General features: G+C 36.0%; 4 protein-coding genes and 2 long non-coding RNA genes across 9 annotated transcripts in view; 2 read left to right on the forward strand and 4 right to left on the reverse strand.

The window, feature by feature from the left end:
- Window positions 1-955: 955 nt before the first annotated feature.
- Window positions 956-2,607, forward strand: LOC113309546 (amino acid transporter AVT1H-like). The gene is made up of 3 exons (XM_026557984.1): window positions 956-1,190; window positions 1,274-1,884; window positions 1,961-2,607. The coding sequence occupies exons 1-3, from the start codon at window positions 1,070-1,072 to the stop codon at window positions 2,483-2,485; spliced, it is 1,257 nt and encodes a 418-aa protein (XP_026413769.1). The 5' UTR covers window positions 956-1,069; the 3' UTR covers window positions 2,486-2,607.
- Window positions 2,608-12,730: 10,123 nt separating this feature from the next.
- LOC113314012 (putative disease resistance protein RGA1) lies at window positions 12,731-16,897 on the forward strand. Of its 2 annotated transcripts, none has more exons than XM_026562785.1 (2): window positions 12,731-13,110; window positions 16,604-16,897. In XM_026562785.1, exons 1-2 carry the CDS (start codon window positions 12,820-12,822, stop codon window positions 16,631-16,633), a joined length of 321 nt encoding a protein of 106 aa, XP_026418570.1. In that variant the 5' UTR covers window positions 12,731-12,819; the 3' UTR covers window positions 16,634-16,897. The 2 variants fall into 2 exon arrangements, 1 of the variants encoding a protein (XP_026418570.1); XR_003342216.1 differs by lacking the exon at window positions 12,731-13,110 and adding an exon at window positions 16,092-16,484.
- Window positions 16,898-27,225: 10,328 nt separating this feature from the next.
- LOC113313105 lies at window positions 27,226-28,809 on the reverse strand. Its single transcript, XM_026561825.1, has one exon. It carries the CDS (start codon window positions 28,807-28,809, stop codon window positions 27,226-27,228), a length of 1,584 nt encoding a protein of 527 aa, XP_026417610.1.
- A 2,668-nt stretch (window positions 28,810-31,477) lies between these two features.
- Window positions 31,478-32,395, reverse strand: LOC113308929. Its single transcript, XR_003340185.1, has 2 exons — window positions 32,196-32,395; window positions 31,478-31,935 (listed from the first exon to the last, which is right to left on the reverse strand). It is a non-coding gene; the product is annotated as an uncharacterized LOC113308929 (long non-coding RNA).
- Window positions 32,396-34,134: 1,739 nt separating this feature from the next.
- LOC113313873 lies at window positions 34,135-35,242 on the reverse strand. Its single transcript, XR_003342091.1, has 2 exons — window positions 35,068-35,242; window positions 34,135-34,972 (listed from the first exon to the last, which is right to left on the reverse strand). It is a non-coding gene; the product is annotated as an uncharacterized LOC113313873 (long non-coding RNA).
- A 31,654-nt stretch (window positions 35,243-66,896) lies between these two features.
- The window catches only part of LOC113310534 (disease resistance RPP13-like protein 4), a 10,506-nt gene continuing 5,313 nt past the window's right edge, over window positions 66,897-72,089 (reverse strand). The window contains exons 2-3 of one of the 3 annotated variants that reach the window (XM_026559234.1): window positions 69,967-70,027; window positions 66,897-69,845 (exon numbers count right to left, since the gene is read on the reverse strand). In XM_026559234.1, coding sequence (XP_026415019.1) covers window positions 67,128-69,815 — 2,688 coding nt within the window. In that variant the 5' untranslated portion in view covers window positions 69,816-69,845; window positions 69,967-70,027 and the 3' untranslated portion in view covers window positions 66,897-67,127. Of the gene's footprint in view, window positions 69,846-69,934; window positions 70,028-72,089 lie in introns of all 3 variants that reach the window. The other 2 variants (XM_026559232.1, XM_026559233.1) reach the window with 2 other exon arrangements.

Raw genomic sequence — 72,089 nt, forward strand, 5'->3', positions numbered from 1 at the left:
TCAGTTGTAAAATTTCATACCCAAACTAACTTTGTGTTTTTTAACTAAAAATCAAAAAATTAGTTCTAGATGTATATCCAAACAAGCCTTTAAAAGCACATTTTCCACTTTTCCCCCCTAAAAACATCTGCCAGTTTATTAATATTATGTATGGATAAGAAAAATAGAACAAAAATGTTTAAGTCATTTTGAAACTGTCTACTTAAACAAATTCTTGATTCTTTTGTTCCGAAAAATCAGAAAAACAATTTTTGGAATGGTATTCAAAGAGGCTATAAGGTCTCCATTAGTATAGCTAAATCTCCGAAACTATATATTAAAAGCAATTATATTCTCCAGTAGTATTTGTTTGATGATGCATTTTCATTCAATCCATAAGCATTAGAAATATAAAGTTGCAAGAAAACTTACCCGATTTTTTTCCTGTAAATGTAAATCAAAACATAAACAAAACTCATACACAATTAAAGTTTAAAAAAAAAAACCAGTGTCAAAATTTAAGCTTAACGAATAAGCAATGTAGGCCTCTGTTTACTCTTATTTTTGAAAGTTTTATTTCCATTTTTTTCTTTTCTGTTGAAATTTTAAAAACAATGCATGGCAGAAGTTTTGAAATTCTATTTTAAGAAACACTTATCTTGTACAGTTGTGCAAGTAAAAATTGGAAAGTGAGTAAAATTAGTTAATTACCCCAAGATTTGTTGGCAACCGTGAATACTTTTAGTAAATAAAAACAACATACAGGTCACACATACGTCAAATGTGCAACATGATAAGTATTATATTAACTGTTAGCTATATACAGGTGCCGCATATATGCAAAATTGGAAAGTGAGTACATTTGATTGGCTGGTAATTTCTTTCACAACGTCGAAACAGATATGCAACAGGATAATTTCTTCCTATATATAACTAACAGTTAAGAGCTTACCTTAAAATTACAAAAAGAAAGAAACAAATCAGATTTATAAAGACCTGATCGGAGTAAGAGAAAAAAAAAATAAACAATAATAATCTGTCATAATTATTTTTTTTACCATCTTCTTCGACTTTTCTTCTCTTGAATTCAATGGATTCCACGATACATCTCCTCTCAGATTATAAGGATTCAACAACAGAAGTACACGATGTCCCTCTGGCAACAAGCACATCTTTCACTGCACTGCTCAATATGATGGGGCTCTTGATAGGTGCTCGTTCATTGCAAATTTTGAAGAAATTTCATTTCTTGTAAGTTCTTGTAATTTGTTGATAATAATTTCTTTATTTATAGGGTTGGGGCAGTTATCGACTGCCTATGCACTACAAACCGGTGGTTGGGCATCTGCGTTCATCCTATGTGGTTTGTTCATGTTGGGGGCATATACTTCTCATTTACTAGGTCTCTGTCTCGCAACCGATGTTCGCCTACGAAGCTACACAGACATCGGGTACCATGCATTTGGAAGAAAAGGACGATGCATATCATTATTTTTCGTCAACATGGAGTCTTTCATGGCACTTGTTTCTTTCACAATCTCCATGACCGATCATTTAACCCGAGCTCTGGACGGATATCGTAATTTCCATATTTCGGTTTTCAACTTACCCACAGCTCAGAGCCTGACAGTGATTGCAGTATTGGTTTCTATACCGTCCGTGTGGTTAAGAAATCTGAACAGCATATCGTTCATTTCGACGTTCGGTATTTTGTTATCGTTCTTGATATGTGGTGTTTTATTCTGCATTTGTTTCTTTGGTGGGATTAAAGCTAACAAACCTATACAAGTTTTCCGAATCCATAATATTTTCTCAGTGTCCGGTCTGTACATTTTCAACATTGCCTCTCACATGGCCATCCCTGACGTCTACAGATCAATGGAAAATCCTGCCACATTCTCTACTGTAAGTAAAAAAAAATGATTATAATTATAATTATAATTTTTATTTTTAAATAATTGAAGAATCATGTTTGTTGCAGATTTCGTATTTAAGCTTTGGTATAGTGTCGACTCTATACACAGTTCTGGCATTCTTGGGAGCTAAAATGTTTGGCCCAGAGGTTAGCTCACAGGTTACGCTGAGCATGCCCAAAAATTTGGTCTTTACGCAGATTGCATTATGGGCAGCAATCATTACACCAATGACAAAGTATTGTTTTTTTACGGTTCCGATGGCATCTGAAGTGGAACGTCATCTGCCGGCTAAAATGCCTTTGTGGAAGAGAACAATTATAAGGGGTGCAGCCGGATCGCTATTTCTATTAATTATTCTTGTCTTAGCAATTACCATCCCCTTCTTTGAAACTGTTCTTGGCCTAACGGGTTCGTTGGTTAGTATTTTTGTATCGGTTATTCTTCCCATTGCCTTTTATCTTAAGATTTTTAGAAAAAGAATTTCGTTTGCTAGTTTAGTGGTGCATCTGATCATCATAATTATATGTTTGGTTATAGGAATCATAGGTACAGTATCAAATGCCAGGTCTATGATTAATCATTATTACTGAATTGCTGCTGATCGTTGTATTGAGACAATTCCGATATAATGTAATTTTTGTTAGTCGTTCATGTCAAAGAAACTACGTACTCTAACATCACCGACAAGCAAATGAAAAAACAAATTTTTGAACCTCTTTTTTGCAAGTTTATCTGCAGAGAAATTTACTTATCGGTTATCACCTCATGCATGCAAGTAAATTAAAACGTGTTGCGCTTAGGTCTATAAACAACTCGAGTTTTTAAATTCAAGTCCTATGTTGCCAAAGGCGAGTCAGGCGCCTCTTATTCGCCAAAGACGCCCAATTCAGAGGGTGGCGCTTTGCATTCAGTGGAATTCCGCTTATTCATGCGTTTGCATACTAGTGGAGCGAATTTGGCGCCTCAAGGAAATTCAAATCGCCAATAATGCGCCCAATTCGTTTCTCCTCCTCTTTTTAATCCTCTTTCTTAGGATACAACACTGCAACTCCCGTCATGAATAATAATATAGTTCAGGCATGCATGTATCCTGATTGGTGATATGATAGTCCTAATCTTCCTTAATTATTTTTCACTTATTTCACCTTCCTAGATTAGTCTGTAAATCAATTTCTTTTCTAGATTAGGTTTATTCTTACTTTAACAATCAATTATGTGTATTCTTAACCATAAATGAGTATATAATTTTTACCACTTATAAAAATGACTGCACCAACTTTTTTTTGTTTTTTCTTTCATGAGTGACTGATTCCTAAATTAGTCTTCTTTTTTATTCGGGTTGTTTTTATTGAGTTGAGTTATTACTTAAGTGAAAACTTAGAAATGATAGTCAATTGCCGTGTGGCACATGGAATATTGGCACTCATGCATCATTATTTTTTGTCTTCTAAACCCCCAAAATGGTGAATTCCGGTAGATTCTTCACGTAGGAAATGGGTGAACGGGATTTTGAAAAATAGAATTGAATAATATAATTGATTAATGCTCGATTTTTTGTTAAGCAAGGTTCACTGTGTGTGGATATTTTTCAATTAAGGGGTGTTGATATTTTCACAATTTATATATAACATGCTTTTCTGTAAATTTTATGATTAATTTTTTATGGTTACTCATAATTGTTTATAGTCGACTATATTTAAGATCAGGTCAGGTACGTGGATATCATTGAGTGGGACTATGCAGTATCACAAGAAAAGATGGCGTGATATTTGCATTTATACATGTTTGCTGGATTTTTTAGTTATCACCATAGTGATACTAAACTTTTATTTTGTAAGTGTTGTATATTTTCAGTCCTCTTAGTTTTATTTAACTATTAAAATCAATGCTGCTCACCGGTAGTTTTGGTTCACACATTGAAACAAGCATTAAGGTTCTCTAAATATTTCATATATATGTGAAATAATTTCCACCGACTATAATTCACATTGTATTAGGTTGACATATTTATAATTATTTGAGTTTGTTAATACATTTTAGGACGTTATTCACCTACAGGTGATTCTAGTTGTAGTATTTAATAGCGATAATGTTGTGTGTATGAGAAGGTAAAATATCTACATATGTTTTTCATGTCTCACATTGTTTCTTGATAAGGTTTTACCCACATGAGAATCTCATTGAAAGTATGAAACTATTGTAAGCATTAATTATCATTTATCTCTATTATAAATTCCAACTTTTGTTCTTATCAATTGTTGATTAAAGTTATTTGTAGTCATTTTATGGTCCCATTTTTGGAACATAAAATTGTTTATCACCTGATGATTTTTCGCTTATTATGTACATCTATCAATTGCATTATGAATCGCAATCCGTGGATGTTTTTTCAAACATTCATTATTGTAATTTATACGCAATTATAGAGAAAGTGAAAATCATAAAGTCTGACAAAGGTGGTGAATATTGTGAAAGGTATGAAAAAACAGGATAATATCCTAAATCTTTTGCGTAGTATCTTAAAAAGTTTAATTGTTGTTCAATACACAAGGCCCAACTTATCCTTGACATAATGGTGTATAATAAAAGGAGAAATCAACGATATATGCATAATGGCCACACATATGTGAATGTATGATCTTCCTAGAATTGTGTAATTTAAATAGATTTACGAAGCATGACAGTCTTTGGACTAGAAAGGCTGGAAACCTAGTTTAAATCACCTTTAAGTTATGGCTGTTCAATTGGAGGTGAGGCTTACATTCCCAATCTATGAGAAAAGAAAGCAAGATTTTGATGTTGAAGGTCAAGTTGAGGCTTCTTTGTTGATGAAGGTAAAAATGATAATAAAAATCAAAGTCAAAGAATCGTTACAATTTCAAAAGGAATGATATTGACTGTTATTATTGTCGTGTCGTATGAGAGTTGCTTGTCCTAAGCTAAAAGAAAATGATGATAAACATAATAAGAATTCAAATTTGAAGAATATCATTGCTTCAATTACAGAAGGCAGTGGAGCTAATATGTTGTTTTGATCATAAGGTGTTAACCGTTACATCAATGAGTTATCTCAATGATGGTTGGATGCTCAATTCCGGTGCTTCGTGCTATATGTATCCAACTAGTGAATGATTTGCCACTTATAGAGAGGTGAACGATGACACTTTTTTAAAGGATAATTCTAATACCTTCAAAAAAGTTGGAGTTGGTATAGTTCGGGTTCGTTCGTATGGTGTTACTACAACACTTTCATAGGTTAGACACGTTGCTGATTTGAGAAAGAGTTTGATTTTGTTATGAGTACTTGAATATTTAAGATACAAGTATGTTGTGGAATATGGATTCTTGAAGGTATACTACGGTAGTAATTTGAAGATGACTGGTGAAATACATGGTAACTTATATTTCTTACAAAGGGATATAATATATGGTGGAGCTATGATTTCTCAGTCTGTTGATGAGAAACAGGCGGAGTCAACATGTTTGTGTCATATGCGTCTTGGCCATATGAGTAAGAAAGGCTTGTCTGTTTTGACTAGTAGAGGCTTATTTGGAGGAGAAAAGATGTGTAAGTTTGGTTTTTGTGTGCACTGCACTGTTGGAAAATAATGTAGAAATAGTATTGGAACCGATGTGCACACACAAGGTATGTTAGATTACATCTATTCAGATGTTTGGAGGCCCTCTCGTACAATTTCTAAGGGAGGTGCTATGTTGTTTGTGACCTTTATTGATGAATTTTTCGGTGAGATTTTGGATTTACACCATGAAGCATAAAAATAAAGTCAATGAGGTATTTAAGAAGTGGAATATCATGGTGGAGAAACAAATTGGTCGTATGGTCAAGAAGATAGATTCAGATAATGGTGGTGAATACACCAAAGACACATTGAAATATTTTTGTGAGGAACAAGGTATCGCTAGACATTTCACAGTAAAAGGTACACCACAAAATAATGAAGTAGCGGATTGAATGAATCACACAATACTTGAGAATGCACGGTGCATGTTGTCAAACGTAGGTTTGGGAAAAATTTGGTAGGATGAAGCAGTTAATACAGCATGCTATTTAGTGAATCGATCACCATAAGCAACTATTCAGTATAAGTCACCTACGAAAATTTTGACCGGTAATCCTGCAAATTATTCAAATTTGAAGGTATTTGATTGCCCAGTCATTTTCACGTTAGAGAAGATAAGTTAGGTGTTAGAGCTAAAAAAGAAATTTTCTTAGGTTATCCAGAAGGTTTGAAAGGGTATCCTTTTTGGTGCCCAAATTTGTAAAAGTTTTTGATTAGTCGTGATGTGACCTTCAATGAGAAACCTATGTTTGATTCAAAAAAAATTCACAGTTTGGGACTCTCAAATTGAAATAGAGAGAACTGGAGGGGTTGATGACGATTCGATACAGGTGAAGCAAAGGGATCCTTATTCATCTACTACACAAGAAGAATAAGTTCAAACCCAACAAGTAGAAGATGATGTTACCATCGAGAAACCTATTCGACAACAAACATAGATTATTCCGTCCTTGCCTTCTCAACACGAGAGGCGTCATATTAGTGTACATGTTCGATATTGTTATGAGGGTAGTGTTTCTCATTCATTATCCATTTTTGAAGATAAGTCTTTTTTCTTCAAGGAGGATGAGTGATACTCATTCCACTAAGTGGAAAAAAGCTATCAGTGAGGATATGGAAACTTGGGGATTAGTATATCAAAAGGAGCATAGTTTGAAGGTTTGTCGATTTGTTGATTCAGATTATGCTGGTGAGCGATATAAGTGATACTCTACTTCGAGGTATTGTTTTACTTTGAGTGAACGACCTATTTGTTGGAGGTCTATGTTATAGTCAATTGTTGCTTTGTCTACTGCAGAGGCGCAGTATATTGTTGTAATAGGGGATGTTAAGGAAGCATTATGGCTTCAAGGTATAGCTGGAGACTTGGGGATTGAGAAAAAGAATGTCATTGTGTATTGTTATAGTCAAAATGCAATTCACCTTGCAAAGAACCAAGTCTATCATGCACGCACCAAGCATATTGATGTCCACTATCATAAAATCCTAGAAGTGGTTGATAATGAAAAAGTTCTTCTATAAAAGATTGGTACTGAAGACAATCCATCATATATGTTGAAGAAAATTAATTTGAAGGTCATGTTTAAGTGGTGTATCAACTTGATCAATATTGCTCGTTGTTGATTCCTTAGGGGATTTGGAAGCTACAGTTAACTAAGTCTTTTTGTGGAATCAATGACACGGTAGAGAATTGTTAAATATTCCAAAGATTTAACCTATTTACACTTGGATGTTATATCATTCAAATTTTTGTAGGTTATAGGACACCTGGCATAGGGAAGTAGAAGACTTGGATATTAAGTACACATGAGAATCATCTAGTATAATCTTAACAACCAAGTATACTTCGCTTGCAAGGACGTACTACTTTGTTTTAAATTATTATGCTTGAATACCAAGTATTTATCTAGTATGAATAGGGGGGAGCTCATTTAGAGAAAGACACACCAACTAAGATCTTTATGAGTTTTCTCTCCTACTTCTCTTCTACTTTCTACTTGTGAGGATACAAAAGGATATATCTAAACAGTTATTTTAATGTTATGATTACCTTTTTGATACTCATAAATTAGTGATGGATTCATCAATCTTTGATTGTTTTAATTCTCCGTAAAAGTTGTATAATAAAGGGTTGATCGTAGCCGTTTGTGGATGTAGACATACTGTCGAACCACGTTAATTCTTGTGTTCTCGCTTTCCTTTTTCTTTTAGTGTGCATCTTCTTTGTTTCTACTTAAATTCTATATTGATCCAAAGAACCAGTGTCTTGTGGAATTATTACAAAATAATCCAAACAGAGATGTACCGGAACTTGAGTCGTTAAAAGATAACAGTTTAGGAATTAATAAATGTATCCAACATTTAAGAATGTTTTTAAATAGCCCGGATATCAATGTTAGTATCTCAGAATACATTTGAATTACCTTGAAGCTGTCAGAACCTCATGAAATCATTTCAATGAAGGGTAGGACTACCAAAGTGAAGAGTTTTCTAATCAACACCAAATCAGAATTCAGAAGAGAACAATTTACATTTGGAAGCTTTTCAAATTGTTGGATTCACAACCTTGTAACTTATAGATAATTAAGAATACTCACATATGAAACATGTTGCGCAAAATGTTATAGGTGAGAGTTCATTACAAGTTACACATGTGAGGTTTCTTAGGTATCCACAAGTTACAGGGAATCAGATCAGAATGATTAAATATACATACATGCAACTTGGTCTTTGTTATGAAGAGCAGAATAGTGGTTTTGGAAGAGTAAAACATGCTGAGTGTTATAATCTCAACTTAGATCTGTTTCAATATTACATTTATTTCAAGAATCGGAGCTTGGCCTAGTGCTTAAGCATATTTGGCCTTGATGGTGAGGTATCAGGATCGAATCCCTCCCCTACTAATAGTATATATATATAAATAATATATATAACATTATCCTGAGAACATATACTTGGGGTCTTGAGAGGTCTCTTGAATTTGGAATGTATTATTTTTTAATATTTTTTCAAAACATTTTCACTGGCTTTAATTACAGATTCAACTGTATTTATTTTGTAATAAATTACTTGACCGTTTTTGGACTGTTACAGAGGATTTTATGGAGACAATTAAAACCAAAATTATTCCCATTAATTTTGTCTTAATTGAAAAGGTTATAAAAAGCCAGTTTTAAGAACAAAAAAGGAATGAGTTTTCTTTTCGCTTTATACTGTTTTTGTGAATCAAGAGACTAAGTTTTCTTAGCAAGATTAAAAGAGTGAAAATGATCGATTTCTCATTGTGTGCGTGAGAGATCGACGAGAGTGTTTTTCTCGGTTGTTTTATCCTGGGAACGTTCTGACGAAGATAGACTGCTTGCACAAAACTAAAGGCAGAACCGTGAAACGTTTTAAAGAGAGCGATCTGGTCGTGACTCATCCGTCATCTTCAATTTTGTATTTAATCCTTGTTTTGTAGTGTGAAATCGGCATTATTCCAACAACTTCTAATTTAAGACGTCCTGATCAGAAATATGAAGATAATCATTTTAGGAATATTGATGGAGGAGGTGAAAATGATGTCCAAACCTAATTTCGTAAGTGGTTTTGAGAGGAAATATCATAATGCTCACTTGATTAAGAAGGGGTAATGTTGTTGCTCCTTTGCCACCACATTCCCATATGAAATCACTGCTTACTAATCTATATGATGATGCCATTTTTGTAGAATGAAAAGAAGAAAAAGAAGAAGGAGACTATTATTACCAGGAGAAGATATACATGAGAAATAAGGTTTTTGTTGATCCTGGTTTTCTATAGATATATCTCGGATTTGATAAATATTATGGTTTATGACGCGCCAGAGAGAGTTTGAGATAAGAGAATGATAAAATGAAGAAGAATAAGATCTAGGGTTTCTTGTTTGGTATCAAATAGTAAGTGTAGCCCAAGGTAGTCAAGGTAAAAGCAGACTAGTTGTGTGTACCCAAATAAATTGGGGCTAAACTCATACATGAGTTGAGAGAGGAGTTAGATGTGTTCGAATCTCTGATTACGAAAGTTTGTTATAACATTTTTTAAAATATGTAAATGGCACATCTCCTTAGTCATTTCCTAAGGAGATATGAACATAGCTGCGAGGGGAGCTTGTATTTATTTTTTTTTGCACGAGATGTTTAACCTGGCCAATACAAAGACGCTTATAATTTGACGCCCTAGATGATATCCATAACACATTTTCCTAAAGTCACCATCCTATTCCTGATGCATGTTCCAAGCAAAAATAAGATGCCAGCTAAACTGGGATATACTTTGCACTAAAGCACAAACAACCCTACAATGATAAACCTTTTTTACTCCCATGTTCAGTCTATGAGCATAAACATGCATCACCATTACCAACCACATAAGAAGTAATTTGTTTAGAGACATCATAATTAGGCATCTAATTGATTCCAAATATACCGAATAATTTTACAGAAACCGGTGGTACAAGTTATTTATCATCTCGTAAATTTTGAATAATGCTCTGACAATAGGAAAAACAACAATCACTAGATAATATACAATTTTGAATATGTACCATTATAATAGAAGTAAGTTGGCTCGGCTAGGTTTGAATCCCGTGATTATCAGTGTAAGATGGACTAATCTCGACACCTCTCCTACATGCAGCATTGTGGTTACACCAAATTAGTTTATAAAGCTGACTACCGAAATCCTATGATAACTCTCATTAAACTTTCCTTGTATACCCCAAATAGCCAATTGCGGAGGTCTTGGTTATCTGTCATATAACATCATTAATCCAATATCAACATTTCCTGCTAACCAATTAAATCATGGAGTTGACTCCAAGATAGGTATGCTGAAGATATATAGAAAGATGATAAAAGATGTTTCTCAATTGGTTACACTCTGGCCAACTTACTGCATTTGCATCTAGTTTAGTAACTTGGCATTCGCAAACAAGTTCACAGAGTCACAACTTTGCAGTGAAATGTTTATCACCAAATAGAAGGTGAATGAGAGGATATCATGCAAAATGCCACAGTGATATTCAACAACTAGAAACTGCAAACATATTCAAATGTAAATGTAAATATAAGGGCAATAAACACTTCTAAATGGGATAAAAGATACATGCATACCAACTTGGCAATTTTTGGAGTTACAATTACTACACCAGACCCCCGGTGAAAGAACTAAGCCCTGTGCCTGGTGTCCACCTTCGAGCTTTGTGTGGTTTTTATGAATTTTTCGGAATCAAGTGAAACTAGACTTCCCACTAGGGATGTCAATGGATATCCGATAGCCGTTTCCGAATATCCGGATTCCATTAGGTTAACTTCCAACATAACGGTTAACGGATATCGGAATCGGAAAAATTCTCGGAACTTTTAGTGTTATCGTAACGGAATCGGATGTGCCACTTTCCATTAGGTTAATATCCGATACCGATACTGATAGTGTATATCTATATCAATAAATTATGGGAAATTTCTGATACGTCATACCCTTTAGGTTTACTTTTTATCCATTTAATTTCATCTCTCTTAAGTAGATATCAGAAATTATCGGAAGTTATTGAAAATTATTGGAAGATTTTTGGATCATGAGTAGATATCGAAAATTATCAGAAAAATATTGAATATTCGATAATCTTATTGTAACAAAATCAGAATTGATTTTTAATATTCCTTAGGAAGTTATCGGATACCGGATATCCTTTAATTCTTAACGTAACTGTAGGGGATGAACCACTATTCATTTTTTTAAGTGCCGTTGACAGCCCTACTTTCAACAAAAGGTGTTGGATCAAGTGAAATTGACTTTTTTCATTCTTTATATTTATTTATTCCCAAAATTAACTCTCACTTCTAGTGATATATGTTGGAGTATTTGGCGCGATATAAACCACACATGGATAGTTAGAATAGTACCACATGGAATAAGCGGGGTACATGTGATGCTTAATAAGTTTGGGCTTCTCCTTACATAGTACCGAGGCCTTTTCGATTAAAACTCCACACCTGCTGCAACAAATGTTCAAGTTTGGGACAATATCGGTGCTATGTGGTTGGTCTCGGAGTAGGGTCCGGCGGCCTGGGAAGATCATAACAACTGGTATCAGAGCCTATGGTTGAGGCTGCTGTCCGAATAGAGAAGTGGTTGTAGATGTCATTTGTTTAGGGCGCAAGTGGAGTCAGACTCAAGGTGGAGCAGGCACGGCCCAAGGTAGAACTGGCGCCCAAGGTGGAGTTAGTGTTAAGAGTATGATTGGATTGGTCAGGTGGTTTAATCTCGACAAGATGGAGATTGTTGGAGTATGTGGCACGATATAAACCACGTATGTATAGCTAGGATAGTCTCACATGGAATAAGAGGAGTATATGTGGTGCTTAATAAGGTTAGGCATCTCCTTACTTAGCACAGAAGCCTTTTCGATTAAAATCCCACACCAACACGTGGTCAAATTGGGGACAATATCGGTGCTATACGGTCAATCCCGGAGTAGGGTCCGGCGGTCCATGAAAATCCTAACAACATATATCCCGTTTCCACCATTGTGTTCTAGGATAGATATGAATGGACTTGATTCTGCAGTTTCATAAGTAAGTTCGGGTGCAGTTTTATTCTTTACATACTGTAAGTCACTTATGAAAAATAAATGGTATCACTTGCTAAATTAAATATTTACGAATCTGCCAAAGTGATTTACCAATTATTTTTCGATGGTGGTGTCATATTTAGATCATATGCACTTTGAAGGCTTGAATTAGCAGATAAAATGGAGGAAGCAAATTGTGCTTGGGTTCTGTTTCAAATGGCCTTAGTCAGCATGATTTGCAGTTCATTTTTGTTTGTAACTTTCCGCATAAAAACGGAAATCACCTGATTCTTTTCTTCCCTTTGATAATTCAGCTTTGGCCTTAAGTAATGATATAAACTGCTTGTCCGTTGAAACTAGCCAAGTATATGCTTCAAGAAAAGAATCAAGCCAAGTATTACTTTTTCAAAGCATGGATTGTTGGAACCAGATCCTTTCTTTGGTTACAATCCATGATCCTTTCTATTCATAGATATGATGATATCCAGCTTTACTTTTCTTTTTCTTTTCCCTGTAGGCTATAGGTGCCCGACAAACAGAATCGTAGTTAAATTTTTTTTCGAAATAAGTTGCCGTGGATTATGTTTTCTATCTACTACAAATACGGCCGGTGACTCTAATAGCACACTCACATCGAACACTTTTCTTAAGCTTCAGCATTTTGTTCTCTCTTTGCTATTTCATTAATCATATTACCAATTCAATCTCAATCTCTTAATCTCTTTATTAATCAATTCAGCATCCATTTATAATGGCGTTAGAGGGTATTCTTACTAATGGTGCATCTGAAATATTAAGGACGTTGATCACTGTACTTGGCAATGACATTAGTCTTGCTTGGGGTGTCAAAGATGAGCTGAAAAGGCTTAAACAAACATTGGAGGTTGTTGCAGCAAAAACATCCGATGCAGAGAGGAAGCAGCTGAATGATGCTGTAGTTGTACTTTGGTTAAAAAGGCTCAAGCAAGTTTCTTATGATGCTGATGACGTTCTGGATGAATTTTCTTACGAAGTTATGCATCGAGCTGTTAAGAACAGTAAGGTAAAAGTTTTCTTCTCATCCTCCAATCAAGTTGCCTTTCGTTTTAAAATGGCTCGTAAAATCAAAAATATCAATATACAGTTAAATCAAATAGCAATTGATATGAGAAGATTTCAGTTTCAAACTACTAGTATTGCTAGCAGTGGTGGGTACGAGCAAGAGCAACGTAACCGGCTAACTACTTCATTCTTTGGAGATGTTTCAAAATTTGTAGGAAGAAAAGAAGATAAGTCAAAGATCGTAAGGATGTTAACAACGATGAGCATATCATCGTCAACATCATCACAAACATCTTCCGTAAATTCTGATATACATGAAAAAGTCTCCGTCATATCCATTGTAGGTATGGGTGGAGTAGGAAAGACTAGTCTAGCTCAATCAATCTACAATGATACATACGTACAAAATCAGTTTGCAATAAAAATGTGGGTCTGTATTTCTGACGACTTCGATGTGCTTAAAATCTTAAAAAACATTATGGAGTCTGCAATTAATTCTAAATGCGAAGACTTCTCAAACCCTGAGGTATCGGTGAAAAAGGTTAGAGAAAAATTAGAAGGAAAAAAATATATGCTAGTTCTAGACGACTTGTGGAATGACGACTTGGGTATGAGTGTCCTAGACTGCGGCTCTGCTGGCAGCAAAGTTATAGTCGCAGTCAAAAAGTTGCGTCGGTGGTGGAAGGTTTAATTCCTCCATACAATCTAAATGTATTATCCGAAGCAGAGTGTTGGTCTATCATCGAGAAAAAAGCTTTTTCTCCTGGTGGAGCATCTGCGACTCCAAATATGATAACTATAGGAAAGGAGATAGCGAAAAAATGCCGAGGTTTGCCGCTTGCTGCAAATTTTTTAGGTGGTCTTATGCATTCACAAAGGTATGAGAGGGATTGGTTGTCAATAAGAGACAACAAAAGCTTAAAAACACAAGAAAATCCTTGTGGCGGAATTATTCCAATATTGAAATTGAGCTACGATTATTTACCATCCCATTTGAAACAATGTTTCTCATACTGTTGTTTATTTCCCAAAGATTGGGATTTCGGTAGAGAAAGATTGATTCAGTTGTGGATCGCTGAAGGATTTATTCATCCACCATCTAGTGGAGGAAATAGAAAGTCGGTCGAAGATATTGGCAATGATTACTTCCTTAGTTTGTTATCTATCTCTTTCTTTCAAGATGTACAAAGGGATGTCTTCATAGGCGATATTGAAACGTGTAAAATGCATGATTTGGTGCATGATCTTGCGTTAAGCGTTGTTGGCAGTCATGAAGTCATGATTCTGAATACAAGTGAAATGGAAAATGATTTGTCTCAAACTCGTCGGCTACGGTTTATCATGGAAGAAATACCAGAAACACATTTTGATGCATTACGCAATGCAAAAAAATTGCGCACGATAATTTTCCAAAAAGATGGTTTTGTTTTTCCAAGTCCACAGAGTAACAAGCGTCTGCGTGTAATACGTTGGCTAAATGGTTCTCATAAAAATCTGAGATTTCTAACTTCTAGTTTCAAGTTTAGACACCTGAGGTGCCTTGACATTCGTTATTCTAGTCTTGAAGATGTTCATGCCGAGTCCATCCATCAACTCTACAATCTCCAAACTCTCAACCTTTCTTTTTCCAGAAATGCTCAAAAGATTCTGAAAGAAGGAATTGGTTATTTGATTAATTTGCGACATCTAGATTTCTCTTATTCAGACATCAACCTTCTACCTGATTCTATTGTGATGCTCACCAATCTGCAGACTTTGAATATCCGAAATTGTAAAGGTATTAGTGTCTTACCCAAGAATATTGGTCACCTCCAAAATCTAACGATGTTGAACTTCATGAGTTGCAATCAATTAAAATCACTGCCTCGTAATTTTGGAGCTTTGACACGACTAAGGTCACTTAATTTGTATGATACTTCAATAACGGAATTGCCGGAGTCTTTGACTAGCAACATCTGTAAATTAGAGTACGTGTACTTTGGAGAAAAGTGTAAGTTTCCCAAAGACATTAAGAATTGGGTGGAATTGAGAATTCTGTACTCCGAAGAGACAGATAATATAGTAATGCCCAGAGGTATTGAAAACCTCACTCGACTCGAAGAATTATGTCCATCCATGGTGAGCAAAGAAGATAATTTCTCCATGGATACCTTCGGATATGATTCAACTTCTTCTTCTATCCACCAGTTAGGAGATCTAAACTCCCTTCGGGAGTTAGATATTGTAAATCTAGAGAATGTGAGAGGTGGTAAACTAGAGGCGGAGACGGCTAAATTAAAGTACAAGCGAAACATTCATATATTGAGGCTAGTATGGAGTTTCAAAGAAGAAGGAGTGGTTGTTAATGATTCTGATATGGTGCTGGAAGGTCTCCAACCTCACCCTAATTTGGAGGAATTGTCCATCAGGTGTTTCCCCGGTTTAAAGCTTCCAATGTGGATGGGATCATCTTCTTGTCTTCCTAATTTAGTGACATTACAGTTTTACGGCTGCGAGAATTGTGAAAAATTAGTAGGCCTGGGTCAACTCCCGTGTCTTCAGATTCTTGAGATACAAGGAATGAATTCCGTTAAGTGTTTAGGTGTGGAGTTTTATTACCAGCAAGAAGAAGAAGAAGAAGAAGAAGAAGAAGAAGAAGAAGAGGATGAAGATGAAGAAGAAGAAGAAGAAGAAGAAGAAGAAGAAGAAGAAGAAGAAGAAGAAGAAGAAGAAGAAGAAGAAGAAGAAGAAGAAGAAGAAGAAGAAGAAGAAGAAGAAGAAGAAGAAGAAGAAGAAGAAGAAGAAGAAGAAGAAGAAGAAGAAGAAGAAGAAGAAGAAGAAGAAGAAGAAGAAGAAGAAGAAGAAGAAGAAGAAGAAGAAGAAGAAGAAGAAGAAGAAGAAGAAGAAGAAGAAGAAGAAGAAGAAGAAGAAGAAGAAGAGGATGAAGATGAAGATGAAGAAGAAGAGGAAGAAGAGGAGGAAGAAGATGAAGATGAAGATGAAGATGAAGAAGAAGAAGGAGTCACTAGTACCACAACAAAATTATTCCCTTCGTTAACTGAGTTGTACATCTGGGAATCTGAAAACTTAGAAGAATGGTTTGCACCTAATAATTCCTTCCCTTGCCTTGAGAAAGTACGACTCTGTGATTGTGGTAATTTGACATGTATACCAGATTTACGATTATGGACTTCTGCTCTCAAGCAATTAACTATAAAGGGTTGTCAAAAATTGAAAAATGAGCATGTGGCATTTTATCTCGACAAATTCCTCCCATCTGTTCGATACCACTTGGAGTGAAATGATGATAACTCCAATAATTCGGTAGAGGATGAGAAGTAAATCAGCTTGGTCTGCTACGATTGATATATATTTATCAACCAACAACACCAATAGGTGCACCTTCTCATTCTATCTCAGTGTTTCGTTTTTATTTTTAATTTTTTAATTTCTAATTTTTGCAATGATTTACTTTTTCGTGGAGCTAACTAGTTACTAAAAATATGTAACTGTAGAGCCAAGTACCAGTTTCTGGAGACTATTAAATCAGAGATGTGTCCAAAATTGAAGAAACTACCCCTTGGTGTCAATATCCGGATTCCAAAGACGCTGATAAGAATTGCAGGAGAAAGCAAGAGTGGGAAGATGATGCTGCAAACTCAACTTTTGCTCCTTATTATGTGACGGTTATATTTGAAGTGATTTTCCTTTTCCTTCGGTGTAGTCTGTAGTGAGTGATGACCCTTTTTGGTGTAATCGAAAACACATTCCGATGAATCTAATCTAATAATCTCCCAAATCTGTTGATACATTCATTCCCCAGAGTCTGTTTAGGAAACAAAAATTTGCTGCAGATATATTTACGCTAAGGATAATGTGCTGCCGAGAACCGAACTTAATGGAGGTGCCTCTTCATTTACACACTGTATTGAGATTCCGATTCTTATGATGCTTAGAGAGAACATTTGCTGCACCAATCAAGTCTAGCCTATATAGGGGATTCATGCCTATTAATTGGAGGTGTCTCTTCATTTCCGATAGACGTCTATAGTGTCTAATGGTAATAGATGTGTCTTTTGTGAACCATCACATCTTTTGGAAATGCCTCTTCATCTCCAACAAACATGCATCTTTTGGAAATGCCTCTTCACATAGGAACTTCTGAAGGATCAACCATCAGCGATATTCAAGGGTTAGAGAGTTGGAATGGCCCTAGTCAAGGAGGGCCCAGCCAAAACCTGGTTATCAATTTGAGAGGGTTGATTCGATGAAAGGCACGAACAAGAAGAAATATGCTGGAAAGATTGATGATTTAAAGTCAATTGAGGATTTTAATATTCCAAATTAATCATCCTTCTATGTATTTAAAATCATTTTCGATTCCAAGTTACTGTAATATTTCCTTTGATTTGTATGGAGAGAAACTGCTAGACCAAGGGCATAATAGCCACGCTATAGAGGCTAGACCTAATTGTGCAGTTCCGGATGCACCTTGCTGGTGGCAGGATCTACCATCGAAACATGTCTATTCGCACATGTTAATCTCTTTTGGATTGAAGGTTATTCCCATACATGTCATATTTACGTTCAAGTTCGAAATCTGATCTGCAAAACAAAGATATTATGTGGAATTAGTTTCTAACCACATAGTAGTAGTCCTGCTAATAATATGTTTTGTAATTTTCTCCAAACGTGTTCACTCAAAGTATCATTTTTAAATAGGAGTTCTTAAACAAGTGTCACACTTCCGATTTCCGTTTAAAAAAGTGTCACATTTTTTTCCAGAATTAATGAAGTACCACGACCGTTATATATTCTATCGGGCCCACCAAACCAGTTTATAATAGTCGAAGAAACCTTCTCGAGGTTCTCCTGGTTGTTAGAAGAACGTGTAACATCTCCGCCGGTTGTTTAGCTTGAGGTCTTATAAGGAGGTATTTTGCTAGCATACTTGTCCTACTTTGGCTGAATCAGGACTATGCTATGCTGAGTTCGAGTACCTCCGGTTGGAATATGCATCCTACGTTTTTGATACACATATAGATATCTAACATGTATGATGGGACAAGTATGCTAGCAAAATGCATCCTACCTCTGGTTGGAATATGCAGCCAACGTTCTATAACACTCTTTCTGTCCTAAAATTTATGTCTTTTTTTCTATTTTTGTTTGTCCTAAAATATTAACCAGCTTCTATTTATAGTGATTAATTTTAGTCAAATTCTCAAATATATCCTTTAGTGTTTTATGATAAACAATCTAAAATCTTAAATGATATTATCGATAGGAAAAAATATACTAAATCAATTCATAAAGATTTTTATGTTTATCTTCTATTTAAACATTTCTATAAATAATAAAATTATCAAATATGTATTTTTCTTACATACTCTATAATCCATGTACTCCTTTTAATTTTGGTAATAACATAGTATTTAATAGGGATAATTTTGTACACTCTTTAGGTATCGTTAATATCTTGACTTAGTCAAAGCGAACTAATAATTTAGGACGGAGGGAGTAGTATGTATGATCCTAAGATTACTGAGAAGTGGATTCTCTTTTCTTTGGCAAAAATGGGAAAAAAAAACCCAGTTTTTTTTTTACACTGCACTTAAGAGCACCTGCAATGAGGAATCCTAGATTTAAATGAGTTTACTGTATGCATTTAGCAATAGACCTATGAAGCCATTATTTGCAGATTACAGGGCAAAGAGGAAAATACTATAAGAGACAAAGGCAATGCTAAAGGCGAAAGTATTAAGAACAAAGGGAAGGCCAAAGCGCAAAACAAGAAAGCGAGAAGCAGCTATCAAAGTGCCAAAGGCAGAACCGACATCAAGGTACGTAGCTAACCAAAATTATAAAGCACGGAAATCACGCGTGACAAAACACATTCAACAAATATAAACGCCTTAAAACGTGCACCTATATGACTGCACAATTTCAGTTCCTAAAGGCGAAGAACAGATGCAAGTATGGGAATACAAACTTGAGAGGACAATTTTATTCTCCTTTACATACTTGAATTATACAGACTTATACTTTTTATTATGGGTTAAGCGGCAAAATGCCCCAAAATGGACCCCATAGTTGTGAAAATGCCCCGGACGTTAGGCGAAAGATTAAAATGCCCCAAAATAGAATCAAAATGCCCCAGACGTTAATTTTGCCGTTAATAGTCAAAAATGAGGCATTTTAATTTTTTTGACCGGTCAACTGTTACATGAATGCCCCAAAATGCCCTTCGACAGAAATAACACTGGACTGATGACACGTGAACTTAACTGAAACTTGTACCACATGTGTGAATCGTTCGAGTACCATCAAAGCTTATCTTGTCGATGAGACACAGAAAAATCAAAACACAGAACGAGACAGACAGACAGAGATCTCGAGAGACAGACAGAGAGAGATCGAGAGACAGTCAGAGAGAGATCGAGAGACAGTCAGAGAGAGATCGAGAGACGGAGAAGAACTGTGAAGTTGCAGATCGAGAAGAGGAGATAGATGAGTCGGAGAAGATAAGATCGAGGAAGAATTGTGAAGTTGCAGATCGAGAAGAGGAGATAGATGAGACGGAGAAGATAAGATCGAGGAAGAACTGTGAAGTTGCAGATCGAGAAGAGGAGATAGATGAGACGGAGAAGATAAGATCGAGGAAGAACTGTGAAGTTGCAGGAAGAACAGGTAACTTATAACCCTAATTTTGTTTTACAATTTGGGGTTTTCGAAACCCAACCTTGGTCTGCTGGTATCTGCGATTAGGGTTTCAGGGAGTATAAATGAAATTAGGGTTTCATTAGCTGTAGAATAGGTTTCACCACAGTTGTAACTAGGGTTTCAGGGAAACAAAATTGGGTTTCATGGAAACAAAATTAGGGTTTCAATAACTCTAATTAGGGTTTGAATAAAACGAAATTAGGGATTAAAATGTTGCGTTTTTGAATTTTTAGCAGATGAAAAATGTTTATATGATTTAGGTTTAATATCTTTCAATGCAGATATGATTTATGCATGGAATGTATCTCCCATGTATACTCAAGAGGGATATTTCTCTGTGGTGTATTGTTTAATTGAATTAATTCTCATACAAGGTGGAGCTAGATCTCATTTTGTAATGTTAGTGTGTTCCCACAAATAATCCTTGTTTAGGCAATTGCCCCTTATGGATGCTGGACTACCAGCTGAGGGAAAAGATAGTTTGTATTTGGTTAGCTGAGATAGAAAATTTATTGCATTTAGATGTTTGTTTCGGGTTTGTATAGTGTTTTTACTAAATTGTCGAGCATCAAGGAAACCATTACAACCAAAAGTGAGGATTGGAGATCTTTGTATGTTTGGCAGAAATGTAGCATCATATATGTAAAGAACACAAGCTTATACACCAGACGTTGTGTTTCACTAACCACGTGACAGATATTAAGTTTCAATAGTGATTACAGTTGTTGTCCTTTAGTGTACTTCCAGGTCTATAGACTACAATCACAGGCTGACCCTAGACTTCTTGAGATCCTAGTGCAAACTTACCTGATCAAAATGCTTTAAGTTCTGCTGTTTTCCTTATGTGAAAACAGCAGAACTTAAAATCTCCATTGTTTCTTATTAATTATTCTTAGTCCTGTTGTTTTCTTATTTAGTACTGTTATGCAAAATTGTGTTAGGGTTCAGTATATCCTTGATTGATGTAGAACCTGGCTGATTTTACAGTGGGCAGCATTATTTGGATTTGGGTTTGGTGACTAATGTGCTCATATATGCAAAATTATTTAGTACTGTTATGCAAAGTTGCTCTTCAATATTTTATTTGATGTGAACTGTAACTTGAAGTTGCCCTGACTTGCATTTACACTAGTTAGGTGACTAATGTAACTTGAACTCTGCATAGGCGCATATTAAATCTGTTTCATTGATTTGTTTTATTTTTGTTTAGTGTTTCAGAATGGGTAGTGAAGATAGGGATTTCTGGATAACTGATATAGGTGGTAGATTCAAGGAGTTGTATTGTTATGATTGTAAAGCTGGTACAAGTGGAGAAGAATTCATGGCTATGCTAAAGAGAAGATTGGTAAGGGAACAAGGTATGGATCCGAAACTTGGATTGTATTTATTTAATGATGCGGATGGGGATGCTGGTGATATGTGTGAATCCGAATATATGTTTATTTCATTTTGGAATAATGGGAAACCAAATGAAGCCAATTTTATAAGACTGTGGTTTACTCCAGTTATTCCTACACTAGTACAATGGGGTATTTGTTATGATAATACTAGTGTTAGTGGAGTAAGTGGTCTGACTGATGAGATAAGTCCAGTGAAGAATACAATTGTTGTTAAAAGGGTTGGAGTAAGGAGGAGTCCAAGACTTAATAAAAGGGTTGAGGTTAAGAATCATAATATGAGGCCAACAAGACTTGATTTTGTGCATGAAGATCAAGTTATGCCTAGACAAGAATCTGTTGCAGTCAACCATGTGAATGAAGAACTAGTTATATCTACACAAGCATCTGTTGCAGACAACCACATGCATGAAGAGCAAGTACAGGGGTATGCAGATGAGCAAGTACAGGGGTATGTAGATGAGCATGTGAATTTGCCTAATGTAAATGCGGATGACTGTCATCCAGAAGATTGGCCTGACTTTTTGTTTAAGGAATATCAAGATGAAGAGGAAAGTGAAGATGATAGTGAAGATGAAGAAACACAAGAAAGGTTCAATTATGAAGATTGGGTCTCTATGTGTGCTAGAGGTGTAGATGTTGGTAATGACCCTGAAGATTGTAATGAAGATTTCAATGTAGGCGATTACTATGAACATCAGTGGCAGTTGAGACAGTTCCCATGCTTACATGCTGTGGTTGCATTGTTTAAATTGAATCCTGATTGGTCCAAGTGAGTAAATTTATTACACCTAATAAGTTGAATTTGGTTAGTAAATAAATGAATGATGGCTGATTGAACCAATAATGTGTGCAGGTACTGCAGTAAATATTACACTGTGGATAGCTACAGGACCACCTACAAATGGTCAATAACCCCATTGGGAGACATTAATGACTATCAGAATAAGGTTTGTCTAGCATTGAGCGGTTTCAAATGCTTTAACTTTTTCATTGTCTGCTTTCGTTTATTTTTGTTTTGAGAATCTTTTTCATTGAATTTAATTATCTACTTTTGTTTTGTGAATCTTTTTGTTGAATAATATTATCTACTTTGTACTTTTACTTTATTATATGTATTTTTTTTTACATTATTCTCTAGATCTGTGAATTTCCAATAATCGTTTTTTTGTTTGCAGACAAATATCAGCATTATGTATCCACACAGACTAAGAGATAAGGGAAGACCTTGTGTCAAAAGAAAGAAGTCTTGGATGGAGAAGAACAAGCCGCGTAAAAGAGTAACAAAATGCAGTGTGTGTAAAGATCTTGATCATAATATCCGTACTTGTCAAGGTCCTCCAGTTGGATCTAACCCAAAGAAGAAAGGAGTAAGAATGGAGTGTTCTGTTAATGGGGATGAATTCTGTGTTACTGTTGCACCAACAAAGAAGATGAGGAAGGCCTTGTCTGCACCAACTATTGGAACAACATCTGCATCAAAGAAATCTACTAATATACCTCCATTGTCAAAGGGCAAAGCAGCTGCTGCCACACCATGTTCTTCTTCAGCTGGTTCCCAGAAAAAGGATAAGACAACGACACAATCCTCTACTGCAGGTGATGCTGGTGCTAAAAGGAAGGTGCCACATCCAACTACTTCTTCTACACCTTCTATTGCCTGTTTTAACCAGACTTATAATGGTCCTGTTAAGATATCTAGCCAAACAATCAACATTACTCAACCATCATCAAAAAGGGTTAGAAAGCCTAACTCTAAATATGAGTAGCCAGAAATGTTGGGCTCCTGTTCAATTTATGTTTTTTAGCATTTCTAGATCTATGAAATTTTATTGGCAAACTTATTAGTAGACCGTTTATGTTTAAGAGTTTTAACAGTCTTTTGTTTATGAATCTATGGTTTTAAAAAGTATGGAGACAATTATGGTTTTATTTCTTAATTCATGAGTTAACAGTCTTTTGTTGATGAATCTATGGTTTGAATTGATGCCCACTTAATCTGTAACCGTTAGTCTGAATTGATGTCACTGATGACACACGTGTCACATGTTTAGTACACGATGGCAAAATGCCCCACGTGTCATCTTATTTGTCAAAAGGGTATAAATGTCATATTTTCACATGTACGGATCACATGCTTTTGAATTTGACCACTTAACTGTGTCTAACGGTAAAATTAACGTCTGGGGCATTTTGATTCTATTTTGGGGCATTTTAATCTTTCGCCTAACGTTCGGGGCATTTTCACAACTATGGGGTCCATTTTGGGGCATTTTACCGCTTAACCCTTTTATTATAGCATAAAAGGGAAGTGTTTATTACTAACAATCGGATGCAGGAAAAAAAATTTAGTGGCACAAGCAACAAGTAAGAATGGATATTTATAATACAAAAGACCAGAACTATACAATAAGATTGATTGTACACATGTAGAAGGAAAAGATACAATAAGAAGAAAAGGGGAAAAAAATTACAGATAAAGAATAAAAAACAAGCAAAGTCATCAGCCCGCACGGTTATGATCATCCTCTGTATCAGGCATCCCCATCATTCTCAATAGGCCCATGAGAAAGGTCTTCTGGCTCTTCCTCGATCTCCCGATAACTCTCTCCTTCTTCATATTCTTCCTCGCTGCTAGAAATGTATCTCTCTTCGGTGTTGGGAGGAACAACATGCAAGTTGAACTTCAAAAGCGGAAGATTGTATCTGGTGCAGATTGCATCAGCATTCGCCTGGAAGCGCTCGTTCAATTGGCAAAGTGTCTTCTTCCAAATATTGGAGACGAAAACCATCAACTTCTTCTTAAGCCTATGGTACTTGGAATCCCTGGCAGAAAGTTTCAACTTCAGGGACCCTGGTTCCTTCGTCAGATCATCAATTTGTTGGAGATGACCCTTCCATACACCTACAAAAAGGAGGATACAAAAGGGTTAGTATCGCATATGAAAGGGATCAAAAGAGCGACATTCATATATAGAGCGGGCCAACCAAAACAACCTTCTTTTTCGGAAAGGATAGCCTTAACCGTGTCATCGTGATCTATTTCTAAACTATCGCGCACAGCCAAATCTGTCCTAGCGTTATCAATACCTCTTACAGCCCATTCAAGTTCTTTCGTTGCTCCAAATGAGTAAACGAGAGAGGATCATATCTTCACGGGTAATCAAGGCGTTATTTTCACTTATAACTTGATCCCTCTCTATCTGGGCTGATAGAAGTGCGTCTTTAAATTCATTTAAGGCGTGAGTGCCCTTAAGAATGGCTGGGTCTTTTTCAGTTATGAAAGCGCCCCTCTTCGCCTTCAAATCCTTAATTTCTTCTTTGGCTTCATGAAGGCGGGTCTGGAGGTTATTATTGACGGACAGCGTAGATCTAAGCTCGATCATAAATGTTTCATTACTTTGATTGGATTTCATCCAAGTTAAAAGTTTCTAAATCTTCAATAAAAGAATCGTTCAAGCCGACATTAAGATGTTCTAAAAGAGAAATTCTAGCACTTACCAATAATCTGAGTATTTCTTTAGCATAAACGGAAAGCTCGCCTTCATCGTTCTGTCTTATGGCCTCAGAGACACGTAACTTTTCGCGCAAATTATGAATAAGAACCAGGAATACCTTATGATTTTGTATAAATATAAGATAGGGAATAAACATAAGTAACCAGTACGAAAGATTAACACAAATCAGTATGCAGGGAAACTCACCAGAGAGCCCGGAAAATCTGGACCCATAACAAAGGAAATGCCACGAAGAGACTCATGGCTTGTAGAAGGGGCGTGGAAAATTTTAACCACCACATTGAGTGTACGACTAAGTGCGGGGTTATTTACTGCATCTGGGTATTCACTAAAGACCCCAGAGAATAGTCTCATGGGGGACTCAAATGCACGAACATCATAATGGAGTAAAGCACCCCGTCAAAAAAGGCATAGAGATTGTCAGCATTAATAATTTCTAAGAGACCAGATAGGAGTAAAGCACCCGGTTAAAAATTAAAAATTCGATACTCTTTTTTATGCCCATCGTATTGATAATTTCAAGAAATCTCCCAATATATAAACTTTACCAAAATCTTATATATACTTCCGAAGATGTGTCATTTTTAAGTTTTCATTTTGATTCTTAAAAAATCTTATACTCCCTCCGTTCCACTATTAGATGACCTAATTGTAATTTCATTTTGTCCCGATATTAGATGACCTATCTTAAATATAAGGATGAATTTCCAAAATTATCCCTCTCCTTTAATTTCACACGTCTTTTTCCTCGACTCGCTCTTTTCATTTCTCCACAACTCCATTTCTTTGGTCGTATCTCCACCACCACCACCTCCACCGTCACCGTCAAATGAATCTCTTCTACTACTACGATGATCACCATCATCTTCATCTTCTCCGTTGTCAGTTTTTTTATCTTCAGCTTTTTTTGGATCTGATAAAAAGATTACATTTTTGGTTTGAAGTTAACATAGTCTCTGTGAGTTTTTGATTTTATGAATAAATCTTCCAAAATTTGAAGTTGAATCTGATATAGGGTTATCAAATTTTATTGAGTCGGTATTAAATTTGTCAAATTTAGGGTATTTTCTAATTTGTGTAATTTGTTCTTGCAGGTAAAACTTGGATCCATGTTTCTGGGTGAAACTTTATCTTATTGATTTTTCCAAACATCCTACTGACTACCTCTCACCACGCGTCCATCATGCTCTTTGGTCTTTCCACTTAGAGAAATTTCACAGTCTTTCCATTTCAATCTTCGGAGAAAAAAAGGTGAGTAATCAAGAACCCATGTTTCATACTGCCCAATCTCATCCTTCAAACCCTTGCAAAATTGTGATTAAAAAGAAGCTTACTTTGTCTTGCAGGTTCAGATGGTGGAGCTTCAAAGGAGGATTAGTGAATTAGAAAAGCAAATCGAAGAGAAAACAGGATGTATTGAGAGTTCAGAAGATTTTAACAAAAGCACAGTAAGGACTTACGAGAAGCTCCTAAAGAACTAATTTGGGTACATTTTTTCTTTTTGATTGAGAGAGCTTAAACTGATTTTGATCCAGTCATTTGGAGTTTTGTCGAAATAACACAATTTGTTGTTAATTCTCGAAGTATATGCACTTCCACTAAATTGAGAATATGCACTGCCACTAAATTGGAGTATATGCACTGCCACTAAATTGTTAATGCATATGATTAAGATAGCCACTAAATTGTTAATTCTCGAAGTATATCCAAAACCCCTATTCTGTTACTTGATTGAGAATATTGTGTTCGATCGCTAGCAGATTCATGCATATGATTAAGATAGCTAGAGCGATGGGGTCGGTACCGGATCCAAATCTAGTGACATTATGTTAAGGCTCTCTCCGTGTAGGTAAGGCAACAGTTAAGGAGAGTACTACAATCTGCCACTAAATTGTTAATGGCTATCTTAATCATATGCATAAATCTCCTTTTAGCTCTAGCTATCTTAATCATATGGAGTATATGCACTGCCACTAAATTGCAGGAAATTGGAGAAAGCTTAAATTCTCGAAGTTCCATGGAGATTAAGAAAATGAGAGATTTGCTGAACCCGGGTTTGTGAATGTGGTCCTACCTAATCAATGGATATCTAAGGTTTGTGTCATGTTGTAATCTATTCTGAAGCTGCTATTTTCCCCTTCGCAAATAGAATTAACTTCTATTTTCCCCTTCGATCTCATTGTACATTTATTGGTTCGTAGAACTAAAGTACCCATGTTGAACCAAACAAAAGCAAACTTAAACCACTAACTGTATATGTGACTGCTTCATTTGCTAGACAGGATACGAAACTATGTCATGTTCCCATTCTATCACATAAAGATTACATGCTAAGTGAAATGAAACCATGTAAAATTACATGAAAATACCAACACATTGCACTTCTCATGGCTGAGAAAATGAACAACTTATTGTGAGTGTTTGTCTATGTAGATAAAATCATTCGAAGTTTTCTTGCTGGAGAAACTATGCTAGCAGCTGGAAGGCTTGTTGTAGAAACTACATAATGATGACATCTTTGTCATGTATTTCGCCAGCAGTAGTCTCATCATTGCAGAAATGTCTTAAGCATGATAGGTAATTAGTTGCTTCCTTCACCAGATTCTTATCCATTTCAATTTGAGTAGGAAGCTCACCGGTGCGTGCAAGTTTCTGTTTCCCTATATGCTGCAATTTATAATTGTTCCCTCCATGAAGCTTTAGAACCTCTACCATGCATAGTTGCAACGATAGGAATACGTCATTCAGAGTTTGTGCTGATAATTCATTAAAGGCTTTATCCACTGCCGATAAAAGTTCGCCAACAGTAGTGGGTGCCTCTCTGTGTTGTAACGATTGTATATCCCTGAAAAACCCAAGATCAAGAACATTCATGTTGGGACTTTGTGAAGGTTGGAATCTCAACCTAATATCAAATCCTTCTTTTGCCGCTTCTTTTAAGAATTCTTCATCATCCACTTTAACATGTGGTTTCGCATTATCTTGTTGGATATATATAGTTTCCCCATTGTAGTTTGGCCACTTTTCGCGAATGGCTGGTAACAGTTTGTTAACAAAACAAGCTCTCGTAATGTCTTTGTTCACTGATTGAATTGATTTATCTTCAAGTGTTCCAGCCAGACGATTCTTGCTCGTTCGCTTTGCTGCCTCCTTTACTACAAAAGGAAATATACCTATTTTTCCATTAAAAACTTCATTCCCAAACTCATCAAACCTAGGACGAGCTACTGCCGCTAAAAACATCACTTTTTGAATGTATCTTTTACTTTGGCATGTACGATATGGTTCGGTTTCTTTCGGATGAATGTAGTAATTCTCTGTTGTTTTTGTCATAAAAAACCACTTCTCGTCTATATGTATAACATCATACATGGGCTTGATCATCAAACTACTCTTGTAAGGGTTAATCTCAACCATTCCCAAACAGAATTCTAACCGTGTTTTCTTGGTGTCCACTGTGAAGGATGGTTTTATTGCGTTCGTGTGTTTTTTAATCGCTCCTTTCTTGACATATCTGTGTACAGTTGACTTGGGCATGTTCAGAGCTTCGGCAATGGACCTTATGCTAGTGCGTTTTTGCAATGGTATTTCCATAATCTTCCTAAAATCAACCTTCTTGGGTTTAGTACCAACTCTGGTTGGTTTTGTTGAGGAGACGTCAAGAGGTAAATCCTTTGCTTTACAATCTTTTCCCCGTTTCCATATCCGTTTTACTGTAGATTCTGATATTGAAAATAGTTGCGCCGCCATTGGGACAGAGACTTTTCGTAGTCTTCCCTTATTACTCTCTTTCAATAAGAAGTGGAAAACAGCTAGACGTTGTTCATTTGTGAGCTCTTTTTTGTTTCTGGTGGGAACACTTGATTCTCCGGCATGTCTTGTTGTTTCTTCAAGAGTTGTTTGCAAGAGAGAATCTGTACTTGTTTCTGGAAAACAAGGGTTTGAATCTATTTCCTCCATCTCTTCATCATTCATACTGAACTGCATCTGTTCCATTTCTTCGTCGTTCATACTGAACTGCATCTCCTCCAGTTCCTCGTTGTTCACACTGAACTCCATGTCCTCCAGCTCTTCATTATTCATCATGTACTCCTCCTCCTGCTTACAGTTGAAGACCTAATGATAACTAAGATGCACTGGTTAGCTTAGTGTATGTGCAGTTTAACTGACCTTGCTTTTAATTGATATTGAGAGTAAACTGTAATTGAGTTTCATTAGTTAACTTGACATTGCATTCTGAAATTTGTTATTTCTGCAGGCTCCTAAAATAGGTGTAAAGGCAAGGCCCTAGTGGCAGCAAACAAAAAACGGTAAGATTCAGTTTCTTGTGTATATTTTGTGACTCTTACTGAACTGTAGCTCTCCTTGCATGGGATGGACTGAAGAAAAGTAATCATGATGTGAACAATAAAATAAGTTGAATCCTCTATCCAATGAAAGCCATCTACAATCAATTTCTAGAAGATTTCATCACTTCATTAAAATCAAGTGATTGCTCCTACATGTGTAGTGTTTTACATCTGTTAACTATGCTTCACAACTCAAGATGATTAGAAAATGAGATAAAGATTTAGAGATTTACCTTAGGAATTTTATTTATTCTGAAACTCAAATTGAATTTCTTGCTTTGAGAATTTGATTTGATATTTTTCAGATTTGGAATTTATTCTGAAACTCAAACTCAGGTGAAGATTTGATGAACTTTATCCTATTGATTTTCCAGATGGAAGAGAGATCTTATGAATCACCTAAAGTTTATGATTGAAGAAATATCAGATTGAATCACCTGAAGTGTACAGTAAAGTGAGATCTGAGATTGATTTTGGAACATTGTTTCTGCAGAAATCAAACTTGAAGTTTATGATTGAAGTTTTTGTAAGAACCTGATTGAATTTGATTTTTGAAAATTACATTAAAGAGAGATCTGAATATGATTTTTAGGAATTTTGAAATTTTAACGGATGAATGTCTCGACCATACTAGATGTCTATAAGCTGGGTTTTGTTTTTTTTTTCTGTCGATTTGAAATTGGAGGGAAAGGCATAGTTGAAATTATAGCTTTTCTTTAGGGCAAATATGGAAAAAATAATAGGAAATCACTCTCTCTCCTGCTTGTCTTAAAATTTGTGCAAATTACAAGTAGGTCATCTAATGGTGGGACATAGAGAGTATATCGAAAATACGAAAAAGATAACCCAGCAGCTGATTATAAGAACATCCAATTAATATGCCAATAGTTCACATAAAAATATGAAATCATTTAATGTTTTTTATTTGTGGTGTTCTGTTATACCAAAACTCACTAGAATTGGAATAGGGATATTAAAAAATGTGGAAGTATTCGAGGAATCCAGGTTTGATCCCTCATTTTTCGAAAAACGCATCATTAAGACGATATATATGTGTAGCCCATGTCATAAAATCTAGCCGTTTTAGATTGGATTTATATATTCACATTTCATGATGATTAAATTAACCTTGATTAGGTAAATATCATTAGCAAAAATATTTTTTTAAAAAATTCTATAATAACCGTCAATTAGTCATGGGAGTTATTTATGGTCAAAAATATCTATTATTAACTTGTTTCCCTTAATTCCGGAAGTTATGGTTATTATTTTCATTATTCTCTGCATCCCGATCGGATAACATTATTGATTAGTTAAAAACTGTAATTCTCACCATTTTTCATTTGGTGATAATTAGAGTTTTCGTTTTTTTACCATTTTGTGAAAACTATAATTCTCACTATTTTCATTGTGTGATACTTAAAGTTATTTTAGGGGTGATAATATGAGTTTTCGATCACGGTTCAAATGGACGAGCAAAAAATTGTTTGGGTGAAATGGACAAAAAAAGTTTAGCAAGGATGAAACTGGATTTATCATAGCTTAAATTTAAAAAATAGCAAGGATGAAACTGGATACATACTGTGTCGATTAAAAATAAGAAAAAATATTTGAAAATGAGCATGATGAAACTGTTTACATCCTGCCTATTTTACATTTTTGTCCATTTAAACAGTATTAAAATCTAACTGTCTTTTTCACCCAGAAATTATTGATTTTGGTCTTTTTAACCAATTTTATGTTTTTAACTAAATTTATTTTAAGAGGATTTGAGTCTTTTTTTTCATACACTGGTGATATTGAGTGTTTTTAAAAAAAATAATTTAGAAGAAATTTTTAAGGGAGCGTTTTTAGGGATTAGATTTAATTGAGTAAAGACTAAGATTAGGTAAGTAATTTTCTACGGAGATTTGTTTAGGAATTATAGATTATCATATTAATTATTGTCGTTTTTGGGGAAAAAGTATTATTTTTAATTTAAATTAGGTAAAATGTTATATGTGTCATTAATTTTGGTTATAATTAATGTGGGTTCTTAATATATATAATTTTATTGATGGGTTTGTGATAAACAAAATAAAATAAAATTGGGCTAGAAATATTTATATTTTGGTACTACATTCGAGGGTTGTAAGACTAATTGTATAATTACGCTATAATTTCCTTTTCACCTGATGAGTAACTGACATGGTCAACAGGAAATTGGCTAATCATGTGGGTTTAAATGAAAGTGATAACGGGAAGAGCATTTGAAAGTTGAAAAAACATAATGCTAGGATAATTTATTAAAATTCCCTGATCATAACGACATACTCCATAGCCCAAGGGATGTCTCGCTTCTCTTAATTAGTTATCAGGTGCTGGTTTCTCTTTGCTTTTGTTTCGGGTCTGTGGAAAAACTATGTTCAAACCCGTTCCTCAAATATTGCATTCAATTTCAAGTTAACACATAATTCATTGTAACGATATCATCCTATTTGAATGATAACTGAGTACACTTTTCAATACAAGCACACACCGCTGGATACAAGAATTAATACAAAGAAACAAAAGAACATAAATATCAAACTAATGACAAGCCAAAGTTGTTTCATGAAACTTATTGAGATAAAACGAGAAAGTAAAGATAAGATAACAATAATAGTGGAAAGTTGATCTGGCGGATTATCCATTGATGCAACATATGCAGGCGGGAGCACCAGTATCTTGATCATACCCACAGGTCGCCTAATCAAACATGGTTATTTCACCAATTTCAATTTTCCCGTAACATGCATTATAACAGGTTAGGGAACTCCTTACACAGTTGGCCACATTTTGAACGGTCGCAACTGGATAACATGATTGGCCATGGACGTATCTGCATGGAATACATGTATTTACAGTTACATTTATATGTATACATAATAAATTTATATGCTGAAAATAAATCTCTCTTTGGTAAAATGATTTCATTATAATCTAAAATGTTGAGGATAATAATCCCATACAGACCAAATCCCTAGCCAATACACAACATATAATATAAAGGGAGAGGATTAATCGATTCATTATCAATTGATTTTGAGTTGAAAGCCTACATTTTATTACGAAAAAGGTATAGGATTTGTAACTACTTACCCGGTATCGGAGACAATCAAAATCAAGAACAGCCCGAAGAAAATAGTTGAGAGACTTGGATGAACTTTTGCCATAATTTGCTAAGCGCAATGCAATTAGATTGGATTGTATTTGATTTGGATTGTGTTTTTCTTCTTACATTTTTGTGGATCCAAACTCTTAATTTATAGGCACTCTACCTAGCTCAATGGAAATTTCCTAACACCTACATTTTTGATTTATTTCTTTATATTTTAACTAAAATAATTAAACTAACTCTATTAATAAATAATAAATTAAAAATCACGGGTCCAGATCGTCTGTGCCACTGCTTGGGTGTGCCCTATGTGCCACACCAATAGAAACACGGTATTTTCTCTTGGATTTGTAATATCTTCTTTAACTAATTAATTATCTTTCCTAATCGATTAGTGTTGTATAAATAGAAAATCTATTTAGTTAGTCATGGTTAATGAGAGGAATGATGTGGCATGTTTCTATTGGTATGGCACATAGGGCACACACAAGCAGTGGCACAGACGATCTCGACCCATGACTGGCCCAATTGTTAATTAACTAGTCATGTATTTGCTAATTAATATTTCCTTCAATAACATAACCATGGTATATTATGTCAGCATATATCTATTAGTTATTGCAGAGCGACTAAGATAAGTAGGAATCATATGTCAATGCTACGCACAAAAAAAAAAAAAAAAAATCACATGTGAGCAGGTAATGTGCGACTTTCTAGTTGGTATTGTATATACTAGAGTTACGACTTAGCAAGGGACAAGAAGTATCATTCCATTAATAAAATGAGAATTATTTGCCCAAGTTATTAGTAATATAATTCTCCAAAAAGACTAATTATTTCCTCAAATAATACGACTGGAGATTATTGGCTTTACTGTGAATCAGGTGCCTCACCGCGTTTTTTAATACTAGTAATAATAAAATAAAAATTAAACTTGTTACCTTTCATTTTAGAGCTTCTTTGGTGGTTAATTTGAGGGTTTCACATGTAACACCACCTCAAAGACATTTCTTCATATTTTAGCGAATAAATTCCTTAACATAGGGAGTATAAAATTTCAATATCCAACACTAAAGTTTTTATAACTTTCGTGCAATTATGTGTCATTTATTTATTGATAGAAATATATTCTTTATTTATTTTTCAAATAATTTTATTAATAAAATATTAATTATGATGGAAAACATTCTATAAGTGAACGATTTTTTTTTACCATATATATCACCTTCACATCAATGAGTTGGAGATAATTTTCATAAATACTGTGTATCCCAATTGAATTGTAACTTTTTCCTTCCCACACAACTCATTGGAGTAGCATTTGTTTATATATCAATTTTCCTATATGGATTGTCATTCGTTTAATGGAAAATAGTTACACCAATCAGCTAGTTCTTTCGGGGTTTAAGTTCATTAATAAAAATGCTGTTAATGATTGATCCTATCAGACGTTTGGAGCTAGAGGAGGAAGGAAGTATACGGACAATAATACTTGGGTAGATTTTTTCTTAGGATTCTTGTAAACAAAAATTAGTAACTGATATCAGATGTAATCTCTACCATGAAAAACTCTATTATTTCTGTAACCCATAAGTCTATGAAATTAGAGGCTATTATATTAATTTTGTTTTAACAAATGAGATTTATTGTCATAATTAACCTAATATTGATGTGCATAATAAATACATTAAAATAACATAAATACCTTCTTCGAGTTTTGTGATGATATTTTAAGATTTTTTAATACTTATAAATTACACTAGATTTCTGCCCGTGCTACGCACATGGCGATTTCGGTTTTTCTGCTCAGCCCTACTTGCTAATGCTTGCTCCATCTTTGTTTTTTTTTTCTGCTTTTCTCAATAAAATCTCTTCTGAGTTTGGTTTTAAAAGATAATAAAAAAAAAAACCTGAAGCATTTTCTTCCATTCATATTGAATTCTTCTCATCTATGGTATATGTTTTCTTCCTTTATCGAGACACATAGAAGAAAATTTATTTAAATCAACACAACGAGATATGTGGACGAACCGAGTACAAGACAACTAAAAAACAACACAATACAACCCCAAAGGAAACACAACCGAGACCAACGATCAAAGTTGTTCTTAGTGACTACATTATTATTTCAGATCATGTGATCATTTAGTCCAAAATCGAGAAACTCACAAAGTTCTGTAAAACTCATAAAAGAGAATCCGTGTCTTGTAAGTACTACATGATCTTGGCTACCAGTAAATTGTTTTCACGAGAGATAGATACTAGATGGAACGTTATTTGCTGGGAAATCCTCTTAGCTGCTTGACCCATATCAGCTTACACATGTCGATAATCGCCTTGCATTTTTTTGGCAAGGATTATTGGTACTTTGATAATTCTTGTTGATCCACATAGATGGTTTCGAAGACTTAAAGAGCTTTCAAGTCCAAATCTTCAATTGCATATAAATGGTTTGAAGTTTAGGTGAGAAACATGATAAGAATCAACAACCTAATGCAAGACTCAGAAGCTCAGAGTAGAGTAGTTACTAGCAACAACAAGATTTTGGAAACTTTACTTACTGTCAATCTTTAACCTCTTCAAAATCATGTTCTCTTTTTTCATTAAACAACCATCAACCTAAATGGTTAACAAAGTCACACGAGATTAATTCGAGCGAAAGCTTAAGTGAAGAGACTAATGAAGTAGTTTCTTACTGACATGGGTCCAGAGGGCATGGAGTTCTTTGATCTTCTAGTGCGTGCTGTGATTTCCACAAAATCTTGAAGATAAGAGAGGTTAGTCACATGATGACCCTATGACAACGTTAACAAATTACCTACTTCATACAATGATGGTGGTTCAACTTTGGGATACCTTAGAAAAGCAATTTTTGAGAGGAAATGTTATCATGCTGCGGCATCTTGGTTCAAGTTTTTTTTCTTCTTCTTCTAGTTCACCCCAAATCCACTGTTTTGCAGGGAATGCATGTTCGGAAGGAACGGAAACGAGATTAGTTGATTTGAGATCTTTAGCTTTAGATCAAAGAAAGTTGCTCTGAGGAGTGAGGAACACTTTGATGAGATATATATATATAGGGAAACAAGGGTTGTAAAAAAATAATCACCAACCGTAATTGTACAAGATAAATTAACCCTTACCAAATGTTGGTCGTTCGACATATCCTTATCATCTAGGCTGGCCTTGAAGATTTAGTACCGCAGGTACTGCCAATTACCATGTTAGCTGATGTATTCGTCATTACAAGTTGGTGATGCATCAAATCGTTTTCCTAATTTAGTCAGTGGTCCAATATATCGATCACTCCATCTGTCTATGCTCTCTTGGCTAATTTTGCACGGTGAAAAAGTGGCCCTTATTGATAAAGGCCATGACAGCATGTGTACGCATCCATACAGAAAGGAAACAACTCTTCTGGCCTGGGTCTTGACATCATGTGTTTTCTTCTTAAGCATGATTCTTGGTGAGTCCGAGTGATCATAGAGCTCGATGCCGAGTACTCGATCGAAAGTTTAGTCATATTCAGACACACACGCGAGTTGTAACTAGTTTAGTTAGTTCGAGTTTTACTGAATGAGAGAGTCTGGATTTGACCTGTGCGAATAGGAAGTGACAGTCCATGGAATATAACGGAATTATTGGAGATTGGTATGGAAAGAAAAAAAAAGTTTGTTTGGCTCTGATTCTCGCTACTTAATAGGAAGTTTGTCAAAATTTGTATGACAAACCATGTGGTGCACCTATCCTTGAGCATTTGAGTATCGCATACTTGTACATTATATGTTACTGATTAAAAAAAAATGTATTTTGATAGTTGGGTTCCAAATTTGCGGAATTCATCCTTACATTTAAACATTGAAGAAGAAATCAATGGAACCTTGGTAGGGTTTGGGAACTAGCTAGTACCTCAATGGTCAGTGGTCCATCTCTTGATTAACGTTATTCATTGTGCAACGCATTTTAAGTAGTACTGATACTGGAGCTTACCGGTTCATCACAAGCTGGTGATGCGTCAAATCATTTTCCTAATTCGTGCACTAGAGCTACTGGTCCATCATTGATCATCACTCGATTCACCCTGTCTATCAATATGCTGTTTTGGCTAATTTAGCTCAATTAAAGAGTGACCCATGGGGACGTCACCACATGCAGTAAAAAAACAAACTCTTGTTGAGTCTTGATCCTCGTGTGTCGTTCTAGTAAAGATTGTTGGTGAGTTCGAGTGACCGAGTACTCAAAAATCTAGTTAGTGATATCGGGATTGACCAAGTCGCACGAGTTACTAACTAGTGACTCGGTAATTAAATAGACCCTAGCCGCTGCAGGTGTATAACCATGTTAGCCGCTGCAGGTGTATAACCATGTTAGCCGCTGCAGACGTAATGGTTTGCTAGACTAGAAAATCTGGGAGGTTTTCACCTTTCATGGTTCCATACTTCCATCTGTTCTTTCTTGATGTGGCCGGCGGCTCAAGTAGATGGTGGAAGTTTTCATAATTGGTATTTCTACGGTTTGGTTCAATCCAGAGATTAGGCTTTCTTGTTATGGGATTTGGAGAGGGTTTTGGGATGTGAAAACTACAGCCACACCCATTTTCTCAATTTCCACCACTGTCAAACCCACGTGTGTAAAAATTCACACGCGCACCCAAAAACGTTGTATAAATTATGCCGAAACCCAAAATTTTCAAAATTCAGTTTTCTTTTTGTTTTATTTCCAAGTTTAACCTTACTTTATGTTTTGAGATTTTGTTCTGAGAGATTGAGAGCTTGTGAAGGAGATAGAGACAGAGCGAGAGCTGAAGTATTGAATTATCGAGAGTTGAGAAGAAGCTGATTGAGAGATTCAATTTACTCAGCAAAGATAATCTGAAATTCAAGCTCAGGTTCGTTCGTTTTATCTTTGATTCTGATCTTGTTTAATCTTGATTCGATTCTAGGTTTTAGTTTCTTTAAGATTATGATCTATTATTCTAAGTTACATAGTTTAATTTAGGTTTTCGAAGCGATTTTTAGATCTTTTAAGCTTGTTTTTGAATTTTGGTTTATTTTCTAGCTTGTTTTTGAATTTACGATCAATGTAGATCTTTTCGGTTCAATCTTTTAGTTTCGATTTCACAGAGTTCCAATTCCACTGCAGTGTACTCATCTCTAGAGTTCTCTTGAAACTGCAACATGATTTAATAACACTCATCAGGGAATGCATAACAGGTTATGCAGCTACTGAAAACAATGCATAACTGATCATGCATTTAATATTTGATCTGCATAAGATGTTATGCATTAAAACAATGTGTGATGCAGGGAATGCTTAACAAATATAATAACACTTTTTATATGCATACAAGGTTATGCATCTACTCTAAACAATGCATAACATATTATGCATTTAATGTTGGATATGCATAAGATAATATGCATTAAAACAATGTGTGATACAGGGAATGTATTAATAACACTTTTTATATGCATAACAGGTTATGCAACTACTCTAAACAATGCATAACAGATCATGCATTTAATATTGGATCTGCATAAGATGTTATGCATTCACAAATGTTTCTGCATAAGATGTTATGCAATTACTTATTAAGGAGCATAATAAGTAACTGTTACGATCAATGTAGATATTATTGATTTTGATATCCAGTTGATTTCTGATCTGATTATTGTTAATGTAGAATGTCTTTGCTGTTGTTGATTTGATCTTTTAATTTTGAGTAAGAATTTTTCTGAAGCAATATGCAGGATAGATATGTTTGATTTTTTCTCTTTTGTGTTTTGCAGGGTGAAATTTCTGTTGTTAGTGCACTAGCTGTAATTCACTAGTTCATTGAATTCTTAGCACATCATGTTGATGTCAATTCAACTTTGGAGAATTTGAAGACAGCCGTTTTCCTGAAGTGGACTCGTTTACTACCTCATCATGTCAGATTTATTTTTAATGATGGAAATAAGTTTTTGCGAGTTGATTCTGATGTTCTGCTTCAGTGTTTTGTATCTCGTTGCCACTAATAAAGGTTAGAAGAGCTTTGATTTACTTGTTGAAGTTGTCTCCAATTCTTCCAATTCTTGCAGCAGTCGTAGTAGAGCTTCATCAAGTAGACATGTAATAGAACCTGAACCAGAACAAGCTATGATGAATTTCCTTGAAGATGGTTCTGTGCCTGTTAACAAGGTTATTAGGACTGAGGGTTGGGATAAATTACTTGGTGAAGTTGGTAAAGTTTTTTTTGGAGGTGTAGCAGAGGTACGTATTGCAGTGAAGAAATACGAGCTAAAGTCTGGGTATGTTCTTCTATATACTAAGAATGAACCTAGCAGGTTCTATGCAAAATGCTCTAAAGAAAATTTCCCTTGGGAGTATAAGGTTTGTGCTGTTGACGTTGAAAACATGATGCTTAAGGTTAAGAAATATTCTAACAGACATCACTCTGGTGTGGGATGTGAAAGGCTTTTCCATAGGCTCAGCAGAAAATTTGTTTCTAGTCTTATCAAGGATGAAATCAGAAGTGATCCGAGTGTCAAAGCTTCTGATTTGAAAAAGTTTTTTAAACATAGCTACGATATCAATATCAAATACTACCAAGCTTACAATGGAAGAGAGAAAGTGTATGAGGATATATTTGGTGATGATGCCATTTCGTATTTGCATCTGGTATGGTATGTAGATGCCATTTGCATCACAAATCCTGGGAGTTGGATTGATTTTCAAGTCATATGATTGAATCGAACGAGGATAATTTAACTGATTTAGAAGTTGAAGCACCTTCAAATAAGTTTGTGCGTCTTTTTATTGCTTTCAAGGCATGCATCAGTGGTTACCGTTACCTTCATCCCATGATTTATGTCGATGCTAACTTTCTTACAGGGAGATTTAGAGGATGCCTCATGGCTGCAACAGGTATCAATGCTGAAAATGGTTAGTTTTCTGATAATATATCCTGTTTATATATGTGCATAATGTCTCATGCATTACTTATTTTGGCTTCATAATGCCTTATTCATTATTTTTTTAAATGCATAATATCTTATGCATTACTTTTTTCACCCTTCTGGTTATGCATCAGTTTTGTTTAGATGCATAAAACATTATGCATTATTTTATTTATAGCTGCATAATGTCTTATGCATTAGTTTTTTCACCCTTCTGGTTATGCATCAGTTTTGTTTAGATGTATAAGACATTATGCATTATTTTATTTATAGCTGCATAATGTCTTATGCATTACTTTTTTCACTTTTCTGGTTATGCATCAGTTTTGTTTAGATGCCTTATGCATTATTTTATTTTAGTTGCATAATGTCTTATGCATTACTTTTTTCACCTTTCTGGTTATGCATCAATTTTGTTTATATGCATAATACATTATGCATTATTTTTCTTTAGCTGCATAATGTCTTATGCATTACGTTTTTCACTTTTCTGATTTATGGAATTTTTTTCACGTGCATAATGTCTTTTGCAATCATTTTGTTTAGATGCATAAGACATTATGCATCAATTTATTTAGATGCATAAGATATTATGCATTATTTTATTTTATCTGCACATACTTCATGTAGACGCTGGCTTGATTTTATAATTTTTTAAGTCCTGAACCATGTTTTCTTGTTGTGCAGGGTTCTTTCCACTAGCCATGGCCCTAGTACCTGCTGAAGATAATGATAACTGGGAATGTTTCATGAGGAATTTGAGTAATATTCTTGATCATGATCAAAAGCCAATCACATTTTTATCCGATCGTGCAGAAGGATTTAAGAGATCAATTCCAGTTATTTTCCCTGGATCCTTCCATAGTTTCTGCTATTATCATCTTAAGATGAACTTACCTATTAATGCTTCTGACGAAAGGTATGGTGCCGTTATTGATGCATTTCAAGCTGTTGTATATTCTCTTAGTCCTGAAGGCTTCCAAAATGCCATTGCTACGATTAGGGGTCTTGGTTGTGGTTGGGTTGCAGACTATATTGAAGATATCCCTCCCGAGAGCTGGTCAAATGCCTTTTTTCAGGGTTGTAGGTATATAAGGACATCTTCTACTCTTGCTGAATCCTTCAATAGTTGGATGAAGGTACACAAGAAGCTCCATGCTAATTCTCTTCTGGATCAGATAAGGAAGGATGTGATGAGGATGATGACAGAAAGGAGAAATACCGGTAAAAGTTTCATAAAAATTCTCACACCTAAAAACTAAGTAAAGATGAAGGCTCTTATTGATGAGGGTTTAAGGGAGAAAGCAAACTTGCACAAACTTGCACAAAGCCTACCTACTACAAGAAGCCGTCGAAGCAGCCTAAGGGAAGTTAAGGGAGAGCATTTAACTTGTTGGTTTCTTGAGGCTTAGTTTTATGTTTGAACCTAACTCATTTTTCTTTAATTAATTTCTGTATTTTATAAACAAGTACTTTTTCTTTAATTAGTTTCTTTTTGTTGGTTTTTATGAAAAAAATACTTTTGTTTTCACTGTTTTTTTCTGCTTATATCAGATAATGTTATTTCATAATAAATTATGCATTAGTTTTGAAGATTCATAACTTATTATGCATTATTTTTTGAAGATGCATAACGTGTTATGCATTATTTTTTGAAGATGTATAACGGGTTATGCATTATTTTTTGAAGATGCATAATATCTTATGCTTTTATCAGATAATTTTATTCAATTTTATTCTTAAATGCATAATAGAATATGCATTAACTTTGAAGATGCATAACTTATTATCCATTATTTTTTGAAGATGCATAACGGGTTATGCATTATTTTTTGAAGATGCATAACGGGTTATACATTATTTTTTGAAGATAGTACAGTTTTTCTACTTTTTGTGAAATAAGATTGTAGCAAACATATATAAGAAGCACTGGAAAAAGCATTGATATATAAATATAAAAAAAATCGAAAGTTAACAAGATATAAGTTGTTTAGACATGTTTCATACCAACACATTACACATAACATTACATAGCTTAATAAAATTGCTGAGCAATTTCATCCCATACGTCTTTATTTGCATCTATCTTCCAACTGTTAACATGATCTGTTAGCATTTTCAATACCGGAATTATTCTTTTCTTGTTGGCTTTTTTTATTGCATCTTCATTTCTCAACTTCAGCCATTTCTCTCTGACTTGACACTTCATACTCATCTTCATATAGTAGCATACAAATATGAGGCAGTCTAGGTGATGACCTTTTTCAGGAACAGTCTTGCAAAAAATATCCTTGTATACAAGAGGTTCCCTCTTTATATCCACAATATCTGGTGATAGCTTCATTTGGTCATATCTTTCGATCAAATAAGGGATACAATCCTTTGCCATTATCAGAGCTTGATTCTTGCATTTAACTTTAAATCTTGAAACACTGTTATAGAAGTTCCACTCACCCTCTGAAAAGTCATACTCTAACAATGTCCAATGTGTACCAGTAGGGTTTTCCTTTGTTATATAGTTCATTGTAATGAACATTTTCTCAACTGGGATAGGGATATTCAAGATGAATTCTCCAACAAATTTGGCAATCCCATCTTTGTCCTTTTTTTTTAACAAAGAACTGCAAAAAAAATATTTTTTAGGAAAAAAAAAAGGTTAGAGGATGTCATTGAAAGGGTGCACAACAGGTGTAGGAAACAATAAGGCGTAACCAGTTATGCAATTAAATTTATCTGCATAACAAGTTATGCAGAAGTAAGAATATGCTGAATAACTTGTTATGCAGTTAAATTTAGTTGATAACATGTTATGCAGAAGTAAAAATATGTTGAAATAACTTGTTATGCAGTTAAAATTTAGCTGCATAACTAGTTATGCAGAAGTAAGAATATGCTGAATAACTTGTTATGCAGTTCAAATTTAGCTGCATAACAAGTTATGCAGTTAAATTTAGTTTGGCCGGACATTGACTAGTTATGATGACTTGTTATTTAGAAAAATAGTTTTAAAAGTTAAAGTGTTGGGAGATGACTTACCCAAGCATCTGGACTCATGAATGAACACTCCACATACTTCTGTTGAATGATCACATCATTCTCTTCATTTTTCCGCTTCTTGAACAACATGTAACTGTAGTAGGGTATTACTTGTTCTTCTAGGTATTCATTGTTGAAATAACATGTTATGCAGTTAAAATTTAGCTGCATAACTAGTTATGCAGAAGTAAGAATATGCTGAATAACTTGTTATGCAGTTCAAATTTAGCTGCATAACAAGTTATGCAGTTAAATTTAGTTTGGTCGGACATTGACTAGTTATGATGACTTGTTATTTAGCAAAATAGTTTTAAAAGTTAAAGTGTTGGGAGATGACTTACCCAAGCATCTGGACTCATGAATGAACACTCCGCATACTTCTGTTGAATGCTCACATCATTCTCTTCATTTTTCCGCTTATTGAACAACATGTAACTGTAGTAGGGTATTACTTGTTCTTCTAGGTATTCATTGTTCATTAGCTGCGTTATTACATCTCCGTGAATCTGAATATCCCATAAGTACGGGTCTTCTCCGTCTCTGATACTCCAAACAATATTTCTGTAGAAGATATAATTAATGACATGGTTTTTTTTTATTATGCATGGGTTTTTTTGAAGCATAACTTGTAGTGCATTTATTTTTTAAACAAGCATAGAGGTAGTTTATATATACTTACATGCTGTTGACATGCTCAAAGTATGTCTCCAGTACTTTCATCATGGCTGATTCTATTGTATCTTTGTAATCTTTGAAACATTTCATTGTTTCTTGCGGAGGTAATTTTCTAAACGGCCTGCCAACAGATGTACGAGGTTTTTCTTGTTCAACTTTATTCTCATCAGGCTTGTCTTTGTTCTTCTGCTGCTTCCCTAGTTCACAATCTTTGAGTAGTATAGTGGTTGTCCTTTCATTACTCAATGTCCTTTCCTTGATTCTCCTTACCTTTCTTCCTTTTTTTTTCTCCTTATTTATGTTCGTGGTCCCCATCTCTTTTTCTTGAGTACTTCTTCATAGTTTCCTTAGTTTCTTTCTTCCCAAATTCTGTTCCTGGAACAAATTCTTATTCTAGTTCATCTAAGTACTTCATCGCAGGTTCTAGTATTTCTTCTAGTATTTCATCACAGGTTCCCTCATCAACGACCATCTCAACAGCTGGTTGTTGCGGCTTTTCTGTGACTTAATCTTCTGACATCTCAACAACCAGTTGTTGCGGCTTTTATGCGACTCGCTCTTCTTGCATCTCAACAGCTTGTTGTTGTTGTCCTCCAGCATCATCTCCTTGTGAAATATGGAGATCAAATGTGGGCTCCAGGATCATCTGTTGTGGTCCCCCAGCATCATTTTCTTCTGCTTTCTTCTCAGTTTCTGAAAGTATGTCATCATCATCATCACCATCCATAAAATATTTCTCCTGCGCTTCAATTTTTTCCTGAGTTGTTGCAATATTTGGTGTTGTCTACAATTCCTATGGCGTGTCAGTTTCGTTGTCGCTGGAGAGATTAACAGCTTTTTCCATGTCCATGAACTTGAAAGGTGAAGACTGGAGTCCTTGACTAGCAGTTTTATCTTGGATATCAAGTCTGATAACTTGTGGAAGTGATTCTTGAGTAGGTGGTTGATGAGTGCTAAAAAGTGCATATTTATATATATTTTTCTTGGCATTTAACTCATCTTTTGTGCATTAATTCTACATTTTATCCCATATTCTGTATTTTCGTTGTTTTCAAGAATAAATACTTTTCTTAATTAATTTTGCATTTTTAGGTACTAAATAAAGCCTGGTTAACTCACGGAGCGAAAAGAGCAAAGGAACGGCAAAGACTCCCGCTAGGAGGAAGCGAAGAATGATGTTTGCAAGAGCCGGATCAACTAGAAGTGGGCTTAAAGAGGAAGAATTGTTCTTAAAGAAGATATGGTCTTGGCATACCCAAGACCCAAAACCCTTACCCAAATCCATTTCTATTATCCATACCCATTTCCATGAGAGCCGTCAGATTGGATCCATCATCCAACGGCCGCCTCATCATTGTGCATCAAAATCCAAAGCTCATGTCAAACACCATAGTACCTAACTCCATCTGGAGCCGTCAGATTCGTTGTATCACTTAATCCAACGGTCGCTCAGAGCTTGTTTACATCGTGTCGTTCGATTCAATTAGTAAGTGATTATCCAACGGATCTCCTCGCTGCGCATCAACTTCAGATGATTCCGATCAACACCTTAGCCATCGAACCCATCGACCTAAACCAAACACACCCTTCTTCCCAAACATCGAGTTCTTCTCCTCCACTCCGTCTGCAGAGAAAACTCTGCCATCTCCTCCTTCCACCCGACCATGGCAGCCTGCAACTGCTGCTCCTCGAGCTTCACTACACCCCTCTCCGCCTCTACCAAAACCCGTACGTACCACAGTTTTCTCTTCCTAGCCTAGTCGTTTCCCCAAACCCACATCTCTCTGACCTAGGTGTGGAGTTGATGAAACAACTCGAGCTAGGGTTGCAGTACTTCAATTGGAGCAGGAAGAGCATCAGAGGGACATCAAGAAGCATGGGTCGAATCCAATTCACACATGGGTATGTCGAATTTGATTTTCCCCAAAAGTTAGGGTTTGCAAATTTTAGGGTTTTGTGAAATTAGGGATTTGATGTAAGCTATAAAAGGGAAGCTGTAGAGAATGCAAAAACTGTTCTTGGGTCATCCTAGTTCCCCCTAATTGGGTTAATTTCATTGCATATCTTCTTCTTATCCACTGTTAATGTGTGTTGTGTGAATGTTCAATTGTTTGTTGTCTTGTGAATCTTCTACTGTTAGTCCTGTAATTCCCCTGTTTACTTATATGTTCTTGTTTTGAGTCTTAATGCTTGACAACATGAAAGCTCCTAACTCCAGCATGTTCTGATCCATCACTAGGGTGAGAAGACCCTTGAGACAAATGGTTAGCCATTTGAGTTAGTCCCTGTTGAGCTCAAAACAGTTAGGTTAGTGACTTTCCAAGGGTTCACTGGCTTGTGATTAGTGGTGCTTTAAACAGACCACTAATGCTAGGAGTCAGTGATAGTCTGAGGGATTAACAAATCCATATTAGTTAGAGACCTAGACCCTAAGTGACATGTGATTGTTTATGCTTTAATCAGATAGGCAATGCTAGGGGTTAATCTAAGGATTTTAGGTAGTTAACTAGCCACATGACAAGGATTTAACTTAGGTGAACTAGCTAGGTGAAAGGGAAATCTTAACCCTAGAATCACACTTCCATTCCCACTGTTTTCATTTTCTTCACTACTTTTTCCACTGTCATTCTTAGTCACTTGCTTTGCTTCCTGCCAACATCTCGCAGTTATCTTTTGTCACTGCCTTGCATATAGCTTAGGAGAATCTCAACACATCCCCAAGTCTCTGTGGATCGACCTGTACTTGCACATTTGCCACTTTCGACGCCGTGCACTTGCGGTTATAATTTCTGTGACTCTTTTAGAGAGCTACCAAGTTTTTGGCGCCGCTGCCGGGGACTTGGCGCTGTGTGTTGAGTTGTTCTTTGCTGTTTTGTTGCATTCACTTTCATCTTCATATTTGCATCATAGTTCATTGCATTTGCATCTTTCCCTGCATTGCATACTCATTTGCATATTGTTCACTTACATTCATGCATCATAGCTTGCATCTTTACTCACTTTCTGCTTTGAGCCAGCAGGTACCTGCCTATCCTGCTGCTTTTGCTGTGGAGCTGCTGCTACTGCTGCTCCTGTGCTTGCTGTACTCCTGCTCTCCTGCTGAGCTGCTGTGCTTGTGCTGCTGTGGTGCTCCTACTTGTGCCAGGCCAAGACTGCTGCTGAGCTGCTGTGGCCCATGTTGCTTCCTGTTGCTGCTAACTGCTGCTGCCTTCTGCACCTGTTGCTCTGCTGTGACCCTGTGAACCTGCAAAGCCTGCTGTTGTGCTGTTGCTGCTGCTGCTGATCTGCTCCTGCTGCTAGGCCTGAAGTGGTGCTGCTGCCATTCATAAGCCAAGCCCAACTGGGCCTCAACAAAGACAAAAGCTTAGGATGATCCAAAGCCCAACTGGGCTTTTGCAACCAAACTGAGCAGCTGGGCTGTGCTTAAGCAAGTAAGCCTAAACCCATTAAGAGAACCCAACCTGTGGGCTTCCATTTTTAATTTGTGGGCTTGTAATAATTTTTTCCATTTTTCTGTTGGGTTTGTAATTAATTTCTTGTGGGCTTGTTTGTTTAATTGCTTGTGGGCTTGTGGTGTTAGATTGATTTGGGCCTGTAGTTTTAAATTAGAAAAACTGAACTTTTAAAGGCCCAACTGGGCCTCAGACCAAACAAGCAACAGTTGGGCTATTTCAAAAGCTACATTGGGCTTCAGTTTGCATACACATTGTGGGCTTAGTTCACCTTCCCTTGGCAAAGCAATTTCTCCCACCAATGTGGGCTTGCTCCCAACACTAAAACCAAAATTCTTGCTCCCAATACTAAAATCCAAATTTTCAAAACCCAGTAAACCAAAGTGTTTTCTTTTCCCATTAAGTCCAAATTTTCTAAAACCCATTAAAAACCAAATTTCTTTTTCAAACCCGACAAAACCAAATGTTACCCATAAAAACCAAATTTTTCCCAAAAATCCAAACCCATTAAAAACCAAATTTTGTGCTTTGTAACATAGTTACTTAGCTTTTGAGCCAAATCATGTCTAGATCTTGGTCTACAGTTGGGGAATACAACAAATCCCTTAGAGAACTTGCGTATGGACATACTCCACGTTATGAACCTCCCATAGACCATGATGTCAATAGTTATAGGAATTATTATGGACATTTTCAAAGTCCCGAGCCTCCATACATGAACCCTAATAACTATTCACACATGCATCATTCACCACAACGTGAAAATGAACATTTTGCTAGTGCCTCACTCACATAATCATCACTGATCGATCAACTAGAAGCTCGAATCGCAGCTTTAGAAATGCAATCACATGAGGAATCTGTCACATCTAATTTTCTTAGGCAACCTGAAATCTATGCATGTCCCGCATGTGGTAATTTAGACCACCCTGTTGAGAATTGTCATATTTTGCATAATTTTAGGCAATCTAGAGAAAATCCAAGGTATGAAATACCCATAAATTGTGAGAATGGTAGTCATTGGGACCATAGTCAATCCTTTGAGGGTTGCGATCAATATTTTGTAAACCCTAATGACCATGCACACATGTATCATTCACCACAATTTGAACATGAAGAATTTTGTACTCCCATGAATTTAGACTCCACCACAGAAGCTCTCAGACTCAGCAAGCAAAACTTTGATAGATCTACATCACGAATTCATGCATATTTAGATCAGATTTTGCTTCACCTACAAAATGAGGAAATTCATGAGGAAATGTATGCTGTCCCTAATGAAGTGTCTAGTCCCATTCATGTAAATGATGTTGAATATGAACCTAATTTAGAGGAACATGAATCGACTAATGACACCACCACTGTTAATGAGGACCAATATGCATGCTACCATGATGATGATTATGATGATATGTTAGAAGAACATGAAAATATTGGTAGGCCTTGAAGAGGTGTAAAAAATGATCCCCGGCAACGGCGCCAAAAACTTGGTAGGCTTTGGGATATGTAAAATTAAGCGCAATAAAAACGGGGGCCTACAGTAATACCGCAAGTGCACGGTCGTCAGTTGTAGCTCGTGCAAGTACGGGTCGATCCACAGAGATCGGGTGTGTTTTGGAAGTGTTTTAGCTAATTGGGTTCCTAAATTGTTGTTGGGTTTTGAAGCCTTTTGGCTTAAATTGGGCTTTGAGTGCTAATGGGTTTGTTCACAATAAAAGGAACTGAGCATGGGCTCAGTTTGGTCTTTGAAGTGCAAGTGGGCTTAGGCCTTAAACTTAGGCTTTTGATTAAGCCTGAATTGGATTGGGCCTTAATGAATTTGGGCTTTGGTCTTAAACAACTGGGCTTTGGTTAAGCCCACAGTTGACTGAATTGGGCTTCAGTTTGAATTGAGCTTTGGACTTGATAGTGAACCAGATTGGGCTCAGCTGGCTTTGGCAGGCAGCAGGAGCTGGACTTGGCTTGGCAGGTGCAAGTAGTAGCTTGCTTGACAGCAACAGACAAGGCAGCAGCAGTTGCAGAGGCAGCTGCAGTGTAGCAGAAAGGAAGGCAACAGAATGGAACTGCAGCAGGAACTGCAGAAAAGCAGCAGCAGCAGCTGCAAGGGAAGAAAGGTAGCAGCACTGCAGTGCAGTAACAGCAGGAGCAATGCAAAGAAAACAGTGCAGCAAAGGCAATGCAAGTGCAGCAAAGCAGTGCAGCAAAGCAGTGCAAATGCATGAGAGGCAACAACAAAACAAGTCAATAAAGCAAAGACAATGCAGTAAATAAAACATGACAATGACTATCAGCAAAGAACTAAACAACAACAATAGAAATGAACCAAGTCCTAAGCCAAGGGCAGGGGTGATAAAGAAACTGAAATGAAGCAAGGCTAGGCAGAAAACAGGCAAACTAAAAGAATGGGAGGAAAATTAGCTTGCTCATTGTCACTAGTGAGCACTAATTTCCCCCAATGCACAATCAACACTACAACCTAAGCATACACAGGGAATGGCAAGAAAATCAGCTTGCTATGAGCACTGATTTCTTGCCATTGCACAATTAGCACATTGCTTCACAGATACCTAGCCTAGCATTCCTTCATGTTAACAGTGACATTTAAACTAACATGAACACTTAACAGAACAGCAAATTGAACTAAGAAAAAAAACAACAACATGAACTGAAACTGAACTAACAGTAATTTTTAACAGAACACAACATATGCAGTGAAACAAACATTCACATTTTAACATTAACATCAACATTTTAACATAAACAAATTAACAAAACAGCAACAAACAAACATGGATAATGAACTGAAATTTAAAAGTGAACTAAAGTTAACAGTTAACAGAACTTGGAAGTTCTGGATGTGGGCTAGTCCCAACATGGTTTTTACAACACCCCAAAGCTTCTATTTATACCCAATTCCCTCAAATTAGGGTTTTACACAATTCCCTCAAAAATTCCCAAAACAGTTGAAATTAGGGTTTGGAATTAAACTCACCTAACATGTGATTTGACGAGTCTTCTTTCGACCCATTCTTCTCCTCAGTCTCCTGCTCCATTCCCATGCTTCAATTACGTCTTATAGCCTCACCTAGTTTATTGATTTATCACCTAGGGTTTCAGTGGTGAAAAATCAATAAGTTAGATGGCTATAGAGGTAGGGGAGGTAGCTACGGCGTGTAGGTGGTGTTTGGTGGTGATTTGGTGGAGGTTAGGTGGTAGAGATGATGGTGACAGAGGTGGAGAAGGTGGTGGTGTACGGTGGAAGGGGAAGGCTCTGCAAACAGGGTATGGTGGTGAAGAAAGGGTTCGATGGTTTGGGAAGGAAGGGTCCGTTTGGTTGGGGTGTAGGTGCTCGGTCGCTAGGGTGTTAGATGGGTCCATCGAATTTGATGTTCTGCAACGCTGAGTCATTGGATGCGAAGCTGGTAGGTAGATCGGACGGTGATGTGGAGGCAAGCGATGAGCGACCGTTGGATTATATGATACAACAAAATGAACGGTATTTGATGGAGTTAGGTACTGTAGTGTTAGGCGGGTATATCAAACTTCGATGCGCAGCAAGGGAGCGACCGTTGGATTCAACTACCATCTAATCTGAAGGCTTGGAATTTCAGCGCTGTGGTGCTTGGCAGAGACATCAGATTTTGATGATCAGCAAGGAGCGACCGTCGGATGCTTCTGAGAAATGATCTGATGGCTGATAACGGAGGCGATTTTGTGTGTAGAAAATGAGGTTGTGCGCACCATTCTTCGCGGTTTCCTTGCGTAATTTCTCCCGGCTTTTCACTACTTTTCTGCTCTTTTCGCTCCGCGACTCATCCGAACTTTATTTATTACCTAAAAATGCAGAATTAATTAATAAAAATATTTATTCTTGAAAACAATGAAAATACAGAATATGGGATAAAATGTAGAATTAATGCACAAAAGATGAGTTAAATGCCAAGAAAAATATATAGAAATATGCACTTTTTAGGACTCATCAAATACCCCCAAACCTGAATTTTACTTGTCCTCAAGTAAAACAAAACTAAGGAAATCCTACCTATACCACTGTCGCTGGTCTCTCGAATGCATTTAGCGTATGCACTAAGCCTTTTAAACCACTAAGTGTCCCTAGTGGACGAGTTGAAGTCTCGTGAAGGTTTACCAGAGGTGTGCCTACAAAACCTAAGGACAAAATATAAGCTCATATTCCATCAAACGTGACATGTGCAAAACAGTTAAGCTCACAGCAAAATGGAGATGTCAATCTAGCTATCGAAGGCACAATCCTAGCACTGATAACAAAAAAAGACATGTGATAAGAGTGTAAAGTGTATCTACACATGTGTAAAGGAAGATCTGAAGTCATGACTACTAATCACCAAGAGATAGTTTCTCAGGCTAAGAACTGAGGTCGAAATCTAGCTAGCTGTCCGGACTTTACGAGAATTGTGAATGAGTTGGAGGTATTTCACAATTTCTCGCGTTGTACATCAATGGCATACACCCTCCTTGCTTATTACAATGAAACAAAAGATGACTATTTACATGACTCTTATTTACATTGACAAATCTCTTTTATTTTTGGAACAAGAGATGATGGAATTGATAAATACTTGATTTTTTTGTTTTTTTTTTTTTTTTTTTTTTTTTTTCTGATATATTTTTTTTTTTTTTTTTTTTTTTTTTTTTCTGAATATATACATCGTTTTTTTTTTTTTTTTTTTTTTTTTTTTTTTTTTTTTTTTTTGAAGGAACACTTTTGATACAAAAAGAAACAAAAGATTACATGACACTTTGCAAGAGGTAGCCCTTTTTGATGCACCCAGTTAAATTCGATGGTTGTCTTTCTTAATGTAACCTCCACCTTCTATCCCAACCAACCAAAGAACAAGCTAGTCAAGTTTCGTTCAGTATTCTAAAGTGATTGGCAATCGTAACTTCCTATCCAACACCTTGAAGATCGAGGCCATACATGTATTGGTAGATCGTGCGCGTGCAAATTTCTTATCACTATGTGAATTGTGCTAGAATCAGGGTGCCTAAATATCTAGACTAAGACTCCTAATAAAAATACATATTTGCACAAGAGTCAACATTTCAAGGTAAATGAGCTCCATTTTATGATTTTTATTTTTTTTTCAATTTTTTTTTTTTTTTTGAATTTTGATTTTTCAATTTTTTTTTGGAATTTTTCAATTTTTTCAAAAAGAAGGAGTTCGTTTTCAATTATGGCAATTATATTATCGTGGTATCTACTCTATACCCCCAAACCTAAACTAAACATTGTCCTCAATGTTTCAAAATATGGAAAGAATTAAAATGCAACATATGGAAAGGGACATGCTGAGTAGAGTAAAAGGAGAGAGAATACCCGATTTCGGCGAAAGCAGAATTAAAACTCCGTTATTCAAGGCAAAAATCCAACATATTTTAGCCGAGATCAAATTGGATTAGCAAAATATATACAAAAGGAACAAAAGGTTTTTTTTTTTTTTTTTTTTTTTTTTTTTTTAAATAAAATAAAATTTGGTTTTTGTATGGGAGCAAGCCCACTGTGCAAGCCTCTAATGAAATGGATGGAAGGCTGCGGCCCACGAAACACTAAGTTTTAATTTTGAAAGTTTAATTTGGCCCAGTTGGTTAAGGCCCGACGTTTGTTTTAAAACTTTGGTTTCGAGGTCCACTTTCGAGTGGAATACAAGTCCAATTGATGCTTACAAGCTCAGCTGGGTTTAAACCCAGAGTTCAAAATACAAGTCCAATGAAAGAATTTAAACAAGCCCACAAAAAATAAATACAAGCCCACAAATAAATTATTACAAACCCAAAATAGAAAAATAAAAAGCCCAAAAAAATTGGGTTAATTATTACAAGCCCACAATTAAAAAATTTGGAAGCCCACAGGTTGGGTTCTCTCAATGAATGGGTTTAGGCTTACCTTTTTAGCACAGCCCAGCTGCTCTGATATTGTTGCAAAAACCCAGTTGGGTTTTGGTTCTTTTCCTTGGTGGCGTCCCAGCAGAGGAAAAACAGGTTCAGAATCAGCAGGTCCAACAGCAAATGAAATGAAGCAGATGCAGATGCAAATGCTATGAAATGAAATACAAATAGCTAAAAAAACACAGATAAAACACAGCACCAATCCCCGGCGCGGCGCCAAAAACTTGGTAGGCCGGAAAATATGCACGGCGCCAAAAACTTGGTGGCGGGATATGTAAAATAGCGCAATAAAAACGGGGGCCTACAGTAATACCGCAAGTGCACGGTCGTCAGTTGTAGCTCGTGCAAGTACGGGTCGATCCACAGAGATCGGGTGTGTTTTGGAAGTGTTTTAGCTAATTGGGTTCCTAAATTGTTGTTGGGTTTTGAAGCCTTTTGGCTTAAATTGGGCTTTGAGTGCTAATGGGTTTGTTCACAATAAAAGGAACTGAGCATGGGCTCAGTTTGGTCTTTGAAGTGCAAGTGGGCTTAGGCCTTAAACTTAGGCTTTTGATTAAGCCTGAATTGGATTGGGCCTTAATGAATTTGGGCTTTGGTCTTAAACAACTGGGCTTTGGTTAAGCCCACAGTTGACTGAATTGGGCTTCAGTTTGAATTGAGCTTTGGACTTGATAGTGAACCAGATTGGGCTCAGCTGGCTTTGGCAGGCAGCAGGAGCTGGACTTGGCTTGGCAGGTGCAAGTAGTAGCTTGCTTGACAGCAACAGACAAGGCAGCAGCAGTTGCAGAGGCAGCTGCAGTGTAGCAGAAAGGAAGGCAACAGAATGGAACTGCAGCAGGAACTGCAGAAAGCAGCAGCAGCAGCTGCAAGGGAAGAAAGGTAGCAGCACTGCAGTGCAGTAACAGCAGGAGCAATGCAAAGAAAACAGTGCAGCAAAGGCAATGCAAGTGCAGCAAAGCAGTGCAGCAAAGCAGTGCAAATGCATGAGAGGCAACAACAAAACAAGTCAATAAAGCAAAGACAATGCAGTAAATAAAACATGACAATGACTATCAGCAAAGAACTAAACAACAACAATAGAAATGAACCAAGTCCTAAGCCAAGGGCAGGGGTGATAAAGAAACTGAAATGAAGCAAGGCTAGGCAGAAAACAGGCAAACTAAAAGAATGGGAGGAAAATTAGCTTGCTCATTGTCACTAGTGAGCACTAATTTCCCCCAATGCACAATCAACACTACAACCTAAGCATACACAGGGAATGGCAAGAAAATCAGCTTGCTATGAGCACTGATTTCTTGCCATTGCACAATTAGCACATTGCTTCACAGATACCTAGCCTAGCATTCCTTCATGTTAACAGTGACATTTAAACTAACATGAACACTTAACAGAACAGCAAATTGAACTAAGAAAAAAAACAACAACATGAACTGAAACTGAACTAACAGTAATTTTTAACAGAACACAACATATGCAGTGAAACAAACATTCACATTTTAACATTAACATCAACATTTTAACATAAACAAATTAACAAAACAGCAACAAACAAACATGGATAATGAACTGAAATTTAAAAGTGAACTAAAGTTAACAGTTAACAGAACTTGGAAGTTCTGGATGTGGGCTAGTCCCAACATGGTTTTTACAACACCCCAAAGCTTCTATTTATACCCAATTCCCTCAAATTAGGGTTTTACACAATTCCCTCAAAAATTCCCAAAACAGTTGAAATTAGGGTTTGGAATTAAACTCACCTAACATGTGATTTGACGAGTCTTCTTTCGACCCATTCTTCTCCTCAGTCTCCTGCTCCATTCCCATGCTTCAATTACGTCTTATAGCCTCACCTAGTTTATTGATTTATCACCTAGGGTTTCAGTGGTGAAAAATCAATAAGTTAGATGGCTATAGAGGTAGGGGAGGTAGCTACGGCGTGTAGGTGGTGTTTGGTGGTGATTTGGTGGAGGTTAGGTGGTAGAGATGATGGTGACAGAGGTGGAGAAGGTGGTGGTGTACGGTGGAAGGGGAAGGCTCTGCAAACAGGGTATGGTGGTGAAGAAAGGGTTCGATGGTTTGGGAAGGAAGGGTCCGTTTGGTTGGGGTGTAGGTGCTCGGTCGCTAGGGTGTTAGATGGGTCCATCGAATTTGATGTTCTGCAACGCTGAGTCATTGGATGCGAAGCTGGTAGGTAGATCGGACGGTGATGTGGAGGCAAGCGATGAGCGACCGTTGGATTATATGATACAACGAAATCAACGATGCCAGATGGAGTTAGGTACTGTAGTGTTAGGCGGGTATATCAAACTTCGATGCGCAGCAAGGGAGCGACTGTTGGATTCAACTACCATCTAATCTGAAGGCTTGGAATTTCAGCGCTGTGGTGCTTGGCAGAGACATCAGATTTTGATGCTCAGCAAGGAGCGACCGTCGGATGCTTCTGAGAAATGATCTGATGGCTGAGAACGGAGGCGCTTTTGTGTGTAGAAAATGAGGTTGTGCGCACCATTCTTCGCGGCTTCCTTGCGTAATTTCTCCCGGCTTTTCACTACTTTTCTGCTATTTTCGCTCCGCGACTCATCCAAACTTTATTTATTACCTAAAAATGCAAAATTAATTAATAAAAATATTTATTCTTGAAAACAATGAAAATACAGAATATGGGATAAAATGTAGAATTAATGCATAAAAGATGAGTTAAAATGCCAACAAAAAGGGATAAATATATACAATATTTGGCACTCATCAAATATTGTGGAACCTGTTGGTTCAATAACATATGGCTTCTCGCCCTCGACCTTCATGAATGTTGTTTTTTCTAATACTCATTGTAATTCATATGATTTTGATATTGACATGGGATTCGTACAATTATTCTGCGAAGATGAGCATGACATAGGAATAGTTGAATCTTCTGTAGACACTAATGCTAATATGCATGAAAATATATTTGATGTGTCTTATTCTCTACCTAGGTCACATTGTGATATTTCTCCTGATTTGCCGATGCATGTGAATAAATTTGTTGATGATGTTGATGACTCTGATTGTGATCTTGCCAATTTGTTTGATGATTGTGAGCATGTTGTGACACGTGTAGAAGACTTAGGAGATGTTGATGTGATTAGTAATGATGTGCCTATCGTCCTACATAAGTCACAATATGTTGGCCTTCCACCCAACCTAGATTTGGTTAGTACCCATATTGTCAAACCGATTTTTCTGAGAGTCCCTAATCTAGGTTTGGAACTGTGTGCTTCCCAAGTCCTTTTGGACTATTTTGCTTCTAAGTATAATACATTTGAGGAACCACAGTTGGAATTAGCATGTTTGCCCGTCCCTAGCACAATTCACTTTGAGTTAGACCTTGTACATGATGAACCCCCAAAACTGCGAGATTTTGTTTCCAAAATTTTATCCATTGAAAAATCCAGATTTGGGGGTAGCTCATTTTGTTTCACAGTTTCACTTGCGTTTCTTTCCTGTTATATTTGTGTGAAGCTGTTGAAACCTCTACACTTTGTCTTTTGGGTTGATCCTCAACTCTTTAGATTGTTAGTATATGGTGAAATTTTTGTATATAATACAGTAGATAAAATTTCTTAAAACCCTTTTGTTCCTTTTGTATATATTTTGTTAATCCAATATGATCTCGGCTGACATATGTTGGATTCTTGCCTTGAATAACGGAGTTCTAATATTGCTTTCGCCAAAATCGGGTATTCTCTTTCCTTTTTCTCTACTCAACATGATCCTCTTCATATGTTGTATTATAATTTTGTTCATATTTTGAAACATTGAGGACAATGTTTAGTTTAGGTTTGGGGGTGAAAAGTAGATACTTTGATAATATGCCATAATTGAAAACAAGAACTCCTTCTTTTTGAAAAAAATGAAAAAATCAAAATAAAAAATTAAAAAATGATAAAAAAATCATAAAAATGGAGCTCATTTACCTTGAAATGTTGACTCTTGTGCAAATATGTATTTTTATTAGGAGTCTTAGTCTAGATATTTAGGCACCCTGATTCTAGCACAATTCACATAGTGATAAGAAATTTGCATGCGCACGATCTACCAATACATGTATAGCCTCATCCTTGAGGTGTTCTATCGGAAGTTTTAGTTGCCAATCACTTTAGAATACTGAACGAAACTTGACTAGCTTGTTCTTTGGTTGGTTGGGATAGAAGGTGGAGGTTACATTAAGAAAAACAACCATCGAATTTAACTGGGTGCATCAAAAAGGGATACCTCTTGCAAAGTGTCATGTAATCTTTTGTTTCCTTTTGTATATGTATCAAAAGTGTTTCCTTATCAAAAAAAAAAAAAAAAAAAAAAAAAAAAAAAAAAAAAAAAAAAGAATGAAAAAAATGAAAAAATCAATCAAGTATTTATCAATTCCATCCTCTCTTGTTCCAAAAATAAAAGAGAGTAGTCAATGTAAATAAGAGTCATGTAAAGAGTCATCTTTTGTGTTTTATTGTAATAAGAAAGGAAGGGTGTATGCCATTGATGTACAACGCGAGTAATTGTGAAATACCTCCAACTCATTCACAATTCTCGTAAAGTCCGGACAGCTAGCTAGATTTCGACCTTGGTTCTTAGCCTGAGAAACTATCTCTTGGTGATTAGTAGTCATAACATCCGATCTTTCTTTACACATATGTAGATACACTTTACACTCTTATCACATGTCTTTATTTGTTATCAGTGCTAGGATTGTGCCTTTGATAGCTAGATTGACATCTCCATTTTGCTGTGAGCTTAAACTGACTTGCACATATCACATTTGATGGAATCTGAGCTTATATTTTGACCTAGAACTTTGTAGGTACGTTCTAAGCAAACCTTCACGAGACTTCACTCGTCCACTAGGGACACTTAGTGGTTTAAAAGGCTTAGTGCATACGCTAAATGCATTCGATAGACCAGCGACAGTGGTATAGGTAGGATTTCCTTAGTTTTGTTTTACTTGAGGACAAGTAAAATTCAGGTTTGGGGGTATTTGATGAGTGCTAAAAAGTGCATATTTCTATATATTTTTCTTGGCATTTAACTCATCTTTTGTGCATTAATTTTACATTTTATCCCATATTCTGTGTTTTCGTTGTTTTCAAGAATAAATACTTTTCTTAATTAATTTTGCATTTTTAGGTACTAAATAAAGCCTGGTTAACTCACGGAGCGAAAAGAGCAAAGGAGCGGCAAAGACTCCCGCTAGGAGGAAGCGAAGAATGATGTTTGCAAGAGCCGGATCAACTAGAAGTGGGCTTGAAGAGGAAGAATTGTTCTTAAAGAAGATATGGGCTTGGCATACCCAAGACCCAAAACCCTTACCCAAATCCATTTCTATTATCCATACCCATTTCCATGAGAGCCGTCAGATTGGATCCATCATCCAACGGCCGTCTCATCATTGTGCATCAAAATCCAAAGCTCCTGTCAAACACCATAGTACCTAACTCCATCTGGAGCCGTCAGCTTCGTTGTATCACTTAATCCAACGGTCGCTCAGAGCTTGTTTACATCGTGCCGTTCGATTCAATTAGTAAGTGATTATCCAACGGATCTCCTCGCTGCGCATCAACTTCAGATGATTCCGCTCAACACCTTAGCCATCGAACCCATCGACCTAAACCAAACACACCCTTCTTCCCAAACATCGAGTTCTTCTCCTCCACTCCGTCTGCAGAGAAAACTCTGCCATCTCCTCCTTCCACCCGACCATGGCAGCCTGCAACTGCTGCTCCTCGAGCTTCACTACACCCCTCTCCGCCTCTACCAAAACCCGTACGTACCACAGTTTTCTCTTCCTAGCCTAGTCGTTTCCCCAAACCCACATCTCTCTGACCTAGGTGTGGAGTTGATGAAACAACTCGAGCTAGGGTTGCAGTACTTCAATTGGAGCAGGAAGAGCATCAGAGGGACATCAAGAAGCATGGGTCGAAGCCAATTTACACATGGGTATGTCGAATTTGATTTTCCCCAAAAGTTAGGGTTTGCAAATTTTAGGGTTTTGTGAAATTATGGATTTGATGTAAGCTATAAAAGGGAAGTTGTAGAGAATGCAAAAACTGTTCTTGGGTCATCCTAGTTCCCCCTAATTGGGTTAATTTCATTGCATATCTTCTTCTTATCCACTGTTAATGTGTGTTGTGTGAATGTTCAATTGTTTGTTGTCTTGTGAATCTTCTACTGTTAGTCCTGTAATTCCCCTGTTTACTTATATGTTCTTGTTTTGAGTCTTAATGCTTGACAACATGAAAGCTCCTAACTCCAGCATGTTCTGATCCATCACTAGGGTGAGAAGACCCTTGAGACAAATGGTTAGCCATTTGAGTTAGTCCCCGTTGAGCTCAAAACAGTTAGGTTAGTGACTTTCCAAGGGTTCACTGGCTTGTGATTAGTGGTGCTTTAAACAGACCATTAATGCTAGGAGTCAGTGATAGTCTGAGGGATTAACAAAGCCATATTAGTTAGAGACCTAGACCCTAAGTGACCTGTGATTGTTTATGCTTTAATCAGATAGGCAATGCTAGGGGTTAATCTAAGGATTTTAGGTAGTTAACTAGCCACATGACAAGGATTTAACTTAGGTGAACTAGCTAGGTGAAAGGGAAATCTTAACCCTAGAATCACACTTCCATTCCCACTGTTTTCATTTTCTTCACTACTTTTTCCACTGTCATTCTTAGTCACTTGCTTTGCTTCCTGCCAACATCTCGCAGTTATCTTTTGTCACTGCCTTGCATATAGAATTAGCTTAGGAGAATCTCAACACATCCCCAAGTCTCTGTGGATCGACCCGTACTTGCACATTTGCCACTTTCGACGCCGTGCACTTGCGGTTATAATTTTTGTGACTCTTTTAGAGAGCTACCAGTGGTTCAGTTGAAGATACCACTTCAACAAGTATCTGATTCCTTGGAAAATTTTGACAGAGTGGGACAATAGTATCAACTGATGATGGATCGAAGCTAGGGCCACCTGACGACTCTTCCTGCACCTCATTTATGCCTAAATCAACAAGCAACATCTTCACATATTCATACATCTGAGAATTGAAGTCTCCTGTAGTCTGTCTATATGTCTCCTGAGTCTTCTTCATGTCTTTCAGCTTTGCTTGAATAATCTTCAACCTTGCTCCAGGACTATCAGGAAGCTTCTCTTCTTCAATGATTTGTAAAGCATCCTGAAATGCTTCTTCATACTTGTCCATGTTCTCTTCAAGATTCATTGCAACGAGTTCAAATATAGCTGACCTTTTTCTTGGTTCTCTTGGTTCACAGAATTCCAATTCCACTCCACTGTACTAATCTCTAAAGTTCTCTTGAAACTGCAACATGATTTAATAACACTCATCAGGGAATGCATAACTTTTTACATGCATAACAGGTTATGCAGCTACTCAAAACAATGCATAACAGATCATGCATTTCATATTTGATCTGCATAAGATGTTATGTATTAAAATAATGTGTGATGAATGGAATGCTTAAAAAATATAATAACACTTTTTAAAAGCATAACAAGTTATGTAGCTACTCTAAACAATGCATAATAGGTCATGCATTTAATGTTGGATCTGCATAAGATGTTATGCATTTAAACAATGTGTGATGCAGGTAATGCGTAACAAATATAATAAGACATTTTAAATGCATAACAAGTTATGCAGATACTCTAAACAATGCATAACATGTCATGCATTTAATGTTGGATCTGCATAAGATGTTATGCATTTAAACAATGTGTGATGTAGGGAATGCGAAACAAATATAATATGACATTTTATATGCATAACAAGTTATGCAACTACTCTAAACAATGCATAACAGATAATGCATTTAATTTTTGGAGATGCATAAAAATCTTATATGCATGGTTCACACGATCAACAACATGATCCTACACTTATTACACGCAATATATTGTACACCCATCATCTTATGCAGATCCAACAACTTAGGCATCAAATCCATTTACGCCATTAGGGTCTTTGCAGGCAGTGTTGTCCAATCTTTGGGTACTTGGTGCTGGGGGAGATTTCCGAACAATGTCTAGAATTTACTACATCAAAAGTGAGTGAACTTGGAAGTTGACCAAGCTAGCCATGGATTTTATTAAGCGCCCAATGAAAGAGGTGGATTCTCTTAAGCGCCCAAGGAAAGAGGTAACCAGATTTAGTTTTGTGAAAGTTGTTTTCTTATGGTGCATGCATCAGAGAAGTAGAGAAGACTCGCTGTTGGAAATTCAGGAAAAGAAGTCTATCATGATGAAATACTGCAATACTACTTCTACTCTTGAAGATGCTGCAGATGATGATGTTATGCAGTTTTTTAAACAATGCATAACTGGTCAGGCATTCGCAATTTTTTGCTGCATAAGATGTTATGAAATTACTTATTAAGGAGCATAACTTATTATGCATTCATTATTAAGGTTCATAAACAAGTACCTCTAATTTGAAATATGCTTCTTGAGCATTGCTTTCTTCATTGCTGCAAAGTCCCACCTTGCAGCTCTTGGTGTAACAGTGGGATTGACCTTGACAATGTCGGATGATGATATCTCAGCTATGTTAGAGTGCTCAGCCAACCAAAGCTGGAAAAAACAATAACTAATAAGATATTATGTACATTTTTTTTGTACTACGTAACTTGTTATGCACATTTTGTACTGCATAACTAGTTATGCACTTTTCTTTTGTCTTGCATAACTAGTTATGCACATTTTTTGTACTTCATAACTAGCTATGCAGATTTTTTTGGTACTGCATAACTTAAAAAAAAAGTTAAAAAAAAAAAACAAACTAACTCACAAGAGAATATACAGTGCAACCACCGCAATTCCTGATGAGAAGATTGTCTCTTTTCACAGTCTTGATGCCGTCCATCAGGTGTTGGTGAATTAGATTAGGAAAAGATACAGAATACATGGTTTCCAAATCCTTCACCAAACCAACATATGAGACGTCCAGTGAGTCTCCCATTGATCGACAAAAGAACAAAACGACTAGCATGTAAAGGCATGCAAAGGAGACAACTTCCTCTTCATGACTTTTCTGATCAAGTTTTTCCATCAACAGCCTTTCAATATCATCTATCCACACCTTTGTTACTTGGGCTTTGGGGGTTTTTAGTCACAACACCTGCCCTTGTTTTGCATGGGAATTGCTTGACGAGGGAAAGTGACTGAGTCAGCCCTATCTCTTCTTTTGAAGTCAGAATATCTCTTCCTCTGTTTTCTTTAACTCTTGGTATCTGAAAAATAACAGCAAGCTCACTAGTCGTTGACTGTATAGACTTGTTTTCGGAAACCTTGAATGAATGCTGACTCAAATCATCATGGTCATATGATAGAAGGACCTCATCCATCAGCTGGTTGCTCTTACCATCCAAGTATGAAATGTTTGCAGCATATAACCAGTTATAGAAGGTTCTTCTTATTCTTGTTCACTTTCGGGTCTTCCACCTTGATTCTCCTTTTCTTTCTTATTCAGGTATTCTGTTTGTTTGGGTTCACGTCTTTTTCTTTTCTTCCTATTATCAGAAACTTGTTTGACTGCAACAGACAAAATCAACACAAAAGATACTAAGCAATTAATCTTACCCAAGCAGTTTTAACTGCATAATTCAGCATATTATTACTTCTGCATAACTTGTTATGCATTAAAAAGTACACATGCATAACATCTTATGCATACAGTACCCAAGACATGCACATGCATAAGATGTTATGCATTTATTTATAAGTTTGAGAGATCAATCACACCAAACAAACAATAAATCAAAATAAAGATACAAGCAAATCTTACCAGATTCGCCATCATCTGGTTCTTCGTCATCATCTGTATCATCCTCCTCATTCACTTGTTTTTCATCCAAAACTTTAGTTGGTAAAGCTTTCTTTGCTTTCTTTTTTTCCTTAGTTGATGTATCATAAGTTAAGTTATTCAGTAACTTTTCTAAGCATGACATTTGATGCAGTGATTTATGATAAGCATAAACTTTGATGCATCTTCATAACTAGTTATGCACATTGTTTTGTACTGCATGATGCCTTATGCATCTGCACAACTGGTTATGCACAATTATTTTTCGTACTGCATAACTTGTTATGCATCTGCATAAATGGTTATGCACATTTATTTTGTGCCACATAACAAGTTATGTACCTGCTTAACTAGTTATGCACATATTCTTTGTACTGCATAACTAGTTATGCATATTTTTTTTGTACTGCATAACTTGTTATGCATCTTCATAACTAGTTATGCACATTTATTTTGTGCCACATAACAAGTTATGCATCTGCATAACTGATTATGCACAATTATTTTTCGTACTGTATAACTTGTTATGCATCTGCTAACTAGTTATGCACATTTTTTTTGTACTGCATAACTTGTTATGCATATTTATTTTGTACTGCATAACTTGTTATGCATCTACATAACTGATTGTGCACATTTATTTTTCGTGCATAACATATGTTATTTAAAAGTAAAACACATGACCTATTGTGGATGCATACCAGATACTTCCTTTATCTTCTTCACAGAATCTTGCTTTGCCTTTATTTTTATCTCCATCAGTGGTCTGTCACTATCTGTTTCTCCTTTTTCATATTCAAAATCAACAAGTAAAAATGATGTTAAAATCAAAGAAAAAGAAAGTGATAAAAAAGATGTTAAAATAATATAAGAAGAAAATGAAAGTATCAAAGGAAAATAAAATGTTGTTAACCTGATTGTGTTTGTGTTTCGTTCATTTTTGTCGAAATGTTGTTTCTAGGGTTTGTAATTTCAACTTAATAAACTGTAAGTGGTTTCTAGGTTTGTTTTTTAGAGTATGAAATTGATTTTATACTCTAAATGGAGAAGAAATTTACTCTGAAAATCCGTTACAGAGTTTTTGGAGGAGGAGAAAAGAAACTGCTGAGAAGAGAAGAAACCGGTGAAAAAATAATAAATGTTCTGACCGTACAACAGTTAATGAAACTGACGAAACCGCTGAGGGTAATAGAGTAACTATGCATTTCTAAAAAAAATTGGGTGCGACCGTATCCAAAATTAATTATGGGCCTGACGGTAAGAAAATATTTTTTTTTGGGCCTGCGCCTAATTTTCGCTTTTGAGATTGGGTTGACTTAGTCTTCATCCATTTGGCTTCCGTGGGTTTTCCATTTGAACGATTTTTTAGGGACTACTCCCTTTTTGTGGGGGGACTACTATGGGTGGACAGTGGAAGTAAAGTTGGGTCATCCCTTATCCTAATTTTTTGTTAATACCAAAAAAGCCCTTGAAACTCAAATTAGTGTTAATGTAATGATTTCTTAGTGTTAGTGTAATAATTAGTTAGTGATTAGTGAGTTAACAATATGATAGGTTTGTTAGAATCAGAAATATTGGGAGAAAGAAGAACAAAAGATGAACAAAGAACCCAAAAAAATCTTCCCCAAACTCAATGTGACGAACCAAATGATGGATTTTATCAACCACAACCAGAAGATGAAGTTATGGGTACTCATGTAATTCTCAAATTTAGTCAATGTAGCTTGAATTGTGCAAAAAATGGAAACATCGAAAATTTCAGGAAGAAATTTCGGCTAGGTCAAAGTGGTTCGGTTACCTAACCTGCCTTGCGACGTAACTGAACTGTTTAGAATGTAGAGTTCGGTTACTTAGTTCAGAAGATGCAGGTAATCGAACTCCATTTTAGTGGAGGTTTTTCATCTTTAATGGAGTTTTTGCTTTCAGAGAAAAATTCGTCTAGGAAAAAAAGTTGCGACGTAACCGAACTAAAAGTTCGTCTGGGAAAAAAAAATCGATGTAACCAAACTCAATATATAGTTTTTCAGAGAAAAGTTCGGTTTGGAGAAAAAAATTGCGACGTAACCGAACTAAAAGTTCGGCTAGTAAAAAAAAGAAAAAAAGTTGCGACATGACCGAATTAAAAGTTCGGTTAGGAGAAAAAAATTGCGACTTTTTTGGCTAGGAAAAAAAAGAAAAAAAGTTGCGACGTAACCGAAATAAAAGTTCGGCTGGGAATTTTTTTTTACAAGGTAACCGAACTTTTTTCCGAAATAAAAAACTCCATTAAAGCTAAGTTTGGCTAGTTCGACAAAGTGTTTCAGATAATTCCTAACCGAACTTCTCTCTGCAACTTCCATTTTCTACTCATTTTAATGATTACTACTCATTTTTTCAACTAAAAACGAATGACAAGTAATGGGTTTGCGAGAATATCTATGTTAATGATTTAAATTAAGCGATATATATGTTTATGGTGGTAGTCGGAGTTGGTGGCGGTGGAAGACGGTGGTGGGATGAGGTGGTGGTTATATATATATATATATATATATATATATATAGGTGGTTATTAGATTGGTTTTATATTAAATTAGGTTAAGGGTAGATTAGTCACTTCCGCACTTTAGGACACCCCTTAAAAATTTAGGGTAGATATCCTATCAAATAGTAGGCCCCCCACCATTTTGGAGTAGTCCCCAAAAAATGCTTCTTCCATTTGGGACTTCTGTGGGTTTGTTCAATGTAGTCAATCTCGGCCTAGTTCTCGGCGATTTTTCTGTTTTCGGCCAAAGAGAAGCCGATATCGATATTTTCGCTGAGATGAATTATCATCGGGAAACTCGTCGGAATCGGTTAACTTCGGCTAAAATTCAGCCGGAATCTCGTTGTTTTTTTTTAATATTATTTCATGGATTCTACCTGATAAGAAATCAAAATTCTAGGAAATTAAAAAAGACAAAAATAAAAAGAAAAAGGATAGCAATTGCTAAAATCATTCTTGAAAATAAATTCCATCAAACATCAAAGAATAAACATGTTTCATTCTACAAAATGAAGTTCATTCTATGAACTGTAACATCCAAATCTACAAATTTTCTAGACTTCATTCTAGAAAATGAAGTCCAGGAAACATCAAAGAAAAAAAAGTTTCATTGTACAAAATGAACTAAGTCAAAGAAAGACCTATTATTCATCAAACATCAAATAGATCTACAACTTCATTCTAAAGGATGAACTCTGGCAAGATATATGCGATTAACAACTTCATTTTACAACTTCATCAAATAGATTTACAACTTCATTCAACAAAATAAACTCCGACAAGATATGCCCTACCTATAACTGAATATAACTGAAATCAACATGCAGATAGCATAAAACATGATTCATATGCATTCATATGAAAATTCAACTTCAGAAGAACAATAAAACATCAAAAATCAACTTCTAGTACTTCGAATTAGGGTTTTTTGTACCTTTCGCTGGTTCTTTTGATTTCGGTTTCTTTGAAACTGGTTCTTCTTCAACTTGATTAACTCATTCAAATAAAAATAATTGGTTGTTTCCTTCTTCAACTTCTTCATCGGCAGATGATTCTACTATATTTCTGCTCGATCTCCTCGTTTTAGGGTTTTGATTTCTCTAATTTTTCTAGGTTTTTTGATTTTGAGTTTTGTTTTTCTTATTTCGAAGATTGATTTTTGATTTCGATTGTGAAGATTGAAATGATTTCGGCAGATGAATTTTTTGTTTTCCGACTAGTTATCTGTTCTTTTTCTTGGTTTTCAGATGAAAAGAAAAAGATGAAGCAATTATTGAAATGATTGCAGTTTTTCTCTAAAAATGGAAGATGAAGAGACTGAATGAGAGAGAAGGTTTTACACTTTTTTAGGGAGTTATTGTGTTTCTGGCGGTAACAGTTAGTGGAGGGTATTATTGTATGTTTGGTTTTTTTTAATTATTATGGACCAAATGAATGATGTAGGCCCAGACATAAATGGACCAAACGATATGTTTCCCCTGTTTATAACCTTCAACATTTTTTGAATGCATTAGACTCCAAATAGATCTTGCCGCACGAGACAAATCGCAACATTTTCTAGCTATCTCTTTTCCTATTTGTGTCATTCCAGGAGTCTCTAATAGTTTAATGCCTCGCCAGGGGCCATGCTTCTTCTTTAATAGTAGACCATCATTCATCTTCTTCGGAAGGGAGTCCTTTTACTGTCACTGTGGGGCTAAAATATGGTTGCACGCAACACTTTTTTTTTAATCGATTCAATTGAATAGGAAGTGATCGTTTATTTTCAAAATTGATTTAGTAATCGAAGAGGTACAACCTCCGACTACCGGTAAACACCATCAACTCAATCAAAACACGAATCAATTGTCAATTTTTTGAACCTAAAACCTTCAAAAAAAAAATGGTGGCCTATTCAAATTTCCAAAGGTTTTATTTAATTAGATCAAATTGGATCAACATTGATCATCCTTTCACAAAATTGATTTTAAATCAAAGATTTGGGGTCTCAAATTATACTTATACCCCATCAAATTTGATCAACTGAATCGATTTCACCCTCGATTGCTTCAAATTAAACCAAAATCAGTGGATTAGACGGAGTTTGATAAGAATGGGTGTCTATTAGAAACATAATTGAATAACAGAAAATGGAAGAAAGTTTTGGAAATTTGAGGAAATGCGATGGAATAAAAATAAATATTTGAAAACCAATTTCAATTGAAGCGTTCCTGGCAAATTAAAAAGGAGTCGACATACAGGAGGCCCCCTTACGCCCGGTCAATTATGTCTACTTTAGACTACAAAATGATAACTCTCAAAGATTCAGAAAAACAAAAAAAGCAATATTGTACTATTATTCATTAATGATGATCCTTACTTTTATAACATAGAATTTCTACTACTTAAAATCGAGCTAACTTATTTTCCTAAAACAAAGAGAACTAGATCGAGGAAAAACTCCTTCGAGTGAAAAAACCTCTTCATGAGTCTCTAACACGCTAGACACAACTTGAATTAAAGATAGGATTAAGACTAAACATCTCACCACAGAACTAGGTAACTCTTTCCTTCTTGGGACTAGGCTCTGCCTCGTCCTCATCCTCGTCCTCATCGTCAATCAGATCCACAGCATTTTCTCTAAGTTTAGCATCTTCCTCTTCTATTTTCCTCCAAACATTGTATTTTATTTTAAACATGTTACCAGGGAAAGACTCCAACATCGGCACTTTTTTTACCTCTGCATAACTTATTAATGGCATCATTTGTCTCACAGTCCCCCAATTCATTTCCAGCTTCGGCAATTCAATCAAAGATAAGGCCTCGAGGTTCCAGCTTTTCTCTTTTGTTCCCCAGAAGTCAGGAGTCAGGTGTTTCAGTTTTGAATTCTTAATAGTAAGGTGCTGCAATTTTGGTAGAAGTTCTGGCTTGATAAATCCTGGCATAGTTTCTCCCATGTAATTATGAATACATAACTCTTCAAGAGATGCAGGTGGTTCAAGATGGTCCAGTTGCTTGTTAATATCCTCCTGGCATAGTGGACAAAAAGAGTTAATATATAAAACCTGGAGATTACCTAGTTGTGAGAGTACACACATGTCACGTCTGAACATATCAACATTTGGAGCTCCCGCAGTACTTAGCCTTAGCACTCTAAGTTTGGGCAAGTTGATAATATCTGGAAGTCTAGCACTTGAACTTCCTAGCTTTAAACCGGATAACTCTTCAAGGTTAATGAGATTTCCCAATCCCTCCGGGCATTCTAGTTTATAACAATGTGATAGATCCAAAACTATCAGTTTTCGCAAAGAAGATACGGAGATCCTCTTTAAATAACTGTTACAACTTATAATCAAATATTGGAGGTTTGGGAGATATTTGAAAAAATCTGGCATGGTTGCTCTTGAAGATGTACTATGAAGGTTGAGATATGTGAGGCGCTTCTGTGATTTGATCCATTCTACTAACTCGTGAATTGGTTGCAGATTACAAAAACTGAGATCTAGCACCCTCAGAGAATCGACCTTTGTTAAGTTATAGTTCTGTTTCCAGGTTTGGAAAGGACTGAGCATATCTAATAGTATCATGGCTCGAATCTTGGAATTGGTAAATTCTGTACTGGGAATACTGACTCCTCTTGGAATGCCGAAATGACGAGTATCCTTATCAAATACTAGTCCGTCGCCATCATCGAAGCTACAAAATGCCTGTTGCTTCGCGACAATTATGATCAAATCCCGCACCATATCATGCATCTTGCATTCAAAAAAATCGTCATCGCCAACTGCCCTACCATCAACAGGTTCAATAAGGCATCTACTGAATAATTCAGAAAAACAGTCTTTTGCTACTTGAAGTGTTGTTTTACTGTTACCTCCTGGGACAATAAAACCTTCTCCAGCCCACCAATACACCAACTGTTTAGCTCTTATTCGGAAATCTTCAGGATAAATTGAAAAACATAGTATACACTGCTTCAGACGACTAGGTAAATCATCATAACTAAGTTGTAGAGAAGCAACTACGGAATCATCAGTATCCGCACTAACCTCTGCCAATTTATCACGAAAATCATCAAAAATCTTCTTCCACTCAGATAGGGAGCTTGATTTTGTTGACAACAACCCTCCTATTGCCTTGATTGCTAGAGGGAGGCCACCACATTTCTTTGCAATTTGTTTCCCCACTTTTTGTAACTGGTGATGCTGACAGATTCCTGTAGAGAATGCAACTTTGCATAACAATGACCAACTATCCTCATCACTAAGGAGATTTGGTCTGTGAATTCTTAATTCTCCGACTCCCATGCGCTTTGCAATTTCTTCATTTCTTGTGGTAATTATGATGCAACTGTTGTATCTCCCATCTTGTGTTAATCCATTAAGCATCTGTGCCCACCAGCCTTTTTCAATGCCCCATACATCATCCATAATGATAAGATACGTTGTTTTGTTGAGAGCTTCTTTGATTTTTAGCAGTAATGTTGCCGGATAAGAGTCACTACTATAGTCTGTGATACTTAACTCTTGCAAGATGGTCTTCATGATTCTCACCACGTCAACAGGCTTAGAGACAGAAACCCAAATCCTCTTCTTAAAATGAGCACGTACTTGTTTATCGTTAAATACCTTCTTCGCAAGGGTTGTCTTTCCCAAACCTCCCATGCCCGCAATCGCAACTAGGTGTAACTCATCGTTTTTTGCAAGGATCCATTCTTTTATCTGTCTTACATCTCTGATCAGGCCCACAATCTCGGATTTAATTAGTATAGAGGAAGTCCACCGGCTGTTGGTGGCACATTTGTTACTTCCCTCTGGCGCATTGATTTGCTTAAACATGGAAGGAAGGCAGTAGTTAAAGATTGTATTCTGCATCTCACTAATTTCCTCATTAATTTCCTCCAGTCTTCTCTTTGTTCGATGACGAAAGTCGCCATTGTGAAGACTGGTAATCAGAGGGTTAGGATCTCTGTGGTAATCCGCATGAATTTCACAGTCAACTAGTATATCATCTGCTTCATAAATCAACTCCCTAAATTTTTCCACAAGAGTCTTGACAACTTCACTGTTACGGCTGTTCTGGTTTTTAGATTCTTGCAGATCAATGACGAAGGGTTTCAGAAAAGAAATACTCTTTTTCAATTTATCAAACTCTTTCTCGAATCCAAAGAACCCAGAAATATAATTTTTGCCCACGTAAGTACAGAACTTCTCTACCATGAATCCGATGACTGGTTCAGCCATCGCACGCCTTTTGCCTCCTTGGCTCCTTCTCTGAAAAAGTTTCACCTTAAGTTATACTTTGAATAGTGTATACCAGACGCAACAAACGAAAAAAAAAAACGATAGAAGGATTTGTGAACCTAAACCAGGCCGACAGATCTATGTTGCATACTTCCTTATGTTGTAAGGCGCCTCGCCTCGCCTAACGCTTAAGTGCTTCTAAGGCACCAAAGCTGTCCAGAAAAAAAAATAAAACAAATTTGATCATAGTTTGACATCTGGGCGCCTTTTTTACCAGACGCCAGTCATACGCTTAGTGCACCTTTCAAAACATAGATTCTGCCTAATCCATGCACTGCAGTATGTACAATTCTAAATATAAATCTATCGGGTACATATTTAACTTATAAAATCCATCAAAAATCATCGTTAATTCTTGATCACTAATTTACCCTTAACCTAACACTTGGACCTTGAAGAAAAACACGAACGGTTTCTTTGCAATTTAAATTTGTTAACGATTATTGCATTGTCAATCTAGAAAATTTCATGTCAACTTCATGGTAGAGTTCACCTTGTGCTGCAAAGATAGTCTACCTTACTTAAAAGTTAATTAGTAAATATGAAAGGAAAATATTAAAAGTAAAAGTAGAAATTAATATCTAAACCATATTGAAATAACATACATTAAATGTCATGTCTACAACTTTTAATTTACCGAATACTAGTCCACATTAAAAGGATGCATCAAAAGTACCTTTTGTTAGTGAAGAAGAAAAATGGAAACTTGATATGATGCCGGTTTTCACTAATTTACTGGGATCTATTTCACGACAGGAAAAAATTAAGTTATCCGAAATCGAAATCAAAGTCTTTTCCAGTAACGAGTACCGGATCGACTAGAGAGAAATCTCATAAATATAGGACATAAGTTTTACGCCGGTCTGTCCGCTCCTTGTACAACCCACATTATGGTGGGGTAAAAAACCGTCCTGAAGAAAAATTAAGTTATCCATCCTAGAGAAAAAAAACCGTTAATACGTACCCCACATGCGTGGACTCACACACAATAAGTTTACCATTTTATCCTCAGCGTTTAGATGATCAGGGGTGCGATGAACGACAGTCACCTAGTACGATTAAACTAAAATATGGCTAACCTAATATATTAAGTAAAAGTATATGATTAAATATGATTCTATAAAAAACAAATATCATGATATGGTGGTGATCAATATCATCTCCAATCTTTAAGTATAACAATTTTTATGTTTGATTAACAAAAGTTTTATAGTGAATTTTTACAAACAGTTATGGTGAATAAGAAGGTGTCCCTTCCATCAAAGATCTTTGCTAGAGCCATAAAAAGCTCAAAGGAGTATTTCAGTGCTTCCGGCAGACTTGAAAAACGAGAGACTAGGATTGTGGAGATTGTTGTCCCATGTATCTTTCCTAGGCAAGGTTTAGTAAATTGAACTGTGATGGTGCCTCAAATAATGTCAACGACGCAGGTGTTGGTGGAGTTATAATTAAAGTAACTTAAAGACAAATATTAGCTTTGAATAAAGACAACTCTCTTTATTAATGTTTAGAAAATAACTCAAAACTAAACACAAAGCTCTTAATCTTTCTTATGATCAAACCAAAATTTTGATGATCATATATATAGAACTAGAACATCCTTTTCCTAATCCTATTTTCTTATTACATGTTTTTCCTTTTCTTAAAACTAGATGACTCCTAATTCCTTTAGGATTACATCAATTACCTTTTCTTATCCTAACCAACTTGTTAGAGATTACCTTAGGCTTAATGTTGAAGTTTATCCAACATTCTCCCTTCTAAATGTACCCATCAAACATTTTCTCCTATTCTATAGTGTGTTGTTTTAATTACCATATTTTGGGTGGTGAAAATGGGTCATCTTGTTTCGGATCTCTTATCGGCATGATGGGAATAACCACCCACAAAAAGCTTGATATTCGTTCTTATGCCTCCACATCATATAACCGTAATTTAGTTTTACCATTTATGACAATCCGATATAAGTGGGGAGATTAGATGTGATCCCCGTCAAACTTCTATTATACATTTGTGTCCAATTTTGTGCACACTCAGAAAAGTGGGTATAAAACAAAATGATTTTACTAACTTCTTTTATCGGTTCCTTAATCAACCATAAAATATATACTCCCTCCATTCCATTTTACTTGATGTTTTAGGATTTATTTTGTTTACCCTTTGCTTTGGAATCACACTGGAGCATAAATTTTCATCGTAATAAATAAATAAAAT

Source organism: Papaver somniferum, chromosome 9 (genome assembly GCF_003573695.1).
Source record: "Papaver somniferum cultivar HN1 chromosome 9, ASM357369v1, whole genome shotgun sequence".
NCBI lineage: Eukaryota > Viridiplantae > Streptophyta > Magnoliopsida > Ranunculales > Papaveraceae > Papaver > Papaver somniferum.

Excerpts from the sequence above, each read along its gene's own strand:
- LOC113313105 (XM_026561825.1), bottom strand. The coding sequence starts at position 28,809 with ATGAATAATGAAGAGCTGGAGGACATGGAGTTCAGTGTGAACAACGAG.
- LOC113314012 (XM_026562785.1), top strand. The coding sequence starts at position 12,820 with ATGGCGTTAGAGGGTATTCTTACTAATGGTGCATCTGAAATATTAAGG. Across the intron at positions 13,111-16,603 it reads GAGCTGTTAAGAACAGTAAG|AGCCAAGTACCAGTTTCTGG; the intron begins GTAAAAGTTTTC and ends ATGTAACTGTAG.
- LOC113309546 (XM_026557984.1), top strand. The coding sequence starts at position 1,070 with ATGGATTCCACGATACATCTCCTCTCAGATTATAAGGATTCAACAACA. Across the intron at positions 1,191-1,273 it reads TATGATGGGGCTCTTGATAG|GGTTGGGGCAGTTATCGACT; the intron begins GTGCTCGTTCAT and ends CTTTATTTATAG. Across the intron at positions 1,885-1,960 it reads ATCCTGCCACATTCTCTACT|ATTTCGTATTTAAGCTTTGG; the intron begins GTAAGTAAAAAA and ends TGTTTGTTGCAG.